Genomic DNA, 60,948 nt, shown 5'->3' with positions numbered 1-60,948 from the left:
ACTTTTAGTGCGCTCGCGTCTGCTTGAATATCCAGGTGAGTGGTAATGATAGTATACGACACTATTTAATTGAAATATCAGACTTTAAACTGTTTATCAAAAATTGACATATGATTATATGTTTCCTTTTATAAAAGCATAGATTTCGAACCTTCTGTTTACAAAATATCCTTAGTATTAGAGCGTATATTCTGGGAACAGGTCTTTATATTGATTTGTTTTATTATCAAGTACAATGAATGTATTAAAATCTGGTTTGATATGATTTGTAGTTTCTGATACGCGATTTATCGCAGTTATTACATTTGTTTTAGAAATCTGATAATTCGTTCAATCAGTTATGATTTTCTGATTTATATATGTATACTATATGTTTTCAAACTGGTACAAGTGCTCAGTATATCTGTATCTGTTATCTGGCCTCTCACCGATCTTCATAACATTAGGTCCTTGCATTTGTCTTTGAGTCAGGTTGTCAGTTGTCAGTTTGTTGTCAGTTGTGTCAGCATTAGAATCATGCATAAGATCGGTGAAGGCGATTATCTGTTATCTGTATCTGTTATCTGTATCTGTTATTGGTAGTGCTTACCATTTATCTGGCCCTGGTGGTGTGCAGTATCACCACTCTGTTACACTGTATCATGTGTTTTAAAGCTTTTGTCTTATTTTCTGATTATTCTAATATCTGATATTTTGAAAGGCTTCAGTATTATTTTTGACAATTGTTTACCAGTACTTTGATTTGATTATCTAATATTGACCATTTTGTTTAACTGATTTTGAATACTATATTTGAAACTATATTTGTCATAATTTAAAAGTATCAGCATGTCTGCCTGTTCCTTTCTGCTGTGTGCTATAGCTACTGCTCACTGAGGTTTTCGCTCGTATAGACGAAAATCTCATACCACGTTGAATATTTTTTTTTCAGATTAAGGTCCCTGTTCGTGAGGTAACCCTTGGATTGATATTGAAGGAGACTACCTAATGATTTAGCTTTATATTATTTTTTGGAGACTTTTGACTATTGAGATTTGACTTGAATAGTTTGATTCTTTTAAGGTTTATTGATGTAATTGAGATGACTTTGATATTCTGTTAGTAAATTTTGGAATTTCTATTAGTTCAGAATTAAGGCTAGCATAGATTAAAATTAACTTAATTTATGCGCCGGTCATGGCCTGAGTTGGGTCCTGACAAAGGTGGTATCAGAGCCTAGGTTCAGGTTCTTATAGACTTACTGTATAGGATTCACATGTTCTGTTCGTATCCCTTATCTTGCATATCTATCTGAGTCTTCCTATTTACTCATTTTCAGTACCTCATTGCTAAAGTGTCTAATTGTGCTGCATGGATAGGTAATCATGCCTCCTAAAGGAAGAAAAAGAGGCAAGAATACGGTTAATGTTAGTACTAGGAGTAGGGTGACCGTTGAGAATTCATCTCAGCTTGATGGGGGAGCTTCACACCCTATTGGAGGAGCAGCTCCAGCATCTGAACCAATATTGCAACCAGCTGGAGGGTCATCTCAGCCCACTCGTACAGCTTCAGCCTCTCAGCCTGCTCAAATATCTAACACTGATTTGGCTGCTGGATTGCAAGGGGTCTTTCAAGCAGTTGAAAGACTAACAAATGTGGTAGGGGAAAACAGACAACCAAGAACTACAGGATCTGCTATACCTAATGATAGAGCTCAATTACAGGATCTCAGTGACTTCTTGAGGTTACAACCTCCAAAGTTTTCGGGTGAGGATTCTCTAACAGATCCTATGGATTTTCTGGATGCTATGGACAGATGTTATGAGGTCTTGGGATGCACCAGTGCTAGGATGGTATTGTTAGCAGGGAATCAGTTACAAGGAGTGGCGCGTAGTTGGTATCTTTCCAAGAGAGGGAATGGACTTGATAACGCTTTCCTTTGGCCACAGTTCCGTGATTCTTTCTTAGAGAGGTTCCTTCCTCCTAGTGTTAAGGAAGCTAAAGCTTTAGAGTTTGAAGTGCTGAAGCAGGGTAGTATGACTGTGAGTGAATATGAAATGAAATTCACTCGACTTGCTCGTTTCGGTGAGCATCTTATTCCAACTGAGGAGAGGAAGGCAAGGAGGTTTGAGAGGGGACTTCGGGACAGACTGTTAGACCGAATTGCTCCTTTACGATTGTCTAGCTTTGAGGAAGTGGTGGATCGATCCAGGCAGATGGAGATGTTTGATGATCAGCGTAGGGCTCGTGATCAGAACAAACGTGCTCGATATGACAACCAGAGTGGTCATCATAGTAGAGGAAGTAACTATTCAGTATCTCATGGGTCCCATTCCTTACCTAGTCAAGGAGGGCAATACTCCAAGAATAATCAGAGATATGGTCAGAGAGCTCAGTCCACTGGTACTCAGAATAGTCAAAGTTCCTCTAGATCGTCATTCCCTACTTGTCAGCTTTGCGGTAAATTCCATGGTAACTCTCCATGCCATCGAGCAACTGGGGCTTGTTTTGGTTGTGGTCAGGTGGGACATAGAAGAAAATATTGCCCAAGCAGTAACACAACACTAGCTGTGGGTCAGGATACAGTTTCTACTCCTTTTATCGGTACTCAGCCATCTTCTCAGTATGGTGGTAGAGGCCAGAGTTCAGGAGGTCAAGGTCAGGGTGGTCGAGGTCCTAACTCAGCTCCTAATCATGCAACAGCAGGTCGAGGTCAGTCTAGAGCCTTTGCCCTGACACAGCAGGATGCTCAGGCATCTAATGCAGTGGTGACTGGTACCATTTTTGTATGTTCATTTGATGCTAGAGTTTTGATTGATCCTGGTGCTACACATTCCTTTGTTTCTCCTTATTTTTCTATGAAATTTGGTGTACCACCCACTAGGTTAGATTGTCCTTTATCTGTGGCAACACCTATAGGAGATGTCCTTGATATAAATCTAGCTTTTAAGAATTGGTTAGTAAAAGTAGGGGAAAGGGAACTCTTAGCTGATCTTGTATTACTTGAAATGTTAGATTTTGATGTGCTTTTGGGAATGGATTGGTTAGCCTCATATCATGCCTCTTTAAACTGTTATAGCAAGTTAGTAACTTTCAAAATTCATGGGGAGATAGAATTTCAATTTCAAAGACATCGTAGCATGGCTCCTCATAGTCTTATTTCGGCTATTGCTGCAAGAAGATTGTTGTATAAGAACTGTGAAGGGTTTCTAGCTTATGTTAAGGATACTCAAGCAAAGGGTGTCGAGTTGGAGAATGTTGATGTGGTGAATGAGTTTGATGATGTTTTTCCTGAAGATTTGGCAGGTTTGCCACCTGAAAGAGTAATCGATTTCTGTGTTGACTTAGCACCCGAAACAAGACCCATATCTATGCCTCCTTACCGAATGGCTCTTGCTGAACTAAAGGAGTTGAAGGAACAACTACAAGACTTGCTTGACAAAGGGTTCATCCGCCCTAGTGTCTCTCCTTGGGGTGCTCCTGTGTTGTTTGTGAAGAAGAAGGATGGATCAATGAGATTGTGCATTGATTATCGACAGTTGAACAAGGTCACAATACGTAACAAATACCCCCTTCCTCGAATTGATGATCTATTTGATCAGCTCCAGGGTGCAAAGTACTTTTCTAAGATCGATCTGAGGTCCGGTTATCATCAGTTGAGGGTTAAAAATGTTGACATACCTAAGACAGCTTTCAGGACTAGGTATGGTCACTATGAATTTCTGGTGATGCCTTTTGGTCTCACTAATGCTCCTGCAGCTTTTATGGATCTAATGAATAGGGTGTTTAAGCCCTTCCTTGATCGTTTTGTGATAGTGTTTATAGATGACATTCTGGTGTATTCTAAAAGTAAAGAAGAACATGAACAACATCTGAGGCTTGTTCTTCAGACCCTAAGAGAGAACCAGTTGTATGCCAAGTTCTCAAAATGTGAATTCTAGTTGGATAGTGTCTCATTCTTAGGGCACATAGTATCCAAATATGGGGTGAGTGTTGATCAGGAGAAGGTTGATGATGTTCTTCATTGGCCAAGGCCTAGTTCAGTGTCGGAGATTCGAAGTTTTCTTGGGTTAGCGGGTTACTATCGACGTTTTGTGCAAGACTTTTCTCGAATAGCTTCTCCTTTAACCAAGTTAACCCAGAAGAATGTGAAGTTTCAGTGGTCAGAAGCGTGTGAGAAGAGTTTTGAAGAATTGAAAGTTCGTTTGACTTCAGCACCAGTGTTAGCTCTTCCATCTGGATCAGGGGGCTACACAGTGTTTTGTGATGCTTCAAGGGTTGGTTTGGGTTGTGTATTGATGCAACATGGTCATGTGATTGCATATGCTTCTCGCCAATTAAAGCAACACGAAAAGAATTATCCAACTCATGATTTGGAAATGGCAGCAGTGATCTTTGCCCTAAAGATATGGAGACATTACTTGTATGGGGAGACATGTGAGATTTTCACTGACCATAAAAGTCTCAAATACATCTTTGATCAGCGTGATTTGAATTTGAGGCAGAGAAGATGGGTGGAGTTTCTCAAGGATTATGACTGCACAATTCAGTACCATCCAGGAAAAGCAAATGTTGTAGCAGATGCTTTAAGTAGGAAATCTCTGGGTAGCCTAGCTCATCTTTCTGTAGTGAGGAGACCTTTGATTGGTGATATTCATGAATTGATTGATCAAGGAGTGAAATTTGAGGCAACATCTGAAGCGTTAGTAGCTCATTTTCGTGTTAGACCTATTCTGTTAGATAGAATCAAGGCAGCCCAACAAGAAGATCCTCAATTGTGTAAAGTTAGGGATGATGTTTGTCAGGGCAAGGTTCAAGACTTCGTGATTGGTGATGATGGAGTTCTTCGTTATGGGACTAGACTGTGTGTTCCTAGTGTTGATGATTTAAAAAGGGAAATTTTGGAGGAAGCACACTGTTCAGCTTATACAGTTCATCCTGGTTCCACTAAGATGTATAGAGATTTAAGGGAATTATACTGGTGGAGTGGAATAAAGAGAGATGTTGCAGACTTTGTTGCTAAATGCCTTACTTGTCAACAAGTCAAGGCAGAACATCAGAGATCGTCTGGGTTGCTCCAACCATTACCTATTCCTGAGTGGAAGTGGGAGAACATTGCTATGGACTTCGTGGTAGGATTGCCTCGTACTAGGGGAGGGTATGATTCTATTTGGGTGATAGTCGATCGTTTAACTAAGTCAGCTCATTTTCTTTATGTGAAGACAAGCTATGATTTCTCTAAGCTCGCTCAGTTATACATTGATGAGATTGTTAGACTTCATGGAGTTCCAGTCTCTATCGTGTCAGATCGTGGTGCTCAATTTACTTCTCGATTCTGGAAGAAATTTCAAGAAGCACTTGGTACAAAACTTCAGTTTAGCACCGCTTTTTATCCTCAGACTAGTCAGAGAGGACTATTCAGACTTTAGAGGATATGCTTCGAGCTTGTATTTTTGATTTTGGCCAAAATTGGGATCATCATTTTCCTTTGGTAGAGTTTGCTTATAACAATAGCTATCAAGCTAGCATTGAGATGGCACCTTATGAAGCCTTGTATGGTCGTAAGTGTCGGTCGCCAATTTGTTGGGATGAGGTCGGAGAAAGGAGACTCACTAGACCTGAGTTAATACAGTTGACTTCAGATAAAGTTCGTGTTATCCGTGATAGACTCTTAACAGCTCAGAGTAGGCAAAAGAGTTATGTTGATCCGAGGCGCAAGAATGTGGAATTTCAGGTCGGTGATCATGTGTTTCTGAAGGTCTCTCTGATGAAAGGAATCATGCGGTTTGGCAAGAAAGGAAAATTGAGTCCGCGTTATGTTGGTCCATTTGAGATTCTTGAAAGGATTGGTGCAGTTGCATATCGGTTAGCTCTTCCACCTGATTTCTCTAAAGTTCATCCGATATTCCACATATCGATGCTTAGGAAGTATATTCCAGATACTTCTCATGTTTTGCAACCTCAAACTATACAAGTTAGAGATGATTTGTCATATGACGAGCAACCAATAAAGATCTTAGATAGCCAAGTCCGTAAGCTACGATCCAAAGAAGTTCCTTTAGTTAAAGTTCTGTGGCAAAACCACTCAAGTAGTGAAGCCACTTGGGAGACTGAATCTGAGATGCGAATCAAATATCCTCATTTATTCGATGTTTCAGGTTAGTATCTTGTAACTTAAATTCGGGGACCGAATTTTCTTTAGGGTAGAAGAATGTAATAACCTTAATTTTGGCCAAGCTATAAGTATATACATATAATTATTGATTAGTATATATATAATTGTTTAGCCTTCTTTTATAACCTAAGTACTTTTACCTAGAATACCCTCAACCACTTAAAAAAAAATACTCCATCTTTTACCTAAATAAAACCCGCAGCCGCAAACCCTCTCCATGCCAATTAGAAATAATACAAAAAAACTTTTATATCTTCTTCTTCTCCCTTAAGATTTCGATCAGCGACTGGACTGATTTTTATCAATAACTGTGCATGTTTTTATCAATTAAAAAATAAGTTTCTCATATCCTTTAATTTTGTTTGTCTTATATGAACTCCTTTTTTTTTTTTACAATATGAACTTCCACTTTCTTTCCTTCTTGCACCAACATTCACAATAGTTATATTATATTAAATTCTTAGGAGAAATTACTTATATTAACTATTATTTAAAGTATGTGATGCTTTGTTTTTTTTGGTGGATCTCTACATTTGTTTTCTACCTATGTCAACATTAATATTATTTTAAAATGAATATAAAGTTATGAGTTATGGTTTTGAAATCCTTCATTTTTATTTTGTGTTGATGTAAAACAATTATATTTTCAACAGGTTTACAATTTTATACTGCATATTATATATTCATATTTTAAAAGGGAGTTGTGCAGTAATGGTGTTCAATTTTAATAAATCGTTTTTTTCAAATTGTTAGCAGTAGTTAAACTTATTCATGTGGGTTAGAATTCTTAATTAGTTAGTTGTGAAGGTGTAATTACCTCTCCCTTAGATGTTAATTATTCCCATTAGCTTAGACTTAATTGATTCAGTTAATTCATTATGTCTCTTTTCTTGAACCAATAGGAAATTCTGACAATCCGCAAATTGACTGAGTCGAACTTTTAGTGCGCTCGCGTCTGCTTGAATATCCAGGTGAGTGGTAATGATAGTATACGACACTGTTTAATTGAAATATCAGACTTTAAACTGTTTATCAAAAATTGACATATGATTATATGTTTCCTTTTATAAAAGCATAGATTTCGAACCTTCTGTTTACAAAATATCCTTAGTATTAGAGCGTATATTCTGGGAACAGGCCTTTATATTGATTTGTTTTATTATCAAGTACAATGAATTTATTAAAATCTGGTTTGATATGATTTGTAGTTTCTGATACGCGATTTATCGCAGTTATTACATTTGTTTTAGAAATCTGATAATTCGTTCAATCAGTTATGATTTTCTGATTTATATATGTATACTATATGTTTTCAAACTGGTACAAGTGCTCAGTATATCTGTATCTGTTATCTGGCCTCTCACCGATCTTCATAACATTAGGTCCTTGCATTTGTCTTTGAGTTAGGTTGTCAGTTGTCAGTTTGTTGTCAGTTGTGTCAGCATTAGAATCATGCATAAGATCGGTGAATGCGATTATCTATTATCTGTATTTGTTATTGGCAGCGCTTACTATTTATCTGGCCCTGGTGGTGTGCAGTATCACCACTCTGTTACACTGTACCATGTGTTTTAAAGCTTTTGTCTTATTTTCTGATTATTCTAATATCTGATATTTTGAAAGGCTTCAGTATTATTTTTGACAATTGTTTACCAGTACTTTGATTTGATTATCTAATATTGACCATTTTGTTTAACTGATTTTGAATACTATATTTGAAACTATATTTGTCATAATTTAAAAGTATCAGCATGTCTGCCTGTTCCTTTCTGCTGTGTGCTATAGCTACTGCTCACTGAGGTTTTCGCTCGTATAGACGAAAATCTCATACCACGTTGAATATATTTTTTTCAGATTAAGGTCCATGTTCGTGAGGTAACCCTTGGATTGATATTGAAGGAGACTGCCTAATGATTTAGCTTTATATTATTTTTTGAAGACTTTTGACTATTGAGATTTGACTTGAATAGTTTGATTCTTTTAAGGTTTATTGATGTAATTGAGATGACTTTGATATTCTGTTAGTAAATTTTGGAATTTCTATTAGTTCAGAATTAAGGCTAGCATAGATTAAAATTAACTTAATTTATGCGCCGGTCATGGCCTGGGTTGGGTCCTGACATATATCAAGTTCAACTCCAAGGGCAAAGTCCATAAAACCCTATGTACTTTCACGTTTTGTCAAATAGGTACTTGTGGAAAAAAAAATTTATCCAAAAGGGGACTAAAGGTTTTTTTTACGATAAAGAGATTATTGAGGTTTTTGCTATGCTAAAAACAAGGACCTTAAAATTAAAATTCAGGATAACAATCTCAAAATAAAAAATTTAAAGACTTGATTATATTCTAAGCAACTTTAAAGGTCATTAAGTTATTTGATGAGAAGAGAGAAAGTAGATATTTAGAGAGAGAAAGCTCTAAAAATAATAGTTTTGGAAAATAAATTTTTTGATTCTATAGTAAATGTGATACTAAATAATCCAATCAAACAATCCAATGATCAATACAAAAAGTACATTAATCTTTAATTTGTATAATTTTAATCCTAATAATTAATCTAAAATACCGGCGACAATGCACGGTGGAGGCAATGGCAGACTGAAATTGAGGGAAAGTTTCGTGTGACTAGAATGTGGGGGTCACATTACATGAATAATCATAATAAATCTACAACCACTAAATTAAATAACCAATCAAATAAATAATCATGATAAATCATTAAGTTGGGACAAAAAAATCAAATCAAATCCTGAATTTATCAATTCCAACCCTAATTAATCAAATTTAAACAAACAAAATTATTAATTATAAATATAAAATCAATTTGTCAATAAATTAAATCCATAACCACTAAATTAAATTAAATCATCAAATAAACAATCATACTAAATCATTAAATTGGAAAAAAATCAAATCAAATCCTAAATTTATCTATGTCAACCTTAATTAAACCAATTTTCAATCAATAAAAATTATCAACACTCAACTACATTAAACAATCAAATGATCTCTAAAAACAAAACAATCAAATGATCAAATTAATCAACCCTAATAATTAATCTAAATACTAGGTCAAATAAAAAAAAATTAAAACTAACCAAAAGGGAGGGGCGCAAGTTTTGTGCGAAACGGATTGGACTTTTTAGTGGATTACATCTCCGCTCAATTAATTAACGACTAAACGATTTCATAACCGTTCCGTAGGCTTTTCTTAACTACCTGACAGGGACAACCAATTCACATGGCATAAAGCAATTGAGGTCTATACTCTAATTGTTTTATGTTTGGCCTACCAAGGACCAAACAACGTCGTTTGACCCTTAGTAAATTATACCGACATTGTTTTAGTTTATCTGGGAGTGTTATTTTGCAACCATTATTGTTTTCCCACGAACAAGGGGTGCTGAGACACCTTCAGCCTCCTATGTCTCTACCCGTGATTCCAAGTCTTGTATAGCCTGTTCGGGACGTTTGATATTCGTTGAGGCTATACAGTCCAAGCTTGAGAGCAAGGTCAATGAAATTGATAAAGATTTGAGTTGACCTGGCTAGCTGATGGTTCAAATGGACCATGTGGTGTATATTATACTATATAGTAGACTTTACTTAATTAATTGAGTAAACATTAACATAACATAGGCTAGTAAACTGGACTTGGTTTTTCAAATTCCAAAACAGGGGCACGACGTATGCCAGAATATATATTTTGTAACTTCCACATCATGTTTAATTAATTAAGTTTACAATTCTCAATACCTTTCACTATAAAAACTCCTGAATTCTTGTGTAACTCATTCAGACAGCATTGAACTCAATTGCCTACTGTAACTGTTACACAACAAAATGAAGGTTAGTCATCTTCATTTAATTTATTACAACATGTAGATAAACAAATGAATTAATTATATTAAAATTGTGCAGCAAAAGATAGCGATAAAATTCGGGGCATACAACGAGAAATGCCGGAGAAAAGCGTTGCAGATAGCGTCCGTGACAGAAGGAGTGACGTCGGTGGCGTTAGAAGGGGGAGATAAAGATAAGTTGGTTGTGATTGGAGAGAGTGTGGACGCAGCATGTTTAACAAAGAAATTAAGAAAGAAACTCGATTGTGTAGTGTTAGTCACGGTAGAAGAGGTGAAGCCGAAAAAGCCTGATCCTGTTCTTGTTCCTGTGTCTTATTGTCAAGGTCTTCCTCGTTGTGAATTCGTTGGTTTGGCTTATGATCCTCCGAATTCGTCTCCTTGTGCTGTCATGTGATCCATGTTCCACATAATCTGATTATTCGGTTTGAGACATCCATTAAGTGAACCTTTTGCCATTTAAAGTTTGATGCGTGCAGTAAGGTCTTAATCTCTAACTTAAGCAACTAACCTCAATTATTATATAATCGTCTAGTTAACCAGTTGCTAAAAATTGAAATATCTACAAATGTTCAGTACTATAAATTTTATGTTTCGGATATCTAAATTTGAATGTGAAGGATATGCTCAGTATTGCACATTTGCTAGCTACAACTTAAAGGTATAATTTATAGGTGTGAATTCGTTTAAGATATCCATTGAGATGAATTAAGCTTCACAGTTTGTGACACTTTATGCATATGCCAAATTTTATTGCATTTAGTATTTACTAAGATTGCATTATAACAAGGCTTAATATATCTGGGGTCCCTAAACTCTATTAATTGCATCATTTAGCCCCATAAACTAATTAAAGTTCCGAAGTGACCCTAAACATTATAAAAATTTGTAACAACTAACAACACAAATTTATAATATAACATTTGTCAAATAGATGACTGTCAATTCCAATTTGATCAATAGTAACACAAGAATATTCAGTTAATGATATCAGCGAGTTTTGTATTTTGTTTTAAGGAAATCATTAGGAAGCTGCTGTAATTTCAACATCAGCAGTCAAAATTAAACAACTAGTGTTTAATTTCATAGGGATGTACTTCATTGGTCTTCATTGACCCATGGCAAATATAATTTATTTTTATTTTTTAGGCCTAATATACAAATAACCCCCTGAACTTGTTCAAATGTTGCAATTGTCCCCTCCAACTTTCAATTGTAACAACTTATCCTTAAACTTGTCTAATTGTAAGACATAACCCCAAATTGGGAATTTTTTTACCCCGTACTTCAAGCAACCCTAAAAACGTTTCCCCGGATTCGTATCACGCCAAATATCTGATTATCACACTCCACGAGCGTTGCAGCTTTTGTATTTTACGTATTTCTTCAATTGCAATCCATGTCAGCAATTTCGGGTTATGTTTTACAATTGGACAAGTTTGAAGGGCTATCTTTTACAATTGGACAAGTTTGAGGGGTAAGTTGTTACAATTGAAAGTTCGAAGGGAGAATTTGCAACATTTTGACAAATTCAGGGGGGTATTTGTGTATTAGACCTATTTTTTATATATATAATACATTACATTTTGATTTAATCCATACGCATTAATTTATTTTTACAATATATACCCTTATTAAGTTGTCTTTATATAACTTGGAATAGACATTGTTCAAAACGAAAGCTGCCTCGATCGCCTAGGCGCTTGAAATTGAAAATTCGTCCCGATTTTCTCTGATTAGCCCCTTTAGGCGCTTTTTTGGCTCCTAACCAGTTTTTAGCCATTTGAGCTCCACCTAGACCGTCTTGACGCCGCCTAGGGGCCACTTGTTAAAATATTGATGTTTGCATATCTTTTCAAATATATGTGTTTTTCTATATTAAATAATTTTATACTATTGTTTTTAGATAGTATAATACATATTAATTGAATTTATATAATAATTTATTGATTAACAAATAAAAAAATAAAAAAAATATAAATCAATCTTCGACTAATCCCCCATTAATTTTGAGGACCATGTCCGTCCGATTAACGTCTAACGTTTTTTACAACCTTAGAAATAGATAAAAAAAAAAAAAAAATTATTAGTAAATGTAATTAATATAAGAATAATAAAAAAAATTTAGTCAAAATAGTAAATTAATTAATTATATTTTTAAATTATGGTGCATTCTCCAAAAACGCCATCTATTTGGAAACAAAGGGAGTAGCCGTTAGAAAAAAGTGGACATTAACTGCAGCACCCAGAAGATTACAATCAGAACGGAACAATAAAAAGATTCCAGCTACTTAAAGATGATGAATCCATATCAGGCCCTGAGAAAATTTAAACTTGATTACTAAGAAAAGCTGAAATTATCTCAATAAAATACAATGTTTCTTAGGAAATAAAGAACATGACAGATCAGTATTTAATCTGACACCTTGTCAAGCTTCATAATCCAAGACACCATAGCTACTCTACATTAATCATAAACACAGAAATAACCGAATATTAAGGTTCAAATTCCTAATCAAACATAATCACTGTTATCAGAAACGATTGAAGATTCTGATTCAATTCAGCTCTATTCGAGCTGAATCCATATGGCGAATCAAAATTATAACAGAATCGGATGTGAAGCGTTAGAATCGGTGATGAATTAGCCGAATTGGTCGAGTTGGATGATTCCCCCGATTCAGGAAATGTGCTAAAAAAATTGTGATAAAATACTGCAGTAGATTTCAAATTGTAGTTCAGGTAAACTAGAAGTCTCTAATGAAGGAAGAAAATAAATTAGTAGAAAAGAACCGATTAAAAATTAAAAAAATAAGAAAACAATTCATTATATCTTTAACAAATCAAAACACATTAACATATATGACTTTCCAATTTCAAATCAATCCGCAGTTCCCATCTCATCCCATTCAGAAAATGTCTTTGGCACTTTGCTTTGTCGTGGAGCAACAACAGATGATCAAAATCAAATTATCTTCATCAACATTCATCAAAAACTTGAATAACACCAACTACTAAGCTCACTCTCCTCTAGTCGGCTTATTATTATCAAGTTATCAACTCAAACTAGTTTCATTCCATCATTATCAAGTTGACGACAAGGCAAGAAAACAGAGTCAGAAACTCAAACTTTCCATTCCACTAAGTTATTAAACAAAGTCCGATTTGTGAATTAGTTTTATTAGGATTGCATTTGCACTAGATTTAAAATTTAAATACTTGGATGATACGATATTTTTTTGACATTAAAATTGCATTTCTAGACTAATATTTGATAATATTTTAAATTAAGCATGATAAATAGTTTATTTTTCGTAATATAATGAATTTCAAATGAATCTTACGATTCTATTCACGAGTTCGTGTTGACAAAATGAGGATTTCGATTCACGAGTCGAATTTTGACAACTATGAACATAATCATTTAAAAGGCATAAATTAATGTCACATTCTAATCAAAGTCGCCATCAAAGTTCAAGCACAGATATGTAAAAATCTCTGGCTGTGTTTTCAGCTCAAACAACCATATATAATTCTTTAAATTCTTTAAATTGTATTCAAGATGAACTCAATAACAATGTGTTTGATATACATAAGCAGAATTGATTACAAAGTTTCAAATTGTATAACCACTAACATTAGTTTCCAAAACCCTAGAATTGAATTTAAAAAAAAAAAAAAAAGAGATTGAAAGAATAGTACCTTTAGTTAATCAAGTGAAGATCAATGAAGACTGTAAATAACTAGGAAACACCATCAACAGAAGAAGGTGGAACACCATGATGAACTTGATTTCCCAAATCAGGCGGTATGATTTCAGCTTCCAAGAAGCGGCTCAGATGCTTATCACTCAAGTTTTCCTGTTGAGAATATAAAAACAAATTAGAGGAATTGAAAATCATCCAGTTGATTTGAAGAAAACACAGATGAAGAGAAAGAAAATTACAGAAAGGCAAGCTCTGTATTTTTGCCACTCAGAAACGCATCCCTCTTTGTCCCACTCACCCTTCAAAAATTTGTCCGTATACCACCTACACAAATTAAATTTTAGAAAGTCAGGGATAAAACAAAAAATTAGGGTTTTCAGAAAGTTCACTATGTTGTTCAAAATTTAATTAATTAGAACTTGAATGAGAAGAGAGAGCGACCTGTTGAAGCAATCGTAGTAGGCAGTTTTGAATTGAGCACAAGGCGATGGAGACGAGGATGAGGAAGATGAAGATGGGGATTTCTTCTCATGCTTAGTAAATCCCATCACGCATTCTCATTTATTGACTATGCAGTCAATGCGTGTGCCGGCGAACGACGAGGTTTCCGGAAAAATGGAACAGGGGGGGAGTTGGGGCAGTGATTAGGGAACGGAAAGGAAAGCCCTTGAATGATCAAAGATTTCGAGGAAAAAAGGGACTGAATTCAGAGAGAACGAGAATAAAAAGAGAAAGGGATGAGGGAGGCGGCAGCAGAAATGGCCAGAGAAAGTGCAGGTGATGGACTGCCGGAGGAGGGGTTTTGATTTGAGGTTTCCAGTTTGTAGGTTTCTAGACAGGTGTTTTTTTTTTTTTTTTAAAACCAAAATGATAAAAAAAAAATAAAAAAAATAAAGAAACGGAAAATGAAAAATATATGAAAGAAAAAAAAATAAATAAAAATGACATTTTAACAAGGTTGTCAAACCGGGACCGGTCCGGCCGGTCCAACCCGGTTCGACCAGAACCGATCACAATTTCAGACCGGAGGTGGTCCGGTTGTTAAATCCTTAAAAACTGTTCAAACCCGTTCGAACCGGCCGGTTCAACCATGAACCGATTGACCTAGTGCCGGTTAAGCGGTTTGGTAGAAAGTGGTAGAAAGTGATGTTAATGGTACTCCGAGGACCCCTATTTCTGATTCATCTACAGATTTAGGGTCTTCTATTTTATCTGAAGCGGCGAGGCCTGAGATCCAGGTCCGCCGGGCCCAATGATTTGCCTTAGCTGGAACTGCCGGGGTCTAGGCAACCCTAGGGCAGTTCGTTCACTCGGGGATATTCTGAAGTCGAATAAGCCTGATTTAGTCTTTCTCATGGAGACTTTGGTTACGAAGGGTTCCATTGATAGTTTGTCTCGTAAGTTTAAGTTTGAAGGATCATTTTCTGTAAATTGTAGTGGTCGTAGTGGAGGTTTGGCATTATGTTAGAAGAAAAATGGTTCTATCTCGATATCCTCTTATTCTGATCACCACATCGAGGCCCAGATTCATGATGAGGAGCATGGAGATTGGAGATTCATCGGCTTTTATGGCTATGCGAATAGGAACCAGCACCATCTTTCTTGGCATCTTCTTCAACAGTTATGCTCTAATTCTATCCTGCCTATTGTGTTCTTGGGAGATTTTAACTGTATACTTGCACAGTCTGAAAAGGTCGGGGGCGGACTTATCCGCAGGCTCTTATGGATAGGTTTAAAGAAATGGTCGTTACAAATGACCTCACTGATCTAGTCCTGCAGGGAGGAGAGTTCACATGGGAGCGAAGTCAGGGAACTGCTTTTTGGATTCGGGAAAAACTGGATCGTGCATTGGCATCCGCAGTATAGTGCTCCCGCTTTCAAGGCTATCGTTTGTCAATGATATCAACGGCTTATTCTGATCACTTCCCTCTCCTTCTTAAAACTGAATATAAATCAATTCCTATCAGACGTCAGCGTTTTAAATTCGAGAGGGAGTGGTTTGCTTGATAGTCGATTTTTGGAGTTTGTGCGGTCTGAATGGATGAGTCGTAGTGGTGTTAATCTGGATACAAAATTGGCAGCTTGTGCCAGTAGTATGGAGCAGTGGGGAAGACAGTACAGAGCTCGGTTTAGTAGACGGATAGCGGGCTGTAAACGCACTATTCACAGGTTGATGGACAGAACTGATCCGTCATTAGTAAAGGAGTTTTTTTAGGCAAAGCGGCAGCTGAACATTCTATTAGAAGCTGAATCTGTCCATTGGCAACAAAGGGCGAAAACCTTCTGGTTACGTAATGGTGATCAAAATTCAAGTTTCTCCCATGCCTCCGTCCGTGCCAGAAAAGAACAAAATTCAATTCATCGCCTCCGTAATACTGCAGGTATTTATACTTCTGATGAGGTTGGGCTAAAAAATATAGTCTTTGATTATTTTGATTCTTTATTTGCTCCTTCTTCTGTCTCCTCTTTTGGGATTGTCGATGTGGTTCCGAATGGGGTTACTGATGTAATGAATAATGGCTTGATATCTCCTTTCACTTATGAGGAATTCAAAGTTGCTATTTTTCAAATGCATCCTGACAAGTCTCCGGGTCCGGATGGATTAAGCCCTGGGTTTTTTCAATTTTTTTGGGCTGATATTGGTATGGAGGTGTTTCAGGCTTGCTCAGGCTATCTATCTCGTTTTGAATTTCCAGCAAATCTCAATGATACTATTGTGGTGCTAATTCCTAAGGTTAATCAACCTGAGTATATGAAGGACTTAAGGCCAATCTCCTTATGCAATGTGTTATACAAGCTTATTGCAAAGGTCTTAGCAAACCGATTAAAATTGGTGTTGCCTGCTGTGGTCAGTGAGTACCAATCTACTTTTGTCCCTGGAAGGGCTATTACTGACAATATTATGATTGCTTTTGAGGCTATTCATCATATGAAAAGAAAGAATAGAGGTTCATTGGGAGAGGTTGCTCTGAAACTGGATATTAGCAAGGCCTATGATAAGGTGGATTGGGGTTTCTTGCAGGCTGTCCTCAAACAGATGGGTTTTCATAAAAAATAGATACGGTGGATGATGTTGTGTGTCACTACTATGGAATACTCAATTTCTGTCAATCAACAGCTGGTGGGGCCAATTACCCCTGGACGTGGGCTAAGGCAAGGGGACCCACTCTGTCAAACCCGACCCAAAATAAGATCAGATAAGACGGTGAGACATTACCACTGACTTATTATATAAACTAGTAGCAATATCTCTCAAATAAGAAGTAAAATCAAAGCAAAAACCAAATTCTGGTTTAAAGCTAAAATGACCAACATATGTCATTTCCAGTATAACTTTTTCATACGGAGTCCGATTAAGACGATTCAAAAACCCCTGGAAACGTAAGATAAAAATAAAGAACTTTCATTTAGGACTCCATGACAGATTCGGCCTATATCTGGTCGAAAAATGCATCACAAGGTTCAGGTACGAATCTGATTTTCCAGCATCACCTAAATAGACAAGTTATGACTTACTCATAACCCATATCACACTACTCCACAAATTCTCATCTTCAGCTAATTTTATATATATATATATATATATATATATATGTAGACAATACATATCAAACAAAATGACACTACCAAAAACAAGTTATACAAGTGTCCTTATACTATCCACATATATGTACATGAACAAAATGGATGCAATACCCTAGAGACGACTTTCACCTCGTAGCTGTAACCGAACCTCGCCCTAGGATCGAGTACCCCTCTCGGTACCTTGCACTTCTTCGCCTAAACAAAACATTAAAAACATTTGGAAAACATGAGACAAAAATCTCAATAAGAAACTATCAGCTATAAAAATCAACTTTACTTAACATAACTACATATATATACATTTATAAAGGATTTAATCAAAACCTTGTAAAATATACTCAAAACTAAATTTCATAATAGAATCAAGGTATTAAACCAAAAACCAAAAATATATAATCATGTATCCATTCTTGAGTTCATCCCCTTATAATTCAAATCACAATTCACAACATATACGAGACGTCTCTTAACAGTGCCTATCCCATATGGTCTTACCCAACACTTCTCTGCCATACCCAATAGGTCTTCAGACTGTGTACACAGGCCATATTTCTCACTAAATATGGTCTTTAAAATTAAATCCACCATACCGGACTACTCTCAATGGATACCAAACATTTAATTCCATATATATATAGATTGAAACCAAAAACATATATGTATATATGTATATACTTCACTTGATCATAATCAAGTTCACAAGTGTTCAATTCTCCAAAATATCAATCCTTGATCAAATAAAATTTTCAAAATTAATCAACCAATGAAACCTCAAATCAATATAACCCAGTAAAATTTGTAATTCACATTTAAACATAGTCAATAGTTCATTTGAACTATAATTTCACAATAAAAGCAAGATTGTGAAAAACCTCAATTTTACAAAATTTCGGCATAACCCTAAAATATCAATTTCTGGAAATTCTTTGATTATATATATATCTATATACATAAAACTCAAAATATAGTTGATAGTTACTTACCTTAGCTATGAATTGAAGAAAATACACCTGTTCAATTCTCCGTTGAATTAGTCTAAGACGTTTCCCCTCCAAACACTTCCGAAATTCAGAAACTCTTCGATTAGGATTTAGATCTATGACTAAGGATGCTATAGTTTAAGTTTCAAGTGATTTGGACGGTCGAATCTCCGTAAATCAAAGAAACGGTGGAGAAACGGTCGAAGAACGGCGAAGAACGATGAAAATACAAAAGAAAAGAAAGAAAGAAAAGAAAGATAGTGATGGTCGAATAAGCTCTGGAACATTTGAGATATAAATCTCAAATTTGGCAAATATCCCTTTTGGTCCTCCATCTTTATATAATCTTTTAATCATTACCCTAAACTTTTAATTTACACCTAAACTCATCGAATTAATTCCAAATTTTTCCTATAATACCAAATAAAATTCACATACCCAATAATTATAATATATAATATATATTAATATCTAGGTATAAATTCTAGAAATTTAGACACGGACGTGACACACTCTCCCCATATCTTTTCATTCTTTGTACTGAAGTTTTATCTCGACTGATTCAGAAGGCTGAAATTGATGGTCTTATTCATGGATGTAGATTTGCTAGAGGTGCTCCGGCTGTATCTCATCTGTTTTTTGCGGATGATAGTTTCATTTTCTTCAAAGCAGATAAGGGGGAAATGTGAGCAGATATCCTTAATCCTCCAAAACTATGAATCAGCGTCTGGACAGGCGGTAAATCATAAAAAATCTGGAATTTTCTTCTCTCCCAATGTCTCGGTAGACATGAAATCGGTTCTAAGCAGTTTATTACAGATATATGCACCACTTGATACTGGAAGGTATTTAGGCTTGCCGTCTCTGGTTGGTAGGTCAAAAATAGCTATCTTCAGTTTCTTAAAAGATAGGCTAAAGAGGAGGTTGAGTAATTGGAGTCTTCGCTTTCTGTCTTCCGCTGGGAAGGAAATTCTCCTTAAGACGGTTGCACAAGCTTTGCCAACCTTTTGTATGAGTGTCTTTCTTCTTTCCAAAGCCATTTGCAATGAATTACAGAAATTGATGAACTCATTCTGGTGGGGTTCGAAGGCAGGAGGCAGGCATCGTATCCATTGGTTTGAGTGGTCCCGGCTTTGTACGAGGAAATCGGAAGGTGGGCTTGGATTTAGGGAATTGCAGAATTTCAATCTAGCTTTATTGGGAAAGCAGGGCTGGAAGCTTCTAACCGAACCACACACTTTGGTAAGCAGAATTATAAAAGCTAACTATTTCCCTACGGAATCTTTCCTATCCTCTAGACTGGGCAATAATCCTAGTTATGTTTGGGGGAGTGTGTGGCGTTCGATTAGAATTCTTAAACTAGGGATCAGATGGAGTGTTGGTGATGGTCGTTCAATCTCAATTTGGCGAGACCATTGGCTAAAAGAGAATGAGGATTTCTGTGTGAGATCGTCGGTACAGTCAGGGTACGCTAATGCAGTGGTGGCTGATCTGTTTATCCCTGGGACACATTTTTGGGGTCGAGGTAAACTTGCTAGACTTTTCTTACCTTCTGAGGCTACTGAAATTGGAAGCAGAATTATACCATTTAGACTAGTGGCTGATAAACAGATTTGGCACTTCACGAGATCTGGTATTTATTCTAGTAAATCCGGATATAGAGTTATTTCGGATAATCGCTTGGCTGGTTCTGTTGACAGTTTGGGGTGGAGGAGGTTATGGGAGGCGGAGCTGCCACCAAAAATTAAATCCTTTTTATGGAAGATTGGTACCCGGTGCCTTCCTACCCGGTATCGTATTTCTGCGCGCCGGATTCCCATACTAATTCAGTGTCCGTTCTGTCAGTCGGATGTTGAGAATGAATATCATTTGTTTGTGAATTGTATTTTGGCCCAGGAATGTTGGTTAATTATTTGTGTGGATTCTGCAATTTTTGATCAGGAATTGTTCAGTCAGTCTTTGTTGCATATATTTGCTAATTCTGATATAGAATTGCGTGTCAAAGTCGGGCTTACACTGTGGTCAATTTGGTCTCAGCGTAATGCGTTGGTTTGGAGTTCGAAGTTTAACCTCCCTGGACCTGCTATTGCAGCTGCGGGTTTCTTTGTAGATGAATGGCGCCTTCAGCAGAAACAGGTCCGGCGTCCTACTGGTTTAGAATGCAGCAGCAGCAGATCGGGGCTAGTTCCTTGGCAGAGGCCTCCCTCGGGTTGGATTAAATGCAATTTAGACGGGGCTGTTTTTAACGAGCAGCAGATTTCCGGTTCGGGTGCGATTTTACGAAGTAGCGATGGTTCACTCATGGCATTGCATAGCGAGCAGCACCCCTATACTGCTGAATCGCGACTTGTTGAAGCAATTTCTTTGCGGACTGCTATCCATTGGGTAATATCGTTGAACTGTATTAGTGTGATATTTGAATGTGATGCCAAAGAAGTTGTTGATAGCATTAAAGCTGGAAAAGAAGATTGGTCTGAATTTGGAGGTATTATTTCTGATTGTAGACATCTCCTTGTTGATCGAAATGATTTCGTTTCATTTGTTCCGCGTGTAGCGAATGGGGCTACTCATGTTATAACACGTCATTCCCGTTCCAATGCTCACGTTTTCAATTCTTTTACCGCCCCTAGTTGGTTAGGTGGTGCGCTTTGTATTGACTTGGGTTCGGTTCAGTAATATATCTATTCGTGTTTGCTTCAAAAAAAAAGAATAAATAATAATGTTATAACTTAAATAATTAAAATATGATTTAGTATTATTTTTTTCAATTTAGATAAATATCATTAAAAAATTATTATATTTTCGGGTTAAAAAAATTATTATATTTTCTCAATATTAATACAGTTTAATTAGCATTTGATTTTAAATATATACAAATAAATTTTAAAAATCTAATAAATTTAAATTTAAGTTGAATTATAAAATACGGTGCCTTCTATGGTTACTTTGTTTATCCTATTAGCATATTTACATGTTAGTTATTAATAAAAAATAATCACTGTTAATTTTAAAAATATATATTTTCTTTAATTTTTATATTTATTTGTCATGTTAAATTTATTAATTTGATATCATGTTTTGATACTAAATAAATGTTATTATATTAGTATAATTTTTATGAATATAGTTGATATTATACTATGTTATAAGATTAAATATGAATAAAAAATATCATTTGCACATGATTTTTGAATATCGGTTGAACCCTGGTTGGATCCCGGTTAAACCTCAAACTCTTGACCCTTTGTCTTTTCCGATTGTTTGACGAGTCCGGTTTTGACAACCATGCATTTTAATGAGCATGAATCATTAAAATTGGTGATTTCAAAATGTTTTCAAATGTGTTTTATCGGATCCAATTTGAATTTATTGTATTTCCTCCATTAAAAATGTGCCTAGATTCATAAGATAAGTCACAAAATTTGAAACATATCCGTATTGAATGTCTTTACAAGTTGTTGGTTAAATAAATTCGACAAGAAAGTTTTTCGAGTATGTATGCAACTCATTTTCTATAATCGCGTTATGTAATATGACACAAGCTTATCGTGGAGTTTTTTCTATATCAAATTCATATTGGTGCACGAACAATTCCAAAAACAAACTTGAAGTACCGTGAAAGCTCGTTCAACATATTTTCGTGCACACTCATGCCTTTGTTTGTAATAGATTCACTAAGGATTTTGGGCATGTGGAAAGCTTTTGATAAATACAGCAAATTCATGACATAGATCATCTGTTAGGTAGTATCACATGTTGTATGTGGTATTGTTAACACTGAATTGAACTTCAGAAGTTGTTTCTCGTAAATTGTCTTAGAACAAATTCAATATGCTCAACATATTAAGGTCGCTTTTCAACCATGTGATACTGAAATACGTACATCATATCCAAAGATCTATTAAGCGGCTTCTTCAAGCACAATCCTCGGATGCACATAATCTCCTCGGCTGTATATCCCTTTCTATGCAACTGGACAATTCTTCCACGCCTAGTGCATGCAATCAAGACTTCCAAGTATCTCAGAAAACTCATAGCTTTCCTCATGCATCAGCATCATTGGGCCTCTTCATATACACCTCGATAACAGCACGAATTTTTTTTCCACACACTCTGAGGTTGTGCACTAACTAATTCTGATGTATTCATCAATAACATCAGTAGGAGATCCATAGGCAAGAATACGAATAACCGTTGTGCATTTTTAAAGTGGGCAGAAATCCCTTCCTTTTTGAAACACCAACTCTTTATTGGAAATGTGTTGTGTGATTCCCCAGGTCATACATTATTCGTTGAAAAAAATTCTACTCATCTAGAACAGTATGTGAAACACATGCTCTAGATAAACTGGTCCAGCTAAAAAGTAGTCGATGTACAAACATTATGCACCGTCTTCACAATCACGATTCGCGTAATTTCTCCGTCGAGGTGTTGATGGTTGGCTTGCTTGTTATTTTGCATGTTGAAGGAATTGATCTCTATTTGTTCATCGTCTCGCATATCTTGGATTATTCTTTCTATTCTTCGAATTTCCACACTACTATCAGATGACATTTTAGTTTGAGATTGAGTGGTTCTTATGCTTATAAATATTGTAAGAATGTTATGCTTGTGAATATTGTGAAGTTACTACGAAGAAACAATTGATATATATGTGGTCCGTTTGTTTTACCTGTTATTTGATGTTTGTTGTTACGGTTTGCTGTTTGTTGTTTACTATTGGAAAAGACTATTTTTCCAAAAAGCAGAGATTCCCTTCTTTTATAAAAAAAACTACTTTTCAGCTATAAAAGACAAACAAGAAGCGTCTAACCAAACACCTAAAACTCTCACTTTTAAACTGAAAATGCAAGCATGATGAGAACAAGTAGCAACCAAACACCCCTATAGTTTCCAATTGTTAGCTTTCAACAGCTACTTTATGTAATTGAATAATATTAACGTTTTACAACCTGAAGATAACTCATGTTTCCGAGGTCGCCACAAATTTCAATACATAATAATGGCATATTGACTGTTTTTTCAAAAGAATCTTCAAAAGAATCCAAAAGGGTGAATTGTTTTATTTCAATAAGTGACATCTTAGATCTATAAAATGAAAACATTTTCATAACTCTTTACTCCACAATCAATTCAAACATTTACTTTCAACTAAACTTTCTTATATCAATGACTGCATTTCAACTGAAGATGAAAGTTTCCCTAAATTTCCTTCTAAATGGAGCGTAGTCTCAACCCTCAATCAGTCTGCTTACACTGATAAGATGTTTTTGTTGAAACACCTTTCCACATGATTTTGATTTGACAAAATTATTTAAGTTAATCCCATGATTAAACAATTAAATTTAAGTGCTTTGATTTAATTGTACTAATGTGTTTGTTCAATGTTGAGTAAGTTAACTAACGAGAACAGGAACTGAGAGTCTATAAAAGAAAGACAGAACAAAGTCAGCATAGGCAAGTCACACAGCAGAAGCTGAGTGGAATGCAACTCAGCTTTGCTAAAGAAATGTCTTCTTCAGAAAAGCTTGAAGGCGAAGCCGCTGAGTCAAGCTGAGTAATAATCAAGTCAGCGTTAAGGTTCCGTCAACTTGGAAGACAAGGTCTGACAAATATCTGGAACAAATCAGAAGCCTCGAAAATCTGTTTTAAGGACCTTTTCGAGATGCATGGACCATCTGACTTTTGGCTAGAAGACAAACCTGGCTAGAAGACAAACCTGGCGCAAAAAGACAAACCTGGCACCTGTCCAAGACAGAAGACAGGATTGGCCTGCAGCTCTGGAAGCTGACCACGTGATGACGAAGAAGACCGTTTTTCCCACAACGGCTATGTCAGAATTCAAATCATTGAAGCAGCAAGATTACTATAAAAAGGTCGAATCATCACTTGGATTAAACACATACAACACACAAGATACAGACAGAAAAAGCAAAATCTTCATTGAGTGAAAATCCAAAATAGAAGTTGTCTGAAAAGAAAAAGCAAACTCTTACACCAAACTCCAATCATTGTGTAAAAATCTAGAGTGATTTTATTCATCTAAAGTGTTCTTCATTTAGTGAGAACAATTCTTGTATCATTTGTAAAAGGTTAGAAGACTGAAGCTGAGTACTCGGTTATAGTACTCAGTGGTAGAGAGAAGCTGAGTACTCGGTTATAGTATTCAGTGGTAGATAGGATTGAGTAGACGAATAGAGGACGGTACTCTTGCATACTCAGTTGCTATTGTAAAGGGTTTGTGCTCTACCTTTAAAGAGCCCAGTAGAGGATTGAAAAAGTTCGGAAGGATTCCGGGGACTAGACGTAGGTGGAGAGGCCGAACCAGGATAAGTCTGCTGAGTAACTTCTAACCCTCTCTCTTGATATATATATGTATGTATGTGTTGCTTGCTTAAAAATACTCAGTAAATAATCTGTACAAGCTAAAGCTGAGTAATCTGAGTGCTGAGTTAGAAACTAACTTAAGTGTTACTTCCCAACTTACAATTGAAACAGCTCTAGTCAGTATCTGATTAAAGCTGTCTCACACCACACTCAGTCTTGCTGACCTGAAACTAAGTTAAACTATCAAACATTCAATTAAGCCAGCTTTATCAAGCGAAAAAGTTATATTAGTTCCTAACCCCCCCTAAAACTAATCATATTACGTTACACGGGACCAACAGTTTTCTTATCAATATGATGTTCATTCTCATGGAGATACATATGTTAGTCCAGCAGAGTTTCATCTGGGAACTCCATTTATATTTTGTTTGAAGCTTCTGTCGGATGACCATTTTCCAATCTAATCATTTCACATATTTTGTTTTAAGTTTCTACCATATGATCATTTTCTAGTCTAATCATTTCACATATTTTGTTTTAAGCTTCTACCATATGATCATTTCCCAGTCTAATCATTTCACATGTTATAGTTTTTATGTTACATGCATTACATTACATTCGAATTTTCTTTGCATTAATGATGTAATGGTTTCATTAGGAGTCAGATTCTTACAAATGGTTTATGCCTATTGATGCATGGAAAGAAATGTTCATCAAATTGTTGTGTGAAAAAAATGAAGTAATTCATTGCATTGCGAGTCCCAAAAAGAAAATCACTTCATCTTCTTTCTAAATAATCACAAGCCGAGCAATTAGATACAATGAAGTTTCATTATTTTCGGACTTCTCAAAGTTTCTACAAATTAATATCAATATATTTTTTCAATTTTCTACAAATTAATATCAATATATTTTTTCAATTTTCTACAAATTAATATCAATATATTTTTTCAATTTTATTATGTAACCACTTTTACTTATATTTAATAGTAATAATAAAATTTTGAGTTATGAATTTGCATTATAATATAATGTGTGGACATTATAAAATAAGAAAAATTAGAAGCGATTTTAATGTTAATCTTAGTCATGTATTGTTGAAAATCAGCAAAGACCGGTTTGACTATCACATCGAAACTTAGAGTTACTAACACAATTACAAAAAAATCCGGCAGTTAAATAACAGTGAAGCCAGTATTTTCAAATTTTTTGTAACATTACATGGCTAAAATTGATCTTGTTTGAAAACGTTATAGTTAAATTTGCACAATTTCATACGTTAAGGCTAAATGTGCACTTCTCTTGATAAATACGTTAAAAGTTAAATTTGGTCTTTCATCTCAACCATATTTATTAAAATCGGAGAGAGTAACTGCCAAATTCCAAAATTCAATAAATATGAGAAGGAAGAGCTCCTAATTACTCCAATAAGTGCATACTAAAGTTCCGCTTAGCTTGCTTGTTGTTTATTGTTTGTTGTTGCTTTTGTAAAAAGCCATGAAAAGGTAAACAGGAGGTTGAAAAGTAGTAAACAAACACCCCTAAATAGGGTCCCAAGTAAGGTGTTGGGCACTCATTCGTCTCAACGATCTAGCCATCTGCTCATCCGTAACGCGCAACCGAGCCATTCTGTTCTGCATATTCTGGAACAAAGTTACATCAACTGCTTCAGATATTATACTATGCAGCTCTGGATCTTCAGCAAAATTCACTAGAGCCTCAACAGCGTTCCTTTTCCTCCTCCAACTCATCATTATGCAATAACTCAACCAGAATGGGAACTGCCCCAGCATCAGCAAGTGCTACACGGTCTGCCTCATTATAACTTAACTGAGCAATTGCCCCTGAAACATTCCTTCCAATATCCCTATTTGCATCTCTCAAAAGCTCAACCAGACCTGGAATCGCGCCTGAGTTTCTAACAACTGAAATTGAGTGCTTGTAACCAGACAAATCCCAGAAAACATCAGAAGCTGCAGCTTTCGCTTCACCATCGCCTTCTCTTAGGATCCTTACCAAATGTTCAGCAATAGCAAGTGCATTCTCTTCCACAACAGCTAATATACAAAATGCATCTTCTGCAATCTCCTTACCGAACGGATCAGATCCTTGAAGAAGTTGTGCATATAAAGGTATAGCCCCAGCTTCAGCAACGGGCCTAATGAAATCGACATGAGCTGAAACCACACCTAGAGAATTCCCCGCGACAAGTTTTGCTGCACAATCCCCGTCTCTAAGTAACTCGACAAGAACTGGAATCGCTCCCAATGCGACAAGCATAGACCGAGCACGCGCGTTAACACTGAGCAATCCTATTGCTTGAGAAGCTCTCTCTCTTGATTTCATACTACCAGACCTAACTGCCTCAACTAGAAACCTAAGCCCTCCTAATCTAGGAAGAACCCTTCTGATTTCACTCAACAATGCTAATGCACTCAAAATTTCCAACAAGTAAAGCCTGTTCCTTTCCAGGCAAGAGTTTAACATACCTAAAATAATCTCCAACCCACCACTCCTAGCTATCATAGAACGACTCCCATTATCGAAATTGACAAGAACCCTAATTAATTTTATCAAAACTCTGTGAAAACCGTTGTTGGTTCGCGGCAACAAGGTTAATACAGAATTTAGGGCACCAGATTGAGCAATCTCTGCTGCCAACAAGCTTTCACCTTTATAAGCAATACGCTTCAAACAAGATGCAGCAGCTTCTTGAATGGGGTGAATTGAATCGATTGAATTGGTACAGAGAAGAAGATTGGCAAGTATTGGTATGGTTTTAACAAGTATATGATTTGGTGCTTGTTTCGAGAGATGGATTAAACTAATTACAGCATTTAATCGCGTAGCCTCAGTTCCTGAGGCAATTGCTGTTTCGAATCGAATTAATGCCTCTTCCCAATCTCCAATTTGACCGCTATTTAAATGGTTCATCGTAGTAAAAGTAATGCGGAAAAACAACAGAAACAGATTCAATAGGGGGAGAACAATTGAATGATACCTATTCCCGAAGAGGTGGTGTACGGTGCAGAAACTGGAAATTGGAAATGGAAGAGGAAATCGAAATCATTTATCTGCCTCTGAAATAAATAGTCAGTCCTGATTTCTTAAAGATTCTGATTCCAATTGATTCTGATGTTTGAACTAAACTCCCTTCAGAGAGTCTAAAATACCAAATGCAGTTGCACACTTCGGGGTGTTTGTTTACCTACTTTTCACCTCCTCATGTTTGCCTTTTTATTTTAAAAGGCAGAGTTTTAGGTGTTTGGTTAGACTTCTCCGGTTTGCCTTTTACAGTTGAAAAGCAGCATTAAGTGTTTGGTTAATGACCTCTTGTTTGCCTTTTACACCTGAAAATCAACCTTTTACAACAGAGAATCTCTGCTTTTTGGAAAAACAACATTTTCCAACAGCAACCAGTAAACAACAACAGCAAACAGTAGGTAAAACAAACGGGCCCTTTCATGTTGTCCGAGGGTGTAATTGCACTAATTATATTTTCTCCTTAAATATACCTACTCATTTGACATAGATTTTTAACATTTATGTTTATCCCCATACCTTGTGTATTTTACATCTGTCACTTCATGTTTATCCCCACAATAGTCAGATTGATAGATTATTTACAAGTGTCTCACTCCTTTAAATAAATTTATTAAAACGTCAAATCTAGTGGTTTTTTAAAAAAAAAAAAACTGTTTTTTTAATAAGTAACTAACTGAAAAGTTGACGAAAATAAAATTAAAGTTGTGACATTCTGATATTTTAAGATTTAAAATCGTATAATGATAAAATATATAAAAATGATTTTCATAAATGTAAATAAAAATTAAAATCTGTTTTTTTTATGTAATTTCCTCTTAAATCTATGACTTTTTGCTTTTCATTGATTGAGTTTCAAATTTTTCAATTTGAATACTTTAAGCTAATCAATTGTAAAATGGTGTAATTTTACCCCCTAACGTTTGTATCCAAGAGCAATTTTACCATTAACGTTGATAAATTGGGTCAATTTGATAAATAATTCATTAAACTGTCGTTTTAGCCATGAATCTTATCATCTACACTTCACACGCGTGTCATTTTATCAGTAACAAATCACAAACATATGTTGGGATGTGAAAAAAAATAATAAAAAAAAATAATGTCTTTTGTACGAATTAGACAAAAAAATTCACCGAATTTATAAATGTTAATCTTCAATTCTAGGGTTAAGGTGCAAAAATACCCCTAACGTTTTGGGTCAAGAGCAATTTTACCCCTAACGTCTAAAATGGTGCAATTTTACCCCTAACGTTTGTAACCAAGAGCAATTTTACCCCTAACGTTAATAATTTGGGTCAATTTCAGACATTATTATAGAACACATACATTTTTGTTCTTTATTTTGCACAAATTGCATATCAATTCATTCTAAAAAAAGGATTTCATGTTTTTTGTAATTTAATAATAGAATTGGAGATTAATATTTATAAATTCGGTGATTTTTTTGAATTTTTTTGTCTAATTCGTACAAAAGACATTATATTTTTTTATATTTTTTATATTTTTTTCACATCCCAACATATGTTTGTGATTTGTTACTGATAAAATGACACGCGTATGAAGTGTAGATGATAATATTCAAGGATGAGACGACAGTTTGATGAATTATTTATCAAATTGACCCAATTTATCAATGTTAGGGGTAAAATTGCTCTTGGGTACAAACGTTAGGGGTAAAATTGCACCATTTTAGACGTTAGGGGTAAAATCGCTCCTGACCCAAAACGTTAGGGGTATTTTTGCACCTTAACCCTCAATTCTATTATTAAATTACAAAAAACATGAAATCCTTTTTTTAGAATGAATTGATATGCAATTTGTGCAAAATAAAGAACAAAAATATATGTGTTCTATAATAATGTCTGAAATTGACCCAAATTATTAACGTTAGGGGTAAAATTGCTCTTGGTTAGAAAGGTTAGGGGTAAAATTGCACCATTTTAGATGTTAGGGGTAAAATTGCTCCTGACCCAAAACGTTAGGGGTATTTTTGCACCTTAACCCTTTTGTAAATTAGTTAGCTATACAAATATGGGGGAAATAAAACGATTTATCTAACGTGGTTTTTGACAATATGGATAAAATGTAAAAATACTCCTAACGTTTATTGTCAGGAGTAATTTTACTGCTAACGTCTAAAACAGTGAAATTTTACTCATAACAGTGGCAACTAAAAGCAACATTACCCCTAAAATTGGCAAGTTTGATCAGTTTAAGACATCATTATAAAACACAAATATTTTGTTCTTTATTATACGCTAATTGCATATCAGTTGGTTCTAAAAATAAAGATTTCATAATTTTTATAATTTAGTAATAGAGTTAGGTAAATTACATACGTGATGTACAACTTTTACCTGTTTTCACACTTTGGTGTACAACCAAAAAATTTTCACACTAAAATGTACAATCTTCTGGTGACCTTCCACTAAAGTATACATCAGGTAAAAATGACCAATCATCAATTTTTAACCCATATTTTAATGAAAATGAGACTCACCCATCTTCCTCAACCTTATATCTTCATTTTTATTTTCTCTCTCCTCAATTTTTATCTCATTTTCACTTTCTCTCTCTAACTCTCATCTCTCTCATTTTCATTTTCTCCCTCTAACTCTCATCTCTCTCTAATTCTCCATTTTCTCTCTTGGGGTAAAAACTGAATTAAATAATCTAAAAATGTACATCATCTTCATATTGGCGAATTCATCCATCATTTTAGGATTCAGGGTGTAAAAGATGGCAAATTCCATCCTAATCCATTCTTTTTTCTCAAATAAAAAAAACACAAAATACTAAAACATTTAACTAATTAAAAAACCATCTTTTCTAACACATTAGAAACACAAACAAAGCCCCAACCCCAATTCCAGAAATCAACCTATTACCAGCGGCAAAAGTACCAGCCGAGAGAATTAGTGCTCAAAACCATCACCATCCAATCATCTTCCGACCCGATGCCCGCACCCGTAAACTTCGAATCATTTACAAACTTAGCATACTGAGGTAATGAGTAAGGTTAGTGAGAACAAGAGTAGGGACTAATTTGGGTACACAGACAGGTAAAACGGCACCGTCTGTGGTATGGTTAACGTCGATTCCGCATTTATCGAGCAAGTCAGGGTACCGGATAACTGAACTGAGCTGCTACTTGAACACGGCTGGTCTTCTAATTTGTCGGGATTTCGTCGGCTAAACATGATGCTTTTTTGTTTTTGGTTAGGGACGAAGTGATGTTTTGTAGCTGTTTATTCCGTGAAGTACACTGTCTTATTTATCTGCATTTATTAAATAATATTATTATTGACCGAAGCTTCTGGGTGTAAAGGGAGAGAGAGAAATGGAGAATTAGAGAGAGAGAGAGGAGAGTTAGAGAGAGAAAGTGAAAATGAGATAAAAATGAAAGAGAGAGAAAATAAAGATAAGATATAAGGTTGAAGAAGGTAAATGGGTCCCATTTTCATTAAAATATGGATTAAAAATTGATGATTTGACATGTTGACTGGGTTGACCGGTCATTTTTACCTGGTGTACACTTTAGTGGGAGGTAACCAGAAAGTTGTATATTTTAGTGTGAAAAAATTTTGGTTGTACACCAAAGTGTGAAAATAGGTAAATGTTGTACACTACATATGTAATTTACCCTAATAGAGTTAGGAGATTAATATTTATAAATTCGACGAAATATTTGAATCTTTTGGTCCAACTCGTACAAAAGACAGTATATCTTTTAATTTTTTTTCACGTCTAATAATATGTTTATGATCAGTTATTAATGAATGCTAAAATGACGCACATCTAAAGTTTAGATGACAATATTCATAACCTAAAAGACAATTTGATGAATTATTTTTAAAATGGATTCAACTTGTCAACAAGCAAATTTGCTATTGACTGCTGTTAGGAACAAAATTGCATCATTTTATACTCAATTTTACTTTTAAATTACTAAATAAAATCAATTTATCTTTTATCAGTACAAAACGGTTTGCCACCATGGTAAAAATCCTTGCTCAATTCACCATATCTCAAGAAATTATACTGGCTAAACTTTCTACTACAACAGTAAACAACAACAACAACAACAAAGCTTTAGTCCCGAAATGATTCGGGGTCGGCTAACATGAACCATCATATAAAACCGTGAAATCAAGTCGTGTCAGCGACACAAATTCGCTCCCTCCACTCTGTCCTATCCACTACCATATTTTCCTCAATTCCCAGTAAACTCATATCAATCTCGATCACCCTCCTTCAAGTTTGCTTAGGTCTTCCCCTACCCCCTCACCACTACATCCCTTTGCCACTCTTCGGTTCTCCTAACCGGCGCATCAAGCGCTCTACGTCTCACATGGCCAAACCACCTTAGTCGGTTTTCTCTCATTTTATTCTCAATAGATGTAACCCCTACTTTTGTCCTAATTATTTCATTATTCACCCGATCCTTTCTCGTATGACCACACATCCATCTCAACATACGCATCTCCGCCACCGACATCTTATGGATGTGGCAGTGTTTCATAGTCCAACACTCCGTACCATATAACAATGCTGGTCTAATTGCCGTCCGGTAGAATTTTCCCTTCAATCTATTAGGCATGCCGGGGTCACAAAGGAAACCCGTAGCACTCTTCCACTTCGACCAACCAGCTTTAATCCTATGAGCAACATCTCCATCTACTTCTCCATCCGTTTGGATAATAGATCCTAAATACCGGAAGCAATCCGAGGCCTGGACAACTCTCCCATCTAGGGTGATTGTCCCTGCCTCCTTACTCCTATGGCCGCTAAACTTACACTCCAAATGTTCTGTCTTACTTCAGCTCAACTTAAAGCCTCTAGATTCTAGAGTTTGTCTCCATAGTTCCAACTTCCTCTCCACTCCTTCTTTCGTCTCATCAACCAACACAATATCATCTGCAAACAGCATGCACCATGGTGTACCATCTTGAAGTGAACTTGTTAGTTCATCCATAACGATGGCAAAAAGAAATGGACTTAGTGCGGAACCTTGATGCACTCCAATCGTAATAGGAAACTCTTCAGTCTTCCCAACACTAGTACGTACACTCGTGCATGCTCCCTCATACATGTCCTTTATGATGTCAATATATTTCCGCGAAATGTCTTTCCTTATCAATGCCCACCAAAGTACTTCCATTGGTACCTTATCATATGCTTTCTCCAAGTCAATGAAAACCATATGCAAGTCTTTCTTCTTATTTCGATAGTGCTCCATTAATTGTCTCATTAGATGGATGGCTTCCATAGTTGATCTTCCTAGCATAAAGTCAAACTGGTTTTCCGAGATCTTCACCGTCCTCCTTAGCCTTTGTTCGATCACTCTTAAGATAAACCACAACTCTTGACAGAGGCGATCTCAAACATCAAAAATAAATAAATGTGAAGACGAGATACAATCGCAATCGATTTTGGGAGGTGAAAAATGAAATCAAAGAGTACCTTCCCGATAGTTGGCACAATCTTGGACATCGCCTTTGTTCTTATACAAAGGGATTAAGATACTTTTCCTCCATTCTGATGGCATCTTATTGTTTCTCCAAATTTTGTTGAAGAACGTCGTCAACCATTCGATTCCTCTTTCTCCCAAACATCTCCAAATCTCAATAGGGATGCCATCAGGTCCTACTGCTTTCTTCAACTTCATCTTACTTAATGCCATTTTGACTTCACCCTTTTGAATTCTCCGCAGGCATTCATGATTTATCATATCGTGATGGATACTTATATCTCCAACATCTTGTCTGCGATCTCCATTAAATAAGTCATCAAAATAGGACCTCCATCGTTCCTTGATATCCTTATCTCCAACTAGGACTTTCTGGTCCACATCCTTCACACATTTAACTTTTCCGAGATCTCGCGTCTTCCTATCTCTCATCCGAGCAATTCTATATATGTCTTTTTCCCCTTCTTTCGTATCCAATCTTGTATACAGATCCCGATTCACCTTTGCTCTAGCATCTCGTATGACCTTCTTTACTTCCCTTTTAGCCTCTTTGTATTTTTCGTAGTTCTCATCACTCCTACATTTCCCCAATATTTTATAGGATTCTCGCTTACTCTCTACTGCTTGTCGTACTTCTTCTATCCACCAAGATGTGTTCTTACCCGGTGGCATGCTATCTTTAGATTCCCCTAGAACTTCCTTCGCGACTTCCCTTATACTATGCTCCATCTTAGTCCATATCGAATCTATATCTAAATCCATATTACAAGTCCAAACATCTTTTTTGGTCATCTCATCCACAAATTTTTGTTGATTCTCCCCTTGCAATTTCCACCACTTAATCTTAGTCTCTACTTGTGGTGTTTGTTTTCTTATACATTTCCTACTTTGAAAATCAAGCACCACTACTCTATGTTGGGTTGTCGTACTCTCACCAGGGATCACCTTACAATCAATATAACTCTTTCTCCAAGCACTCCTTACTAAGAAGAAGTCAATTTGGCTCGCATTACTGCCACTCCGATAAGTCACTAAGTGGAATGTTCTCTTCATAAACCATGTGTTCATGATACTCAAGTCATAGGCTGATGCGAATTCCAAAATATCATTTCATGCTTCATTCTTATCTCCAAAACCATACCCTCCATGAACACTTTCAAACCCATCTCGCCTAGAACCCATATGTCCATTGAGATCACCCCAGTACCATTTTTTCATCCCTAGGAACCTGTTGCACCACTTCCTCTAAGTCCTCCCAAAAAGCTTGTCTTATAGAGACATCTAATCCTATTTGTGGCGCATATGCACTAATGACATTCACAACCTTATCTCTTATCACTAGCTTAACACTCATAATTCTATCGCTCTTCCTAGACACCGCTATTACATCATCAATATACTCCCTATCAATAAGAATACCTACTCCATTTCTACCCTTATCCTTTCAACAGTAAAATTGAAATAAAATTTCTATCATTTAAAGAATATTAGATCGTTTGGAATAATAATAATTAATATCCTCCAATAACCTTAATAAGATGTAATAGATTCTATCAACCTCTTTGCAGTTGACGGGAAAAATGAAAGGAGAACATTAGCACAAAATTTATCACAAAAAGTGATTACTTTTAATAAAGGCAAATATCATCAGTTAAACAGCAGAAAAACAAAAGGGAATAAAATCTCAAACATTCTCAACCAAATTGTTACAAGGACTCAACCTCAACCAAATTAATATTCTTCATAAAATACAAAAAAAAAAAAAAAAAAAAAAAAAAAAAATCTACCATGCTCGCAATGTCAATATCGCAAAGCAAGGATTTCCTTCCAATATTCAGCTTACATTGTTTCTTTTTGGACAAAAGAATAAAATAAAATAAAATAAAAGGTTCTGCAACAATAATGTAAACAGTAGATAACACCAGTCTAACGCAGACAAATGGCCGACGAAAGTTCCAAATTTCTACTCAGAAAAAAGAAACCGAGATTATAGCACGACTATAAAAATTGCTAATTATTGTTCAGCTATCATCAAATACAAAAAAAAAAAAAATTGATCTGGTTTTGTTTTCCAAAGTTGAAAACTCGGGCACCAAAGCAATTGCTCAAGTGCATCTCGTTCTAGTCGTTTGATCTGGTGAAGGGCTGAATAAATTGTTGTTTCAGAACCCATCTCTACTGAAGGGAACATTTGACCAGTTGGTTTATTTTTGAAGTTGATCGTTCCACAAATCGGGCAGACATCCCTGATAAAATCCTGTCAAATGAAAATGTCAAAATTGACAACTGCAAACACAAATGGGTTATCGTGTTATGTGATTTACATTGGTATCACTTGTAAAAGTAGTCTCACTATGCAATTGGTATGAAATCTTGGTACCTGCAAGTTATGCATTTTGCTGGATTTGTCTATGTATTAGAATAATCCAATCAACATAGCCATTCGAACCAGCGATTTGGTCTTCCACAAGGTTTGAGAGGAGAAGGAAGCCTTCTCTGGGTTGTTCACCTTGCCTCACAAGATGGCACAGTTGATAATAAGAATTATCACTCTCTCTTAACTTCTTAAGCATGTCCATTAACTTTCTTGACGTTTCAGTTTCAAGCGCTCTGAGTGTAACCTGATTATTGGCATCACAGAAAGTCAAGTGTAGCCTTGTAACAGAGCAATAAGGAAACAAAAGGACAACTTGAGAAAAGAGCGGCAGAAATAACATCGATGCATAGGGATGTGAAAAAAAATAGTAAAAATCTTAGTAAGAAAGAAAATAAATTCTTCCCTTTCCTATTTCTTCCTTTTTTTACTCTCTGTTTTCTTTTCTACTCCAAAGAGTTTGGAGGGATCCATATAAATTGTATCAACTACCAAATTTTTTTTTCTTAGATGATTAGAAAACAATGACATAAATACCATCTTCAATATTTACTTGTTCTATCCTCTCCTACCTTTGATATAATTTCCTAGACATCAATGTCCAAAGATTCTTAAAAAGAAATTATATGTAAGACACTCAAAGTTAAAAAGAAAACATTTTTAGTTATTGGTTTATGGCTCATGTTAAATTTGTACTTCAAGAATCCCAATAGCAACAATACAATTTCTGGTGGCAACAGCAAAATACCTTCGATAACTCAGCTGCAGCATCTGGTCCAAGTAGACTCATAGCAATATCAGGTGAAAGCATTCTCCCAAACCATAAAGCAAAGCGAAAACCGTCATCATATATATAAAGGCCTCTAGAATCTAAGCTCTCTGCAGTCAATGGTAGCCTCTTTATAATGTTTTTGAATTCATCCGCTTTGGAGAAAGGCTGAAACACATCATAATGGCATGTATCATTGAATATTACATATGCCTACATTAACAGCGTGAAAGTAGCATTACCTTCAATAAATAATCATCCACTCGAATCAAGCTGGGGTACAAGAGTTTCAACAATTTTTTAACAGGTAATGCCATCATCGTAAATCCTGCAGCACAGCGTTCATCAAGCTGAACATCTATGTACCCTCCTCGGAGAGGCGTTGATTTACAAAGTGCTAATCCATACAAAGGCAAAAACTTTAGAGACTCTGGAAAGATCATTCGCCCTCCCAAGCGATGCTGCACAGCATGGAGACTTCTATATTCTCTGAAAGCCTTCACAATCCTTTGCTGCACAGCATTTCGTGCATCTTCCAGTTTGTGGGATAATGTTTTTTCAATTGCTGCAAATTATTTTAGTTGATTAAAAACATCATGATGTTTTAAGTCAATATTAGGAAGTACGATCAGTGCTAACATAGGATCCAATTTAGACCTACCTAACCTACAAAACAAAGAAACAATGGCACCAGTGTCAGCGTGGCGGTACATCTCCCCCAAATCTGCAACTACTGGAACTGCAGTAGTGTGAACTCTGATACGCCGCTCACCACAAGATGCAGTGTATCTTTTGATGGTTAAGAAAAAATTCATCCCACATGTTTTTCAAACTATTAAAATATTGGCGAATACTAAAGATTAAAAAGAAAAAAATCCAACTGAAATTGAAAAGAACAAAATGAAAGTCAAAGAAGCAAGGAACTAAGCAAACAGTCAAACGGACAGACATCTCTGTGTTAACGTTTCAAGTAAGAAGAGCGAAAGACAAATGACAAAGTTGTACGATGAGTCTAAATAGTTACTAACTTATATATAGTACGAGCATTAGAAACCATCTCTTTTTATGTTTATAATGAAAAATTCGAAGAGTACCAAGTAGACAAGTATGCGAAAAAGATGTAGGAGTTTCTTCACACATTTCGAATCAAAGGATACAACAAGGCAACTTGGAAATATACTGTCGGAGTTGTCAACAATGCCTCTTCAAGAGATAACTGCATGGCATATGCTTTATCACAATCAACTGCTGGAAGAGCTAATAAATCTGTTGATCTGAGCATGAAATTCCCGTGATAAGATGTAAACCGAATTCCTGGAAACAAAGCAAAAAGGAAGGCAGAAATCAACCATCTACCTGTCTAGGAGAAAACAGATAAGGAAAACAAAGGAAACAATCGAAAGACCAATTCTTTTATATGTTCATGTATCTATTTTTAAAATACAAAATGCTGAAGAGAACAAGGAAATGAACATACCTTTTCCACATCTTATGCGCATGACGGCTTCCCATGCAGTTTCCCTAGTGAGATCCCTAGCTAACTCATATCTCAACTTCTCTCCATGATTGATTGATTGGAAACTTGGATAATAATAAACTTGTCCCCCAGTATATTTAGCCAGAGTCCCTAATAGAAGAGCCCAACTAATTTATACCAATTAGTTTTATAAAGTGTCAACCACAAAAAATAAAAAAAAAATAAAAAGAGAGAGAGAGAGAGAGAACAAAGAATAACAGCTAGTAAGCCATAAGTAAACAAGGTGCATCTCCATTTTCAAGCATAAACGATCCATAGGTCATTAAATGCCAGTAAATTATTAGCTCTGAACCAGATATAAACGCCCAAAAGCATATCATGGGTAAATAATGAAAAAACAATGAAAAGGTGGATGATATGAAAAGTTACGATTCTATCCAAGTTAAAGCAAAACATGAGACAAGTCAAGCTATAAACTGTATCAATGGAGAACACTGTTACGTGAAAATAAATTTTTTACCTAGCGAGGCTATATCAGTGTATTTGTCACTAAATGCATAAATATTAACGCCTATCTGGTACTTGGTAAAATCAGCAGCCATTTGTTTGTAGAATGGATCCTCTGGTATTCTTAAAGCATATTCTTTATCTGTTCCATAAACACGAAGATCATCCCCCCGCAACTTTAAGCGTCCAACACCAAGAGATGGCATAGTATTCTGAAAAATTAGTAATTTTCCACCAAGTTGGCTCTGGAAAGAGGGAGAGAGTTAGTCAACATAAGATGATAAACTAATTCAAAAGAAAAGCAAGCACCTCGCTTCATTACTCTCAAAAGGTAAACACAAGGAGCTACAAAAATGGACATTATAGAAGGAAAAAAGGGGGCAAGGGAGCTGAACATCTGCAGGGCTACTTTTTAACTATCTGGGAATATAGCTCAGTTCACTCGTAGTTATTTAACAGAAAAAGATAAATTTCTTGTTAAGCGATTACATTATTGCCACCATACAAGCAATTCCATTCCTCATTTAAAAAAAATTTAGCTCGAGAGCAAAGTTAAACATTTGGGACAAAAATAAAAAAGCCCAGACGACCAATTAATCTATGTTCTTCCTACTCTCATCTTATGCTGTAAGCAGGCGGCACAAAGGATTCATGGATACAACATCATGCAATTTAACCAAAAACTAGATAGATTGAATAAGTTTTCCAGAGCAACAACATGCAATTTAACCAAAAACTAATTAGATTCAATAAGATATCCAGGGCATAAAAAGAATGAAAACAATACGAAAAAAAAAGGAAAGGGAAAAAAATACACACCATAACCATGAATGCTGCTCTCAAAGCAGGACCGAAAGCAGATTCTATATTCATACTGTCCTGAAACATGGATGGTAAACTATCTAGAAATGCTTCCACAACATTTCTTGACTCTGACAAATTAACAAGAAGATCATCAGGCAACGGAACAAATATGTCATCCAAATCTGAAACCACCATCATCTGAGGCTGCGTTAATGATGACTGCACCAAAATGAAATATCCACAACTCATTTTAGCTAAAGCGTTAGCTAAAATGGGAGGAAAATATATGAAGCATCTAAGAGAACTAGCTGCCATACAATCACACATCACATGCCTTCATGTTGTAAAAATGTATAGTGCTGTCATAAGTAATAAACCCAATCTGTGTTCTGGGGAAGCCAGGTAAGTCATCCAAACAAGACTTGATAGTTTCGGCCACAATCTGCAAACAGAAACCAAACGCCAATATAAGTACATCCATGGACCATGTAGAAACTGATGCCAAGAATTGAAACCACGACCCAAGAATTCCTTTTGATTTTATCAATTAGAAAGGAATATCATCAAACATTATCAAAAGCAATCATTTTAATGGGATTGTCCCTTTATTCTCTTCAGCATTCATCTAATTGATAGTTTGTTGCTATCAGGGGCGGATCTAGAAAATTCACATACTAGGGGCACAAATAGTATCTCAACAAACAGTAAAATCTAAAAAAGACTTTCAAAGATGATAGATCCAATGTAAAACTTAGTTGAATAATACATAATTGCAGAAGAGGAAAAAAGATCACAATTGTCCCTATGATCTTTCATATTTTGAAAGTGATTAATATTTTTTTATCAATTCTACTAAATATTTCTTTCTCAAAATATGTAATTAAGCAATTATTCAAAAAATCATGTCCCGAAAGATTCCATAGTCGAGTCTTCACTTATGCCATCACTACAATTTCTTAATCAGCCTACATTGTGCATTAGTTTATGTATTGGTAGTCAATAATGGGTAATAAATCTAAATGAAATCCTAACTCCACTGTTCCAAACCAACTTCATTGATAAAACTAAAGTCACGCAGATTAAGGATTTCATGAGATGAGACATGAACAGATAATTCGAAAATGAACAAATAAAAATCAAGTTAAATAGCATATATATTTATATCTGCTAATAATGTGAAACAAACAATGAGACTCATAAAATGGAAAAACAAATCTATTAATCCATTCAAATATATGAAATTTGTACTAAAAATGAAATACTATTCTTCCTTCAATCTTGTTTCATAGTGCTTTAGAAAATAGCAAGCTTTATGAACCTTCAGCAGAAGATCAACTATCTGTCGTTCACAAACTATTATGAACTACGAATTTACATGTAACTTCGTCAACTACAACATAAATTTAAATCCATGATCCATACGTGAATGGAATGACTTGAAAATCTAAATATATATCAATTCCATAAAAACCATAGTTATCAAATCGAGATTCGACTCGTGAATTGAAATCCTCATTTTGTGAATCATGACTCGTGAATCGTAAGATTCCATTCAAATTCATAATATTATAAAAAATAGAATATTTACCATGTTGAACTCAAAATATTAGTCTAAAAATGCAATTTTAATGTCAAAAAAGAATTTTATCAACCAAGTACTTAAAATTCAAATCCAATGCAAATGCAATCCTAATAAAACTAATTCACAAATCGGATTCTGTTTAATAACTTAGTAGAGATGAAGAGTTTGAATTTCTGACTTTGTTTTTTTTTTTTTTTTGCCTTGTTGTCAACTTGATAATGATGGAATGGAGCTAGTTTGATAACTTGATAAATAACAATCGGACTACAGGAGAGTGAGTTTAGTAGTTACTATTGTTTAAGTTTTTGATGAACGGTGATGAAGATCCTGCTCGAAATAGAGTTGAATCGAATCGTATGATTCGAATCAAGAATCGTAAGATTCTGTTATAATTTAGATTCGCCTATAGATTCGGCTCGAAATAAAGCTGAATCGAATCATAAGATTCTAACAACAGTGATAAAAACTTACAAGAGCACTTGTTATATACAGGAACCAGCACAAAACAAGTCCACCCAAACAATGGGCAAAATAAAAGAAATTCTTGTCACTGATAATGTCAGTCGATTCTACTCTAATACTGTAATTAATATTTTCAGATATTAATATGAACTATAAGCTTGAGCTTTTAGCTCAATGGATTCCATGACATGGTATCAGAGTCTCTTTGATCAAGTGGTCAAGGGTTCGATTCCCGGCAACCCCATTTGTTGATTAAATTGCAGGACATGGTAATATGGACCTGTGTTGTGCATTCTTCAAGCCCAGTGGATATTCGCGTGTGGATGTAATTGAGAAACAAGTGAACAACTACAGACCTCAACACAAAAAGTTCATGCCCATCAACATAAATGTCAAAAACGTTCATCTAAAAATCTATAAATAAAAAAGGTGAAATCAACCATTCATCAGCAAATTATCTACACAAACCTTTTTAAAAACCTTCACCTTTTATGAGTGAAGGTAAAACTGATACTACAAAATGGGAATTGAAAAACAATATAAAAAGTGCATATGCCACAAATCTTGGCAAATTAGAAGAAATTGGTATAGATTGGAGAAAGAAAAAGAAGCAAGAGCAATCCATATTAAAACCAACAAAACCCAGGTAATAAAATCGAAGGAAGACTCGGAGAAAAGAAAGAAAATATTTGAAAATAGTCAGCAGCAAGCAGCAGGACAGGATTTTAATGCTTGCAGAAATCCCAAATTTCAGGTTTGAATCCAAAATCCCAACTATTTTGCAAAACGATTGTTTTTTCATCTCGAGTCAACTACTGGTGAGAAGTAGAAAAATCAACAGATCAAAGTCTTGCTTGAACAGAGATGAATGGAATGTGGAACTGAAGTGGAAGAAAGCAGGTGTTCGGAGGTGATGGTTTACTGGTTAGCGTGGTGGGTAGCAATCTTGAATAGCAGCATTAGATTATAATTGGGGAAAATCATTCAAGGCTAAGAATTTCCATCATGTGGGGGCACAATTGTAAATATAATGTGGGGTCACAGTTGTAAATATTAGTAATTTTATGGGAGAAAAAATAAAGTCTATGGGGGCACGTGCTCCCACAGCCCTGAACATAATCTGTCCCTGGTTGCCATCTTTTGTTCTCTTCAGCCTTCATTTTTCTGTTGACGGTCACACATAATGCATTCTCCCAAAAGAAGGCGTTCATGTAAGTCGAGACCAAACGATATATTTGCAAATTCAAATGTATCCAACTTGCACCTCGTAAAAAGAATAGGGACAGCATTATGCATATTCCTAAAACCAGAAAAGCAGATAAAGGTTGTTGTGACTCTAGCAGTTTGTCAATAAAAAAATGACCTGCAAACTGAACAAATGATAAACTAGCTTCATCCTCCTATGCAAGAATAACATATCAGAAACTGTAAAGTATTGATCTCTATAATAATACTTGCTTATTATTCAATGATGGAAGTAACCTAATATAAATACAATAGAGTTTCGGTTTAGCAAGGACAGAGAGTCCGAAACCTAAACCAACACATAAACTGAAACCAAACCTAAACTAACTCTACCTAGGAGACATAATATATAGAGAGTCCTAACTAGATAGAAACGTGTAGTCGACTTCCTTATCCCCCCTCAAACTGTACTGGGCGGGGCTGCACTGTGAGCTTATCTCGAAGCAATTGGAACTTCCCATGATGGAGAGGTTTGGTAAAACCCTCTGCTGTCTGATCAATGGTAGAGATATACCGTACGACAAGAGCTTTTGAACGAACTTTATCCCGAACAAAGTGAAAATCAATTTCCAAATGTTTGCTGTTGTTATGGAACACCAAATTCGCCGTTAAATAAACCAACTTCGCGGAGTAACATTTGTATCTATGCGATCGAACGATATTCTGCCTCGGTGGAGGAACGTGAAACTGTATGAAGACCAAGACAGAAGGCATCTGCCTAGAAAAATGGCATACCCGCCGGTGGATTTTCGATCGTCTTGATCTCCTCCCCAGTCAGCATCCGAAGAATAGTGTAATTGGCCAAGCCGACCGCCTCGATGCAGTGTCAAACCAAACGAACAAGTCCCGTTTAGATAACGCAAGATGCGTTTGACAGCCAACCAATGTGATTCACACGGCGTGTGCATATACTGAGAGACTTTATTTACTGCAAAGGAAATGACAGGTGAAAGTGAGATACTGAAGACTGCCCACTATACTTCTATATATGCAGGTAACAAAACCTCATTCTCGGTGCTCAATTTCTCGGTTGGATCTGTCGGACTTGAAATAGCTTTACTACTTTGCATCTTTGATTTCTCAAGGATGACTTTACAATACTTGGTTTGATGAAGAAAACGTCCCTTGGAGCTCCAGTCAACTTCCACACCTAAAAAATAATGTAATCGTCCCAAGTTCCGAATGGAAAATTGTGACTCCAAAAACTGAACGAGCTTGGCAATCATACTTGGATCATTCCCCGTGACTAGTAAATCATCAACATAAATCAAACAGAATAGTCGAACAGTTCCCCGATGAAAATAATACAAGAAACTATCTGCCTTAGATCCCTCAAAGCCAAATAGAAGCAGTTAGATGTTAACTTTTCGTGCCACATACGTGGTGACCATTTGAGACCATATAGAAATTTGTGCAACTTGCATACATGTGTAGGGCGTATAGGATCCACAAACCCACTAATCGTGCTGAGTGATTTGCCATCCAAAAAACTGCTAATGTAAGGATGAGGCGAATAGTAGTAACTTTAACAACTGGACTGAAGGTGTCGGAGTAGTCTATTCCTGGGCGCTCTGATGATAGCCTTTAGCCACTAGTCGTACTTTGTATAGCTCAATCTTACCATCAGCCTTTGTTTTAATTTTAAAAATCCATCTACAACCAATTTGATTAGCATTTGGAGGTAGTGGAACTAGGCTCCATGTGCCATTCATCATTAAAGCATTATACTCGGAGCCCATAGCCTCTCAACATTCTTGTGTTCGAAGCTTGCAAAAAAGTGGTAGGTTCTTTCTGTACCGTGGCAGTGAGAATCCTTGGCTTTTGTGTCCCGACTTGGGATCTAGTGACAATTCGATGAATGCGAGAAGGAGTGTCTTGAAGAGCTTGAATCATCAGTGAAAAGGAGGCACTGTTTTGAGAATCAAGACCAATCTCGATTATGGCCAGCGATGGACTGGCAGTCCGAGTTTGTAGATTAGACTGGTCAGATGATGAATTTTGTGAAGCTTGCATATTCTGGGCTGGCAGTCCAAGATGCTGGGCTGAGTTTCTGGACTGGTAGTCTGAAATGCTGGACTTGCAAGCCGAGATGCTGGACTGGACCGATCTGTTTGATTGTTAAGTGTTTGATTCGTAGATGGTAATCAATTCAATAATAATAGAATTGTAATCACAGGGTTGTCGAAGAGGGGAGTCGAGAATCATGGATACAGTAGCTTGTTTTGTAACACACTCATGGAAAATACTGTTCATTAAAAAGTACATGGCGTGAGACATAGATTTTACCAGAGATTGGATCATAACAATAATAACCTTTGTGAAAACGACTATATCCAAGAAAACACATTTAGTGGAATGAGGAGCCAATTTATGAGGACTATATGGTCTTAGCCAGGGGTAACAGAGGCATCCAAAAATATGAAGTTGAGTATAATCAGGGCAATTTCCAAATAATAATTCATATGGAATGGCAAAATTAACCGATGAAGCAGGTAATCGATTAATAATGTAAACAGCAGTATCAAAGGCATAAGACCAGAAGGTAGGTGGTAAACGAGCATGATTTGACATCGCTAAACCAGTTTCAACGATATGACGGTGTTTTCTTTCAGCACGACCATTTTGTTTAGGAGTGCAAGGGCACGAGGATTGCTGAACTATCCCATTAGCCTAAAAATATTTTGTGAGAGCCTGAAACTCTCCCCCCAATCAGACTGGAAGTCCAAAATATTTTTCCACAAGTATGCAAAATTTAACAAAGGTGTCATACAAATCAGATTTCTTTTTGAGGAAATAGATTCATGAATATTTTGTGTAATGATCAAAAAAGACAACATTGGAATAGCCATCATGAGATTTAATACGAGCAAGACCCCAAACATCTGAACAAATTAACTCTATCAGTTGTTTAGCAACAAAAGTGGATTTAATAAACGGAAGTTTATGAATTTTGCTCAAAGAACATGGTTCACAAAGAGAATGCGTCTTATTATCTGAAGCTAAAATAACATTTGAAGAAACTAGTTTTCTAACAATTGGAATTGCCGGGTGATCGAGACGAGCATACCACGTTGATAAAGCAGCAAAGTTTATTGAGACTGGAACTGATGCTTCAACAGGAAGATAATATAAACCATCCTTATTTTTTCCTTTGAGAATCAGCAAAAGAATCAACAGAACTATTGTTAGAAGAAGTAAGAGATTTGAGATGCGAAGGGAACAAATAAAATATCTTTGAATTTAAGGTTTTTACCGTGCATCTGGCAATCGAAAGCACCAACAAAGTGAATAGGGAGCTTAGAACCATTACCTATAGTGACTTCCTCAGGACCGTGATATTCAGAGTGAAGAGCAAGATTTTCCAAATCAGAGGTGAGGTGATCAGTACCACCGGTATCCATGACCTAAGGTTGATTTCGATTTGTGTTTGCAAGGTAACCAGAAGGCTGATTGCTTTGTCGCTGATTCTAACTAAAACTTGGTAAAGAACAAGAGCGAGAATAATGGCCCTTGCCGTTACCATTATAACATATCATTGTGGAATAACCAATGTTTGTCCACGTCCAGTCTGAGATTGTTGTCCATATCCACGAGAAGTACCTTGGCCGGTTGGATCGTCCACCTCGGGACCATAGTTATTAAAGGCGCATGGCGCACTAAGGCGCAAGTGGTCCCGGAGCCATGGCGCATGGCGATGGCGCGCGCCATAGCGAGACAAGGCGCACTTAAAAAAATAAAAAATATAAAAATATAAAACTAACATAAAACTAAATCATGAAAATATTTTAAGCATAAATAAATTTTAAAATGCAAAATAAACCCCATAGTAGAAAAACTTTAAAGTTGAATACTAATTTCTAAGTTCTACTCCTAATCAAAACTCTCCAAATCCATCACTCCTCATCATCACTATCACACTCCTCGTCTAAGGCATCATCAAACTATTGATCATCAAACTGTTGAAGTTGAATTCCCTTTAGCTTCTTTGTTTCTGTTGTTTGAATCCGTTTGATGTGTTTTCTTTCTACTAAACTTCTTCCTCTTTTAATGACTCTGTCTCTTCCTCTTCAAAGAGTCTCTTCGTCTTCTACTTAGTTTAAAACCTATAATCTCTCTCCTTTTTAACACTTTTTGTTAATATAACATGTGTTCCATTCCAGATATATAAAGTAACTACCAAAAAACTGCCCATAACTGCCTCTAATTGCCAAGGCGCGCCTTGGTGCGCCTTTGGTGACTGCCTTTGGCGCAAAATGGCGCACGAGGCGCGCGCCATGGCGATTGCGCCTCGCCATGGCGCCAAGGCCTACACCTGGTGCGCCATGCGCCATAGGCGCGCCTTTAATAACTATGCTCGGGACTTCCGTCCACATCCGCGCCCTCATCCGCGATTGTTATATCCCCCACGAGAAACATACTGAGGAGAAGGGATGTATGTAAATCCATTGTTGTATCACGAGCAAGTTGGATTTCTTCACTAATCAATAGTCCAAGCAGATTATCATAAGAAATAGGCTCGAGTCGAGCTTCTAGTGAACGACAAAACGGTCTATATGTAGAACCAAGTCCTGCCATGATGCAGTCAACAAAATCATCCATACCCACAGGGTTTTGTAAAGCTGCTAGCTGATCAAACAACATTTCAGCCTTTTGCATATATGCAGAGATTGAATCATTATTCTTTTGAAGGGTGAGGAGGCAAAGGTTGTATGAAGCTTGTCCCAAGCTTCTTTGGCAGTTTCACCACTAACTGTGGGAGCATGTTATCAGAGACGGAGCCATTGATGATTGAAAGGACTTGGGAATTCTGAGCGTCCCAATCATCTACACTCATGCCTGTCGGAGGCTGAGATGTGAGAAAATAAACGAACTCCTTTAAGAATATTGGTCAACTGGCTCTTCTATAGTAGAAAATTGGAGGAGGCGAGCTTGACGGACAAATTGTGACTTAACCCAACAGTTTGTGACCAAGTGAAACCGACATTATTACCACCAGAAACTCCAGATGAATGAGACCCGGATGAGGAAGAGGAGTCTGTTGATGAGTTAATCGACATAATGGTTTTTTTAAGCTAAAGGAATAATCTATCGATAATGGATAGTGAATTGCAGGATAACCAGGAAAACCGAAGGCAGAAAAAAAAAAAAAAAGAACTAGGAAAACCAGGAAAATCAGAGGTAGAAAAAAAGAACCAGGATAACCACGAAAAAAAAAAAGAGTGGATCGTTGACGGCAGGAATAAAAAAGGGCGGCCCGGTCGCATTACGCGTCCCCGCTGAGCGAGGGTCAGGGGTCCCACCACAAGGGTGTATTGGGGGCAAGCCTTCCCTTGCCAATTTAATTGGCAAGAGGCCGCTCCTAAGACTCGAACCCGTGACCTCAGGTCACACGGCAACAACGTTTTACCGTTGCGCCAAGGCTCGCCCTCAAAGGTTGGTTTTTAAACCTAGGGCTATGATACCATGTAAAGTATTGATCTCTATAATAATACTTGCTTATTATTCAACAATGGAAGTAACCTAATATAAATACAATAGAGTTTTGGTTTGGCAAGGACAGAAAGTCCGAAACCTAAACCAACACATAAACAGAAACCATACCTAAACTAAACTCTACCTAAGAGACATAATATATACAGAGTCCTAACTAGGTAGAAACGAGTAGTCGACTTCCTTATCAGAAACAACAGCGTCACATGTTCATACCATGTTCCATTTTAATATACATATTGCAAAGGTAGAAGGACAAATGATCCAAGCAACTAATACAAAGAAAACTTACCTCGAGCATTCCACTCCTAACAGCTGATATCGAAACATCAATCAAGAAGAAGTATAATGGTGGCATTGGAGGCCGCACCATGTACTCAGTTGGAGCAACAAACTCCACACTACCCTTCGTAAGCTCAGGTCTTTGATCCAAATCAATTCTTCTTCCAGTGGCATCTAAATGGGCAAAGTAATCACCAGGAACTGAAAAGGAGAATTAAAGATTGATTAGCAACTTTGATGGTAATTAGGCAAAGCTACTAGATGGTAAAAACCACATCAATTACAGATCAGAACTGAAAAAGAAATAGCCGAATGTCCAGACAGAAAAATAAAAACATGTATTATAGAAATAAATATAATAAGATAAAAGATGAAATTCAATGAACTATGCTGAAATATCAACTAATGGTTCTAAAACTAATCCCATCCACGTGTAATATAAGAGAAAAGTTCCAGATGAACAGTTAAATATTGTGAAATTATATCATGGTAATATTTTGGGGAAGAGCTTGTCTATTTACACACCAAATGACCCCCTAGGCATACTAACAGCTATTAGATGTATTGTAAAGCCAACAAACTTACAGGAAAAGAAAAGGAAAAGGAAAAAGAAAGCTGCAAAAACCTTTTTTTTTTGTGAAAAAACATGCAATAGAAAGAGACTATCCTCCTCTTTCACATTATACAGCTATATAAACGAATTGAAATATAACTCAAACAGAAACAGTATAAGTAAAACTACGCGATAAATTATAGATACTAAGGACTAAAGTTTCTGATGCATAAAAACATGCATGTAACTGGCAGTAAAAGCTCACAGGAAATGAGGCTCTATACATTGAAACGCAAGCTTTCTTTGTGGCCCCACACTATCAAATGGCTTATCAAATCAAATACATCAGAAGGTAATCTAGATTTACCATCATTCATTAGAGCACAGATGTTGCAACGCCACTTCCTTCCCGCATCAGCAAAAGTTACATATGGATTCAAATAAGTGCGACATCTCCGACAACGAACGATGCCAGTTGAAACAAAATTAAGCACTGGAACCTCCTCCTGAGTAGGGAATGATAGCAATGAACTATGAAGAAGAAATAAAATCTCAAAACTAATAGTAACATAAAATGTCCAGAATGTCAATTACAGAATAATGAAGTAATATATGGTAACAATAGCAAGAACAAATTGTCAATTGAAATTAACTAACCCCATCTGGAGCTTCTGCAAGAGGACACACAACTGCTCCAAGAGGTAAATGCCACCTTGAAGCCAAAGACTGAGAATTTGGTATGGCGCTAGTAGTAAGCCGTAGATATCTAGGATCACAATTCATAGAAAATGACTCGGCCAATGGAGTTGGCTCCACATCACCACTCAATGGCCTTGGCAATCCTTTTGGATCTAACCCTGGTTCCATTGATCCTGGAACAGAAACAATGGACATGGAACTAAAATCTTCCGACAAGCCTTGGATGCCACCTGATGGAGCAATGGAGCCCATGTGTTGGATATGTTCCCTTGAATGCATTCCATAAGGGCCAGCTAAAGGTGGAGGTTGACCAAAACTTCCTTGTTGAGCTTGAAAAAGAGGGGGTGGTGTTGGTGCAGGAGGCGCAAGGCTTCCTTGCTGAGCTTGAAAAGGAGATAGTACAGGAGGGGGTTGTGAATTTGGAGGAGGAATAGATGGCTGGAAATTGGGCCTGGGATCTAAAAATGATGAATCCAAATGGGGAGAATTCAAAGGTTGAGATCCCATTAGTACTGAAGGTGGCTGTGGATAAAACGGAGGTTGGGATGATACTTGACCAGGAGGAGGTTGAAAGGGCGGTTGCCCAACAGGAGGAGGTTGAAAGGGAGGTTGCCCAACAGGAGGAGGTTGAAAGGGAGGTTGCCCAACAGGAGGAGCTTGAGGTGTAGCTACAAATGGTGGAGTTGGGTAGCCCTGAAAGGGTCCAACACTTGAGGGAACATATGCTGCAGGAGGAGCAGGTCTAAAGCCAGAGGAGTGTGATACACCAGAAGAGCCAGATGCCATTGTAGGTATAGCAGTTTGAGGAATAACAGGGGAAGTAGGCCTGAAGCTTGGGGCCTCTGGTCCAACCAGAGGACCAGATGATGAAAATGGTGCCGGGGGCACAGCAGCGAAAGATGTGACTGAAGGTGGAATAGGAAAATTTGGACGACCAGGATTTTTAGTTTCCATGGCTTTCAGCTTGAAACCTTTTGCCTCAAAATTCCATTACTTATCTGCCAAAGCAAAGAAAAGGAAAATTGCAAATGATTCCAAAAGCATCATTCTTCAGAACAAATCATAAGAACACACAGCACAGAACAATGTGGTCACAATACATAACAAAAATTATTCAATTACAACACTAGAATTGAACATCACGATTTGAAAACTTGCTAATTTGAAAAACGAATAGAAAAACAACAGAAAAATAGGTGAACAGCACATAATTAAACTTAGCAGTTGAAGTTAATTGTATAATGACAAAGAAAAACTACAGGACTGCGAATTGAATAAGTGAAAGAACTCGAATCTAAAAAAGGAGACACATACAAATGGAAAATGAATAGATTGACAATTGAGCAAAACCCTAGATCCAATCAATGAGCTTGGAAGAGAAGTTTTAAGACTTTGAAAGAGGGTAAGGCAAACCGAGGTGAAGATGGGTCTGATCACGATTCGAATTGCCGTTAGATCCAAACCTTTCTTTACAGAATACAAAAGGAAATAAGCGGAGGTTGCTAGGCCAAGGCCAAGCCAATATCGTTTTAATTAGGCTAAATAACACTTATAGTCCCTCAATTTAGTCATTACGTTTTTTTATTTTTTTTTTCTATCTTTAAAGCTACATATAAAAATCGGGTAACTTACACTCATGGCCATTGGACTATACCCATTTTCATATTGTGGCCACTGAATTTCAATTCTTCCCGGTATAGTCATTTGATAACATTAGGATATTATCATAAGGACCAAAAGGGGTAATTACCTTAAGATATGCCACGTAGCAAAGGAAGCCGTCTGGCGGATCATCCTAGATCAGCTCTAAGAGATCCGTCGGCGGATCTCTTAGGCGAATCTCTCCATTTACCTAGATAACGGCTGGCCGCCGTCTCGGCCATAAATGATTATTAAATGAATCATTAAATAGTCTCAAACCGCCATTAAATGAGCATTAATTGAGGCTTTCTAGTTACCTAGGGGTTACGAATTCCTCAACTATATATAGCCTACCTTTCCATGCTATCAAGGTACACTTACTTTTATATTCTCTAAGCTTCGTCAATATAGTTTATTCTCCCTATATTCTACTGACTTTGGCATCGGAGTGTCCCCGGCCGATCCCAACGGCGCCTCACAGGACGTGATCCGATCAGAAGTTTCTTTTGTGTTATCATCATTAAACTTTATACTTTGTTACACCGGGAAGAATTGAAGTTCAGTGACCATAATGTAAAAATAAATATAGTTAAGTGGCCATGGATGTAATTTACCCTATAAAAATCTCACAATTTTGCATTTCATTAACATAAAATCTCTTCATCTTTTACTACTCTAAATAATAGTGAACCCTTCCTTGTAAAATTGTAAAAGAGAAAGTTCCAAAATAGTTATTCGGAAAATAAAAAAATAGTGATTTCATAAAAATGTGGTTTTAAACAACTTTAATTTTTAAATATTTTATTTTAAGATCACGATTCAACATTTTGACATCAATTAATTTTATAAAAGACTTATATTATTATTGGGGTGAATATAGGATTCCCCACAATATATGTTAAATGTGGAAAGTTTAAATCCCACTATTATATATTGTTATATGGCGAATTAATTTTTCTACACATGTATTACATTTAGTGGACAACTTGTTTTTCCCACTAATTTTCCGTACAAAAAGTTCATTTTCTTATATTGGACAAATAAAATAAAATATAAAACTAAATTCTACGAACATCAGATACTGGATATCTTACGCATAGACTTATTCAAGTAGTTCAACACATTGTTATTGTACATAGAAAAGATTGTACTACTACCCGAAGGATCCCTCTGAGTCCTCGAAATGGGATGATGTCGGAAAGAGTTTTTATTCAAACATTAATTGGTCGTGTATTAGCAGACACTTATATATACTTATAAAATTGAAAAGCATGAACAGTACCAATTCCAATTTTTTTTCAATTTGTTCCAATATTATCCTTCCACTTACTTTCCAATTTTATCCTCATTTGACATTCATCTTTCCAATATTATCCTCAATTACATCCTCTTTTATACGAGCTTTTATAGCACCCAGCCCCCTGTAAGAAAACGACACCGTTTGTTTTTGCTTTGGAGGAGGGTAAATTACACCCATGGCCACTGAACTTTACCATTTTAACATTGTAGTCACTGAACTTTAATTCTTAACAGTATAGCCACCGAACTTTACATTTTTTAACACCGGTGGCCACTCAACACCTCAAAACGACCATTGACGGTATCAAAATAAATAATTCGAAGAGTTAATGATATTCTAAGGAACTTTAACTTTTGAAAATTTTCGTTTTGAGGTAATTTAGGTGTTGTTTGGTTAGGAGAGAAAATAAATATTTAGAGAGACAAAGCTCAAAAAATATGATTTTGGAAAAAAAAATGCGATTTTATGATAAATTTCGTTCTAAACAACTTTAATTCTTGAATATTTTCATTTTACGGTCATTAACGGTCATTTTGAGGAGTTAGTTAAAATTGAGTGGCTACCGATGTTAGAAAGTGTAAAGTTTAGTAGTCATACTGTTAAGCATTCTAAGCCTTTATCTTATTTTTGAATATTCACTATTAGATCCAAATTTACTAAAATTTTAAGGTAAAAATTCTAAGCATTCTAAACCTTAGATTTAATAAGTCAGAGTGTAAAGGTAAATAACCAAATTCATTTATTTGGTTATGCAATATCCAATTACACTACTAATAATATTAATAGTTTACTTTTACATAAATGTACTCCTTAATTTCATCATAATTTTATAACTCGGATTAAATTTTTTTATTATTATTACCACTTCGAGTTTTCTGATCTTATTAAAAAAAAATTATACTTCAAAAGTTTTTTCAAGCCAGCTTAATCCTTCAACCAAGAATAAAATTATTTATATAAATTTATTTTTGCGTTAGCTGCTTTTAATTTGGGACTGTGAGGTTTTTAAGTTCGGATATTGATTTGGTTAAGTAGGCGTTCAGTGTAAAAAACTTTTGTATTTTTAGTTTTTTTTTAATGAAGGTTGGGACGCGAAGGCAGGCCGGGCATCCCAACTAGGTTGGCACCCCCAGCACAACCGACAACCCTTTTATTAAAAAGAATAAAAAATACAGAGAGGAGAGGGGGAAAAGGAAAAAAAAAAGAAAGAAAAGTAAAAGGATTACATAGCACGAACATGCGCTACATTGCATAAGTCGTCAAACGCGAGAGCCTGACAGAAGTAGGGAGCCGAGTGCCACCAGCAAGGAGAAGCTGCCAACTGCCCATGGTTCGCGAGTCTATCTGCTGCCTGATTTCCTTCCCTAAAGATATGAGTAGCTCTCCAATTCATTGCTGACAGAAGCCTTCTACAGTGCTGCCATTCTCTTTTGATTTTCCAGGGAACCTCAGCTTGGTTATTATTCAGCAGCTGTACTGCATACATCGAGTCAGATTCAATCCAGATGCTATGCCAATTTCTGTCCCACGCAGCTTCGACAACATAGACAATTGCCTTGAGTTCAGCGATGTGGGCCTGCGCATTCGGAATCGGAAAAGCGAAGCATCCGACTATGAAGCCTCTTGAATTTCGAAACAGTCCACCAGCTCCTGCTTCATCAGTAATACCGGACGCACCATCAGTGTTTACCTTCAGCCAATTAGCCGGGGGGGGGGGGCAATCCAGCGAACAGTCACAAAGTCAGGTTCCGGAGGCGGGCGGGAAGCATTAACCGCCACTCCTCTGAACTCGTGTATCAGACGAAACAGTCTGTGCTTAAGAGTTTGGATTGAAGGAAGCTCATTCTCAAAAATAGCTTGGTTCCTTACATGCCATATGAACCAGATACAGGAAATCACAGCAAAAACCCAAAACTTTCTTCTACTACGCCTGATCCTATGGTCACGCAACATATTAAAAAAATCCTCAAAGCAAGCCGAGTACCTGGTGTTAAAATCAAATATATCGAATATGTTGTTCCAGAGTTCTTTCGTAACAATACAGTTCACAAAGAGATGGGATTCAGATTCATCATGAGCTCTGCACAGTTTGCATCGTTGGGCAAGCGCAGTTCCGCAAGCTTGCAGCAGAGGTTGAATTGCGAGCCGACCGTGCAGCAGCTTCCAACAAGTAGCAGCTCGCTTAGGAGGAACGAAGGGATTCCATACGAACCTACTCCAACTCACCTTATCCCCTTGAACAAGGTTCGAATAAACGGACTTTGCTGTAACCTTTCCGGAGTCCGACGGCTGCCATACGCACAGGTCAGAACCATCAAAAGCCACCACTTGCTGGATATTAGACTGTACTTGGACAGGTAGCTCATGTAAATTGACCCAAACCCCATTGAATCTGTAATTCTGAATAGGTTCAACCAACTTAGCCTGTAATTTTATGGGAATGTTGACTTGATCTGCAACTGACGGCACAATCCATTTATCAGTCCAGAAGTTCAACCCCGAGTTCTCCCCAAACCACCAGACAGCATCATCTTTTATTAATTCAAAATTGGCTCTAAGCGAGGACCAAATGGAGGAATTAGAGATGTATCTTTTAGCCATACCAGAGGGCTCCAGGAATCTGTGACGGACCAAACTGATGATGAATCCTTGTCCCTGAATGAGATCCCAGCTGAACTTCGCAAGCAAGGCAGTGTTAAAAATTTTCAAGTCTTTTATACCTAATCCTCCATGAGCAATTTGCTGGCAGCAAATTTTCCAAGGAACCACTATGTGCTTTCTTTGATCCCTGTCGCCAGACCAAAGGAAATTACGAATAGCTCTGTTGAGTCTTGTTAAAAGAGCACTAGGCCATCGATACAGAAGAAATGAGTGCACGAGCGCTCCTGTCAGAGCAGATTTGATCAGCGTAAGCCTGCCAGCAAAAAAGAGAGAGTGACCCTTCCAGAGACTGAATTTAGAGAGAAATCTATCAACCAGAGGGTTCAAATACTGAGATCTAGGAGCTCCTTGGAATAGCGGAACCCCCAGATAATTAAAAGGAAGATCAGCTTGTCGAATTCCCAGGATGCCAGAAAGTCTGGCTCTTCGAGAAGGGGAGATAAAATTGCCAAAAAGAGCCTGTGATTTGCTCCAATTAACAGCTTGCCCAGAGAAATCCTCGTATAGCTTGAAGAAATCCCTGATGCACTTCATGTTCTTCATCGAAGCTCTTGCAAAGATCAGCATATCATCTGCATAAAGAAGATGGGAAGGGAAAACAGCATTGTTGGTATACAACATTGGATCAAATTTGCCCTCAGCAATCAGCTTAGAAATCCATCGACCCAGAAAATCTTCAGCGATTCCAAACAGTGTGGAAGAAAGCGGATCACCCTGCCTAACTCCACAAGAACAAGCAAAGAAGCCTTTAATTCCGCCCTGAAGAGAAATTGAGATTCTAGCCGATCTCAGAATCTCCAAGATCCAGTTTCTAAATTTCAGAGAGAATCCAAAAGACTCAAGAATGGCCAGCAGAAAATTCCAGTCAAGGGTGTCTGATATCGATCTTGAGGGCCATGTTACCCCCAAAGCACTTCTTTTTAAGCATATTGATACCCTCAGATGCCGCAGCTATGCAGTGGTGAATGCTTCTGCCTGCTATGAAGCCAAACTGATTGTCAGAAATTATTCTAGAAGCGATAGGACCAAGTCTGTCAGCAATAATTTTCGATATGATCTTGTAATTGAAATTCCCCATAGCAACAGGTCTGAACTGCTGAATTTCATTAGCCCCTTCCACCTTCGGGATGAGAGCCATAATGCTCGCGTTCAAGCCAGGAAGCATAAGACCAGAATCAAAGAAACTGAAAACCATTTGACAAACATCATGGCCAACAATATCCCAAAAGTGCTGATAGAAAATACCTCCAAATCCGTCAGGTCCAGGCGAGCTGTCTGTACTCATGCTGAATACAGCTTTGCGAATCTCGTCTGCAGAGGGGCGCTGCGTTAGCGTCTCATCGTCCAGCTCAGTGACACATTGCGGAATAACCGATCTGACATCTTCGTAATTGACATGCCTCACTATGCCAGTGAATAAATCCTCATAATAGCTTACAACATGCTGAGCAATTGTGTTTTCGTCATTGACAAGAGTGTTGTTAATTAGGAGGCTTTCCAGAGAGGATTGGACCTTTCTAATTTGGGCAGACCTGTGAAAATAAGCAGAATTACGATCTCCAGCCTTTAGCCATTTTTCTCTGCTTTTGTCCCTGAGAAACAATTCTTGTCTGTAGAGATGCATATCAAACTCCTGTTGAGCTTCTAATTCTTGTGCAAACCGAGTGTCATTAAGACCTTCTCTCGAAATGCTTTTCTGAATCTCTTCAAGTTTTGACTGAGCATCCTTTATGTTGTTGTCAACCAGCCCAAAAATCTCTTTGTTCCAAGCCCGAAGTTTCGGTCTTAGAGCTTTTAGCTTGTGACAAAGCAGCTGTGCCGGCGGGAGAGAGATATTGCAAGAAGACCAGTGATCAGACACCAAGCTCCTCAGCGAGTCGTGCGTGGTCCACATAGAGAGAAAGCGAAACCTGCTTTTTCTGACAGTTCCAGAGGTACAAGAAAGAAGGATCGGGGAGTGATCTGACTTACTTCGCGGAAGAATGGAGCAACTTAAACTGTCCCAGCTATCAATGAAATCATCATTCACTAGAGCCCTGTCCAGTTTGCATTCTACATGAGCAACCCCTCTTCTCCCATTCGACCAGGTGAATTGAAGACCAGAGCTATCAATTTCTGTCAACTCACCGTTTCTAATAAATTCTCTGAACTCCCGGCAGCTGCCTTCAGAGGGACTGATTCCGGTTTTTTCGTGGGCACCCGTAAGTGCATTGAAGTCTCCCAGGACAAGTCTTTTGTTGCAAACTTGATTAGAGAGAAGTGAGCTCCAGAGCATTCTTCTTCTAGTTGCCGTGTTGCTGCCATAAACAAAGGATATCTGATAACTCTCCTGGTTCAGACTGAATTTAATAGAGATGTATTGATCATGACTGATGACAGTTAAGCACAGCCCACTGTATCCAACCTTGCAGAAGACCCAAACTGAATTATTTAGATTGCTTTCAATGTGTTGCATACCAATAGAGCTCCAGAAGATGGGGGAGATTCTGTCAAATTCAACCATAGGCTCGGCTAAGCACAATAAATCAAGCCGATTAGATATACAAAGCTGTTTAAGAGCCCTCTGAGATCCCTCGTTCAGAATTCCCCTACAATTCCAGAACAGAATCTTCATCAAAATTAAATAGTAAAACCACTGCGCCCTAACAGACGCGACTCGCTTTTCTTGCCCTTAGCTTTCTTGCGAGCTGTTATCCAGTCGCTTCCCTCAGCCGCAAATTCATTCTCAGAGCAATTCTCCCTGTTATGTGTCCGAATCATGTGCTGTGTCCATTCAACTGATTCCGATAAAAAATTGACCCCTTTGGGAAGTTCTGCATGAAGCTGGATTTCAGGGATCCTTGAGTTAGACGCAAAGCGCCTTTCATCATCGCTGGGATCATCCCAGGCATCATAGACGCCTTTCTCTGGGTTCTGCTTGTGCATCTCGGAATGGTGGATGACCACCTGCAAAGAATTGTCAATGGCATTTCCATCTCTCGCAATATCCTCAGAGAGCACAGGGGATGCAGCCACATTTTGCTGTACAGAATCTGCAGGCAGAGCTCGCCTCCAAACCGAGGAGGAAGGTTTAGCTTTTGAACTCTTCTGCGGATGAGGTTTTGGAACGTTCCTCCTGCAGACAGAAGAATCATGTCCAATAGAAGAGCAAGTATCACATAGCACAGGCAGGTTCTCATATTCAAGAAATACCCAATGTTTTTTATTTTCAGTATCAACCCGTAGCCTGTCTTGAATGTTCATAGAAAGCTCTGCATCAATGAGTACTCTAGCATAGTGTCCGAATTCACCGTTAATAGTGTTGTTATCAAATCTAATTGGAACACTGATGCGCCCTCACCTACGTTAGAGATGAGAACTCACTAAGGGATAAGTGTACCCCGTCGTTATCAAGTAATAAATTTCTGGTTTAAGTCCAGGTTATCGTCCACAGGATTTATTTCTGCAAGTACCGAGCTACTCGATCTCGGATGTTATCTAGGCTTAGGGGGTTTTGAGTTGGTTTGTTTAAATTAATCTACTCCTAGGTTGAATTACACTATTCCTAGCTAAGTTATCCGATTCTAACTAAGTTATTCTACGCCTAATTGAGTTACTCTACCCCTAATTAAGTTAAACTACTCCTAAGTGATCTTTTACCAATGCAATTAACCGAAGGAACATGAAGGGATATGATGATAATGAAAATAGAATGTTTAAACAATTGAATTGAAACCTAAGTCACTTGTGTCCAAGGCGATTAACCCGACCTATCCTCCTAAAGTCCCTAGTTCGTGATTCCCTTGTAAGGCCGAAACTAGCTCTAAGGCTCAGTAATTTGGGCTTAATCTTCTATAGGGTCGTCAATCCTATAGGCACTGACTAGGTCAGATTCAGCTCGCAATATGTGCCAACCTAGTTTTGGGATTATCGAATGAGTTAAACCATCAGACAAAGCGTAAGACAAAGATTAAAACATCAAAACAATTGAATAAACAAGAACTATAATATATATCAAAGATGGAAACATTGTCACGAAGTTACAATAAACCTAGAATTCATAGCATGTATCAGAGGTTAGACAAAATGTAAAAGAAGAAAAATCCCTTTCAGGGAACCTGTCTACCAATGCAGGCGTCTTTCTAGGATTTAAGGATGAAGCTTGAGCAATCCTCGGTGAATGGAGCTTCGGAGGTGTCTTCAATGGAGGTTTGAAGGATATGGAGGAGGTGGAGAGGATTTCTCAAGGTGAAAAGCTAAGAAAATTACAAAGGAAAAAGATATCTAAATTACAATGGAAAAATCCTATTTATAGACGCGGTTCGGGCCTCGTTTTGACCTATTTTCGTGTCCTTATTGGTGTAGGAAGACGTGGGGCCAATCGTGGCTTCGTGGGGGCGGAATTGGTCATTTTGACCAATTCCCGCAGGGCTGCTCGCAGAGCAGGGCGAGCTGCTCGGCGAGCAGGGCTGCTCGGCGAGTGGGCCTCCAGGGGCCTGCTCGGCGAGCAGAAATGGCCCACGGGGCCCTGCTCGTCGAGCGTTTTCGCCCGGAAAGCTCCCGAAGCGTGCCGAACAACCTCGATGTCCTTTTTCGCCCGAATTTACACCTGCGCACGTATAGAAACTCCAGATAACATTAGTCCAAAAGCTAAATTGATCCGTCAATCGCTTATTTTGAGTAAACGCTTCGTTTGGTGCGGCTTTTGACGGACCAATTAGCTTCAAAAGATAACGGAATTATACTATGCATGTTATTTCGGCCGTATTTGCCTAAATTGATCACAAAACGAGCCTAAACGGCAAAAAATAAATAGAACGTTTCCAATTTCTAACTTACTCACACAAAAGGATTTAAATGCGAGAATTGCTCGCTTATTAACTAAATAACTCTAAAACCCGTCCTAAAACCGTACCCAAAGATAGGGGTTTTTGACCCCTATCAAACACCTACAGCTCTAGCAATGCTGGCAATAATTCTGGTGTCCCAGAATTCCCAAGGCAAATTATAAAACCTTACCCAGACTTGCGCAGACGTGGACTTGTGCATATCAGGGTTGAAGCCGGGATACCACGGAGAGAATCTGATAATTCCTGGCCTTAAAGAGATAGCTCCATGCTCCCAAATCACTTGCAGCGCCTTTTCATTAGGCATAACAAATTGGTAGAAACCCTTACCCAGAGATATCATTTTCTGGGTAAGATATCATTTTTCATTCTAGGTTATGTTTCCATTTTTGATTTAGCTGTTGTTTGAGGTCTGCGTGCTTCCATGGCTTCTCTCCTTTATTCAGAGAAACTCGTCCAATGACGGAGAACTGAACAGCTTTGATCCGTTCCTCATAAATCTTCTGTGGAATTTTCACAGCCTTAAAACCCCCTTCCTCCGTGACCATCGACGAGGAGGAGCAGGCTGAGGTAAGCGGCGTCGGCGGAGGGATCGAAATAGAGGGGATTGATTTCTTGACAGCCTCTGCGAAAGATGCTGATGCAGGAGGCGAACCCCTGTGATTAGATTTCGTGAAGGCGGAGAAGGCTTTCCGATCAAAAAGGTGGGCAATTGCAAATGTCGGACCATCGCCGACCGACGAGGTCGTCATCTCCTTAAGGTATTTTTAGTTATTATATATCTATTGTAACTAGAAACATAACTAAACTACTACCAATCACGTGGTTCAAGTGGTTAAAATACAATTCAATTTAATAAAAATTAACACGTTATTTCTTTCCCGAAGCGAAGCAAGGGTATCTTTTTAGTATATATATATATGGGTCTACGATGTATTGCCATTCGAAATCAAGATATTGGGATTGGACTTGCCAATCGATTCATAACCTTTCGAACACAAACATTATCTATTCGAACTCCCTTTACTTGTAGGAGTACGTCTTAGATCTGTCGATTATGTTATGGCTAGAGTCCTACTCACGGCGATCTAGTAGAATTGGGAGAAGCCGTAGGTATTATTCCAGGTCAATCCATTAAATGATCGACT

At 37.0% G+C, this 60,948-nt stretch overlaps 3 protein-coding genes across 7 annotated transcripts; all 3 read right to left on the bottom strand.

The window, feature by feature from the left end:
* Window positions 1–12,030: 12,030 nt before the first annotated feature.
* Window positions 12,031–14,573, bottom strand: LOC136220844 (uncharacterized protein At4g33100). Of its 4 annotated transcripts, none has more exons than XM_066008659.1 (4): window positions 14,163–14,573; window positions 13,961–14,045; window positions 13,717–13,874; window positions 12,031–12,332 (listed from the first exon to the last, which is right to left on the bottom strand). In XM_066008659.1, the coding sequence occupies exons 1-3, from the start codon at window positions 14,267–14,269 to the stop codon at window positions 13,758–13,760; spliced, it is 309 nt and encodes a 102-aa protein (XP_065864731.1). In that variant the 5' UTR covers window positions 14,270–14,573; the 3' UTR covers window positions 12,031–12,332; window positions 13,717–13,757. The 4 variants fall into 4 exon arrangements, with proteins under 4 accessions (XP_065864731.1, XP_065864734.1, XP_065864732.1 ...); XM_066008662.1 differs by having other exon boundaries at window positions 12,033–12,250; XM_066008660.1 differs by lacking the exon at window positions 12,031–12,332 and adding an exon at window positions 12,343–12,728.
* Window positions 14,574–25,912: 11,339 nt separating this feature from the next.
* On the bottom strand, window positions 25,913–27,776 carry LOC136219188 (vacuolar protein 8). The gene is given in 2 exon segments (XM_066006470.1): window positions 25,913–26,350; window positions 26,352–27,776. Coding segments are annotated over 2 exon segments (1,392 nt in total). The 5' UTR covers window positions 27,548–27,776; the 3' UTR covers window positions 25,913–26,154.
* Window positions 27,777–34,932: 7,156 nt separating this feature from the next.
* Window positions 34,933–50,878, bottom strand: LOC136219187 (protein transport protein SEC24 A-like). Of its 2 annotated transcripts, none has more exons than XM_066006469.1 (14): window positions 50,687–50,878; window positions 49,331–50,370; window positions 49,041–49,179; window positions 48,131–48,321; window positions 39,394–39,501; window positions 39,075–39,278; window positions 38,269–38,500; window positions 37,749–37,898; window positions 37,429–37,585; window positions 36,933–37,060; window positions 36,514–36,836; window positions 36,251–36,439; window positions 35,509–35,749; window positions 34,933–35,414 (listed from the first exon to the last, which is right to left on the bottom strand). In XM_066006469.1, exons 2-13 carry the CDS (start codon window positions 50,324–50,326, stop codon window positions 35,516–35,518), a joined length of 3,051 nt encoding a protein of 1,016 aa, XP_065862541.1. In that variant the 5' UTR covers window positions 50,327–50,370; window positions 50,687–50,878; the 3' UTR covers window positions 34,933–35,414; window positions 35,509–35,515. The 2 variants fall into 2 exon arrangements, with proteins under 2 accessions (XP_065862541.1, XP_065862540.1); XM_066006468.1 differs by having other exon boundaries at window positions 34,933–35,385.
* Between the last annotated feature and the right edge of the window lie 10,070 nt (window positions 50,879–60,948).

Source organism: Euphorbia lathyris, chromosome 2 (genome assembly GCF_963576675.1).
Source record: "Euphorbia lathyris chromosome 2, ddEupLath1.1, whole genome shotgun sequence".
NCBI classification, from domain to species: domain Eukaryota; kingdom Viridiplantae; phylum Streptophyta; class Magnoliopsida; order Malpighiales; family Euphorbiaceae; genus Euphorbia; species Euphorbia lathyris.
The sequence above is the reverse complement of the archived record's forward strand: the minus strand, read 5'-3'. Positions and strand labels throughout refer to the sequence as shown.

Coding starts and splice junctions, on each gene's coding strand:
- LOC136220844 (XM_066008659.1), bottom strand. CDS start 14,269: ATGGGATTTACTAAGCATGAGAAGAAATCCCCATCTTCATCTTCCTCA. Junction 14,046..14,162: donor TACTACGATTGCTTCAACAG/GTCGCTCTCTCT, acceptor TAATTTGTGTAG/GTGGTATACGGACAAATTTT. Junction 13,875..13,960: donor AATACAGAGCTTGCCTTTCT/GTAATTTTCTTT, acceptor TATTCTCAACAG/GAAAACTTGAGTGATAAGCA.
- LOC136219187 (XM_066006469.1), bottom strand. CDS start 50,326: ATGGAAACTAAAAATCCTGGTCGTCCAAATTTTCCTATTCCACCTTCA. Junction 39,279..39,393: donor TACATTTTTACAACATGAAG/GCATGTGATGTG, acceptor ATTTTGGTGCAG/TCATCATTAACGCAGCCTCA. Junction 36,440..36,513: donor TGGATGATTATTTATTGAAG/GTAATGCTACTT, acceptor GATGTGTTTCAG/CCTTTCTCCAAAGCGGATGA.